The sequence below is a fragment of the Pinus tabuliformis genome, chromosome Q, assembly GCF_031772625.1.
Source record: "Pinus tabuliformis cultivar Carrire ecotype Pingquan chromosome Q, CPIR1, whole genome shotgun sequence".
Lineage (NCBI taxonomy): Eukaryota > Viridiplantae > Streptophyta > Pinopsida > Pinales > Pinaceae > Pinus > Pinus tabuliformis.
Window position 1 is genome coordinate 1,295,719,889 of NC_142296.1, and position 72,089 is coordinate 1,295,791,977.

A 72,089-nucleotide genomic window follows, 5' to 3' on the forward strand; every position below is an offset into this window, starting at 1 on the left:
CCAGTGTATGGAATGTAGAGAAATTCTCATGAAAAGCTTGGTCGCTCCCACAATACTGTCTCCATGGATCTGGAAGTCACATTTTCTCTCATGAGCTTGCCTCCATGCGACTGGAGCTTTTCAGATGTTATGATGCGCCTGTCTCCATGTGATTGACGCTAAAGATGAAGAAAACCAATGGATCTTCAATCCAGAACCTTTGCCAACTGTTGGAACACCTTGTTCAACTCCTTATGACACCTCCAAACCTTTGTGTCAAGTTTGAAACTGATGAAATAGGCTAAGAACAAGTTAATGCCAACTTGTAGCACCAATACCAACACTTCCAGCTCCTCAAGAAACAACCACAAAATCTCTAAACACCTCATATACCTGTAGCCACATCTCCAACTCCTGTAGTAGCAACCTCAACACCTTCAACAACAACATCATAGCATCCAACTTCCTCCAACACTAGTGGAAGCACCTCCAACGCATACATCCAAACTCAACACATGAAGCAGTAATCCAATGTCTCCAAGACATGTAGAGACATATGAAACACCTAAAGAAGCACTCCAACCACCTGTAGCAACAACATCTCCTACACTACATGTCTATCTCTACTCAACCTCCAAATCATCTCCACTAAGCCATGCCACAAGTATGTTGACATCAATTCCAACCACTAGGACCACTAAACCAAACACACATGCACATGACAAGCAGCATCCCCAACCTATTGACATCAATGACAACACTACAATTCCAACATGGAGAACACACACAAAAAAATTGATTTCCTTGGAGAGTTCGACTTTCTAGGTATTAATTGTTGCCAGAAGACTTTGAGCTTCAGAAGGGAAGTAGAGACAAAGAGGAGAAGTGACAGTGAAGTGAGAGGAAGCTTTTTCCAGATTTGGTGAGTACATTGTAGAGAGGTCAAAATTTCTCCAGGAGGTTGTGTAGAAGCTTCACAGGGAACTTTGATTTTTCTGGGTGAAGTTGGTTATCAATTCTAGAGTGTTGGAGAGACATTTTCCCAGTTAGCATCATGCAAGATGACTTGATTTGCAAAAGTTTCAGGCTAAATCATTTTAAGGACTCTGCAGAGGTGACATAGAGCTAGGTGGATGACTTTGTTTTAATAGGCAGTCAAGTGTCAGGATTGCTCGGAGAGAGGGTAATTTCCCTCTAATAATTTTTGCCAGTATTTTCTTTGTAGGATAGCTAGTATTTGGCATCTAGATTGTACTCAGATAATTTCACTATTTCATAATAATATTAAACTCTCAGTTGTTGCACCGGTTTTCCCAAGTTGGGTTTTTCCAAGGACTTTAGTCCAAAAATAAGTGTGTCATAATTTTGTGTGTGTGTGTTCTAGCATATTTCTAAGTTTTCGGCGCTATTATTTTTGTAGTTTTATTTGTGAAGGTTGTGTGATTTATTTGATATTTGTCGTAGCAAATAAATTTTTAAATTAATTAACAATTATAAGAATTAGTTCCAGTTGTTGCAATAGGATTTCAAAATTGAAATTGTCACATGGTATCACAACAATTGACAGATGGGACGCTCAGAGGTAGAAGAAGAAAATTGTGTTGTTCAAGGGGAGCAACAAACTGAAATTTTCTAGGGTTGCAAAGTGCCTAGCAAGGAAATACAAATTGTTGGGAAAGGGTTCATTTTTTATTTGTTGGGTGGAAGAAAATCCAAATTGTCCATAATAGTGATTCTAGTAGGCAGAGAGAGCAACAACAGCTCATATTTTTGTTAAGAAGATTCCTTGTTTGGGCACAGAGGGTTTTTCAATAGTTTGCAATAGCAGAATCATCGTCGGGTGGAAGAGAAATAACACAAAAGAAAAAATTATCTTATGGGATATCAAGTTTTAGAGATCTAATTTCTCCAATTGCAGATTGGTAGTAGTTGTGAACAGATGTTCTCACTCTAGTGGGAGTGTGAATAACAGATCCAATAGATGAGCAAAGGGAAATAGGGATATTTTCAAACAGATTTAGAGATGGACATAGCAAGACTTAGAGATCAGGATAGGCTAGAAGGAGCCTCCAACTATGTCATCTGTAAAGCTAGGATATCCTACATTCCAGATGAATATGGACTAAAATCTTATGTGGACAATGTGGTAGCAGTACCCCAAGGTGTCGATCAACTCAAGGAGTACAAGAAGGATATGGAAAAGGCGAAGCAGATGATATTGAATGGAGTCTAAGATCATATAATATCACACGTGGAAAACAAAGTTACGACTAAGGAAATGTTGGATTCTCTCTCTAAGTTATATCATAGTACTTCCAAGCATAGGAATATGTTCCTACAGGAAAATTTGAGGAGCATCAGGATGAAGAAGGGTGAAAGAATATATGCCTTCCTCACCAGGATTTAGGAAGTATGATATCAACTTATAACCATTGAGGAGGCACCCCAACCCACAGATATTGTACATTGGAATTGAATAGTGTCTCATAGGAATGACAGGTTTTTTTCCGAAGTATCTTAGGCAGAGACACATTTCCTAAATGGAACAAGATGTGATCCTACCTACAATAGTAGGAGTTAAGGTGGGCTCTAGTAAAGAGTTTCATCAGTAGTAGGAGTAGCAAGGGACTGAAGGGGGAAGAGGAGAATGTGGTCCTAGCATCAAAAGGTCCCAGTCAGGGACAGGTGGGAAAGAAGAAGAAGAAGGACCTACCAAAATTCAAGTGATTTAGATGTGGTGATTTTGGCCACTACAGTACATAGTGACCTCTTAGGAAGAAGGATAAGTAGGAGAAGCAAGACCAAGTGGAAATGCCCACTATGATAGATAGGTTGTCCTCCGGGCTAGAGGAATATTTTTCAATTTGTACAACTATTTCCCCCGGGAGTGAGGTGGGGCGATATGGAGTTATAGTCCCAAAGTTGTAGAGGTTGGGAAGGGTACATTGAGGTTTCCTCCTCATGGATCATTACCTTGTTTTTAGGGGCCACATTATTCAGTAATAGGATGGATCAATTTCAATGATGCAGTTAGATTCCTGAGTAACAGTTGCAGACTAGTAGCAGTCAAGTGCCAAGGAGCATAGTGCAATGTTAGCAACAATGTAGAATGGAATAGGGCACAGGTAGAAACATCATAGATTCTTCAGTAGATAGTGATGTAGCTAGTAGCGGTGAGGACTCAGGGGACAGAAGAAACAAACACAAATGACTCAGTATTTAGGATGCTTCTCATTTGAATTTGTTGCAATTGCAGCAACAATAGATGAGAGGGAGTTGTGGTGCAGATGCAGAGTTGACAACAACATAGCAGGGTTAGCAGTATCATAGATGAAGCATAAAAGTTGCATAGTGGTTGGTAGGTAGTGACAGGAAGTCACAGTGTCCAGACTTTCGCAGTGTGACAGAGGGTGATATAGAGATAGGGTGTTGCAGCAATGGTGCAGTGCAAAAACACCTTCCTCGCTAAGAGGGAGTATTAGTTTTTGTAGCGTTAGAGGTGTTCTAGTCTCAAAATTTTATGGAGAGGCTAAAATGCAAGAGTTCTCCATAACCTAGAAATCATTTCTCTAAATTCCACCTAGAAGTGTCTCAATTATATTATTAGCCTACTTTTAATTATTTCCTAACTCTAAACTTAGGAAAGGGGGTTAATTAATCAAAACTAATTGAGATAAGGTTTGAATAATCTAGAAAATTGCATGGATCGGCTCTAATATGATTTTAGCCCTTGATTAAGTTTTAGTCTTGGTCGTTGGAGTCCCAACATAAGATTATTAGAATAAGTTGGTGGGTATATGGAGAACACACACACACACATATCTATTTCCTTGGAGATTTTAATTTTTGTAGAGAGTAATTGTTTCCAAAAGAGTTAAATCTTCAAAAGGGAAGAAAATATAGAGAGGGGTAGGGACAGTGAAGTCAGAGGTATAGTTTTCCATATCCAATGAGTATATTGCAAAGAGGAAAAAATTTCTCCAGGAGGCTGTGCAGAGGCAGCACAAAAGCTTCGGAGGTCAGTTCGATTTTGCTAGGGTGAAGTTGGTTATTAGTTCCAGAGTGCTAGAGAGACAGTTTCCCAGTCATAAGCAGGTAGGATGGCTTGATTTTCATAAGTTCCAAGCTAAAATGTTTGAGGGACTACGCAGAGGTGACGCGGGGCCTGCATAGAGCTAGGTGGATGACTTGCTTTTGAGAGGCAGTCAAGTGTTGGGATTGCTCGGAGAGAGGGTAATTTCCCTTAGATAATTTTTGCCAGTATTTTCTCTATAGGATTACAGTATTCGAAATCTAGATTGTACTTAGATAATTTCACTGCTGCATAATAATATAAAACTCTCAGCTACTGCGCTAGTTTTCCCAATTTGATTTTTTCCGGGGACTTTAGTCCAAAAATAAGTGTGTCATAATTTTGTATGTGTGTGCTAGCAAATTTCTTAGTTTCCAATGCTAATATTTTCAGCAGCTTCATTTATGAAGCTTGTATTGTGATTTATTCAATATTAGTCGTAGCAGATAAATTGTTAAATTAATTAACAATTGGAATAATTAATTCTAGTTACTACAATAAGATTTCAAACTTGAAACTTTCACAACTTATGGTTGGGAGTACGGATTTGACAGGGACAAATGAGATGAGGACATGTGGAAGTATGTGGTTTACTAGGCAATTGACATCTGTAAGGTGACTAGGCATATGTTATTGAGGTGATCCAACCATAGGCCGCCATTTGGTCCAATCAGAGGGCACCATGTGGCCATATGAGAGGCCACCATGTGGCCTCAGGATTCATGATAAAAAATTATTTGGTTGAACTGGCCTCCACATGATTTGAACCACTGACCTCCCATCCATGAAACCAATACCTGACCAATCAGGCTATGATAAACTATTTATCTATTTATCTTGGCGAACGTTTCTTTTATTTTGACAACAATTGACGATTTTCATTAAAATGTTAAAGCAATGAGCTAGCCTGACCGGTACGACACTTGGTTATATGGAATACCGTGTGACTTGCGGTGGGGTATTATGAGTGGAGGTGTAAACATTAATGACAACAGTTATATGGCAGCTCTGTGACCAGAGGGGGGGATGACAGGTGGTGCCAACTGCCAACAATTTGACCGCCAATGTGACTAGTGCAGTGAGCTGAATGGTGGCAATTAAAAATTTTATTTAATATAACAATAATCAACACAACCACATGCCAACTGTAATTCAAAACTGTGACTAGTGCCATAGCAGCATGTATACCCGACCAATCGGGATAGGGCCCATTTTTTTTAATCTTTTATATAGCAGAGCTCTTTTGTAGAGTTGTTTGATAGTATTATTTTGTAAGGGGGCTATTTTGCTCATTTTATAGCCTTTTTTAGCACATTAAGAGCCTAGACATGGGGTTTTGGCTCTTCTGGACATCAGTTTTGCAATTGGAGGCTTGTAGATGGATGTTTTGATCAAGTCATCCTCATAGGGATAATGGTGTTCCATTTACCTGTTTTTCTTCTAGTGGAAAATATGGAAGATTTGTTGTAAAAGAGTTTGGAGGGTTTCTATTTTATGCAAGGTTTATGATCAATGGACTTTGTACTCATGCAAGAAGAACTGGATGTTTTGTCATTGTGCTTTTCTACACATGCATTTTGAGAAGTGAATTCTAGAGTGAGGCCTTGGAGGGCTTGATAGAAATATAGTCAAGTTTATACTCAAATGACTCGAAATTTTGCAAGGAATTCATTTGTGGATTTCACTTTTCTCATTTGAGCAACCAATTTTCATGTGAGATTAAGATTGGGGTTTTGAGAGAAGGTAGTGTTGACACTTCAATGGGAAGTGATCATATTTACAGTTTTTCTTCTTAGGATCATGAGACATTTTTTTATTATGTTGAATATATTTTGAATCTGAGTAGCGGATTCCAGTGGACTCGATGCCACATTATGTGAGAGTGTGCTTTTTATGTTCTTTGTCCTGTTGTAGAAATGAATCTGAGTGAGAGTTCTTTGTAGGAAAGACATCGCCACTGGATGAGAGAGTCCTTTCTTGTATTGACATAGATGTGCATGTACTCATTGTTCAATTGTTTCACTTAATAAAGTAGCCTCATCATCAATGGAGTAGGGCCTGGAGACATAGGACAAACTCCATTATCACTTTAGTGTTGTGATAGTTTTTTTCTTTGCTCTTATTTTTCCATAGTTTGGATTTGAGTATCGCATGTTTCATTTATATTGTGTAGTTCGTTGAATTAACTTGTTCATACCTAAACACATAAGAAATAAGACATTTTTAAGACCCATTATATTATGATCTTGCAAAGAATCAGTGACGATCAATTTTTAGATCAAGTGGTATTAGAGAAGGCCTAACCAAGTTGTAAGCATGGGAAAAAAACTAAAGCATGAATGACTCCAAGATTTGGAGGAGATTAATTTATCTCTTCGAATGGAGAATGTCGAGATAAGACTATTACTTGAAGCCACAGAGGAGGAGAAGTGGAAAATGTGCATGCAATTGTAGCATATTGTGGATGAACAGACCAGTGAGTGGTTTTCCCCAGAAGAATCAAAGAGTCCCTCAAAGATGAAACCAGTTTGTGGTATGGTTAATACACAAGAGATGGATCTTGTAATGAGAATGATGCTTGTGATTTTTTCCAAGATTTGAGAGATTCTCCCCATGTGCCATTTGGGAAAAGTTGTTTTCTTGAAATATCATCCACTCTTCATCAACGGTGGAAACGAAAGAGAAGGATTTTTGGTCAAAGGAGGTCATTAGTATTCCTAGTTCTACTCCTTCCATTAATGTTGATGACACATATTTTGTAGCTTTTGAAAATAATACCAAAGGTATTGGTATGAAACTTTTAACTTATATGGGTTATTATGGAAGGGGCCTTGGAGTCGATGGCCAAGGAATCTTCAATCTTATCAAGGTGAAGGAACGAACACGATATGAAGGATTGGGTTATGGCCATGAAGAAATTAGAGAGTGCTCCAAAATTGCTAAGGCAAAGAAATTGTCAAGTGTGGAGTTTGTGCCAAAAGGGCTCCTACAAAGAGATGGTAAATTACATCATGATGGTAGTGATATTTACAAGTTGTATTCATAGAGGAAATGAAAATTCCAAAGGAAATGAAAAGTCCAATTCTCCTCGTCAAATTCATAACCAAAAAGAAAATTATAAGTGTCATAGGTATTCTAAAAAATTATGCGTGTGATCATTTATGGAAAAAGTTTCCTTGTATGTTTTTCTTGCGACTGACCATTGTGTGTCTAAGTGTGAACAACATAATACTTTGGTCAAAAATATAGACCAAAAAATTGGGAAGAGACATGAGGAACCTCTCCCAGGTTTGAAAGTCTTCTTACCACAAAACCCGTGTAAGAATTTTTGCACCCACTGCAATATAAGTGGGCACTATATTAAGAAGTGTTGGCAACTCCATCCGAAACTTCATCCTAAAAAGGACAAAGATGTCATGTGATCCCCTAAGAGGGAAGAGAGAGGTGGCAAAGTGGACGCTGATGCAGTTCTTGAAAAAGCCTTTGAAGCAAAGCGGGTGCAGAAAGAGAACCCATAGGCATGGTTAGGGAAGGAATGGGTAGACAATCTGTACAACTAGTTTGCTTTGATATTTGTAATTACTTCTTGTATATTCTTGTTGGGAAATTTGTAAAAAGTGATGCCATGTATAAATCACTTATATGAAACATAGTGTTTCTTTTGGAATTCTAGGTCTTTTTTTGGCTTGTTTTTGAGTCACTATGTATGGAAATTTGGCATTTGAGTCTATTTCATGTTGTAAAATCTTTTGGAGACCAAAAGTTCTTTTTATGGGAAGGCATGATCTAGGTGGACCTTTAAACACTTAAAATTTGAATTTTATCAAAATTCCTTGTAAATGGCTCTATTGATTAGATCTCAAAATCCTAAATCCAACACAACTTGAACGGGCTCAAACAGAGTCCATATGTGAAAGTTATTACAGGTCAAAGTGTTGACACCTAATCCGAAACGGATGAGGTGAAGTCGGACAGTCATCTAGAAGATGAACTGATCCGTTTTATATGTGTATAAATAAAGTGTTGGCTAATGAATAAAGGAATCAATCAGTGTTTTCTCATTTAATTGTTTTCTTCCGCTCATTGCTGGAGTTACCCTGGCCTGACATGGTATCAGAGCCCAGGTCCCAGTCCCTTAAATTAGCTGTAACTCCTGCCTCTGCCTCTGCGCTCTCTGGCCTGAATACGCTGCCTCTGTCGATGCCCCTCTCTGCGCTGCCTTTGACATACCTGCTCTGACATGGTATGTCTGACCTGACATTCTGCTCCAGCTTCCGTTTCCACACATCACACTGAGACGCTGGCACTTGTGACCGCCAAAGCCTATCCATCTCGACGCTGTACGTTTGGAGTTGAGATAGATCATGCTTGAGATTCTGTGCGAGGTCGGGATTGCCGCTCTCGTGGGAGAGATTGAGATATGTTCAAACAAACCAAAGCATAATACTGCGGTGAAGAACGTTGGTATTGCTGCGTTGGTATTGCTGCGTTTTCTTTTAAAGACAAGATTGGTATCACTGCGTTTTCTCATTGATAAGATTGGTATTGCTGCGTTTTCTCATTGATAAGATTGGTATTGCTGCGTTTTCTCATTGATAAGATTGGTATCACTGCGTTTTTTAAAAGGACTATTCTCGGCAAAGAAATCGTGTTGGTATCGTTTTTTATCGTTTTTTAATCTGTGGTTAGAATTGGCATATAGCTGTGGTGACAGCTGTGGTAAGAACTGACATGGTATCGGAGCAGAAGAGTGTTAAGAACTTTCGGAGAGCAGCAGCGGTAGAAGAACGGAGCAGAAGAGTGTTAAGTGGAAATTGCAATTGAAAAATGAGCAACCCGAGCGCGGTGACATTTCTGTCAATATAGCTGTGGTGACTGCGTTATGGAAGTGTGGAACCCATGATGTGGGTGCGCCCAAGTGTGAAACTGTGTGAAACTCTGTTGGTATTGAGAATGGAATCCCGCATTCATTCCAGCAATTCATTGCCAGACATCTGTGGCAACGAAGAGCGCCCTCTCTTTTAAACTGTGATATATTGATATATGTTTTGTTGTGAGATATTGATGCGAGATATAAGATATAAGCAGTGAGCGCTCTCTTTTAAACTGTGATATATTGATATATGTTTTGTTGTGAGATATTGATGCGAGATATAAGATATAAGCAGTGAGCGCCCTCTTTTTTAAACTGTGATATATTGATATATGTTTTGTTGTGAGATATTGATGCGAGATATAAGATATAAGCAGTAAGCGCCCTTGATTTTTTCATTGAGACAATGATATATGTTGAATATTCAGCGCTTTCCTTTTTCTCTATTGAACAGTGATATATGTTGAAGATACAGCACTCTCCTTTTTCTCTATTGAACAGTGATATATGTTGAAGATACATATGAGCGCTTTCTTTTTCTCTGTTGAACACTAATGTATATATAAGATTTTTTTTCCAGCAGAAGTCTTGCTGTGACATAAGGATTTTTTTTTTTTCCCAGCAGAAGTTTTCTATCAACAGAAGCTTTTTTGGCAGAGATAATTTTTTTTACAGAATGCATTCAATCATTTCTATGGTCGGAATAGTTCTCACTGGCAAGGAGAACTATTCTGAATGGTCTCGGATGGTAAAACACACCCTCATCTACAATGAGCTGTGGAAAGGTGTGTGTGTCGGAGAAGAAGACAGAGACCCTGTGCAGCCCACATCAGACAAAGAACTCGCCATTTGGGAAAACAAGAACAGCAAAGCCTTTGCATTGATCGCAGCATCTGTCAATGAGGAAGTAAGTCGTCATATTTCCTGCTATTCCACTGCTTTTGAAGTTATACAAAAGCTTAAAGAACTCTATGATACACATTCTGCACTTGAAGTTGTGCAGCTCATGATTAAACTCTTCACTCTTGAACTGAAAAATAATGATCCTCTTGCTCTTGCATCTGAAATAAAGTCTATAATGCATGATATAAAATCCACTAAGGTTGAGCTGGATATCTCTCTTATTGCCTTTCTCAAAGCACTCTATCCTACCTACTCCAATTATCTTGAGTCTTTACAAGCAAATGGAAACCTTAAAGATATAACCTTTGACTCTCTTGTGAAAAAGTTTGCTGAAAGAGAGAAAGCCTTTGGAAAGAAAACAGTCCCTGAATCTTCTGAAGAGACTGTTTGCCTTGCTCACAAAGAAAAGCATCCTGCTCAAGATTCTGCAAGAGGAAGAGGTGGACGAAGAGGAAGAGGAAGATACTTCAGAGGCAGGGGGGGCAGACATTCTCAAGCAGAAAAGGCAGATCTGCATTGCATTCGCTGCAAACGAAATGGATCACATGATGCTTCTACATGCAAGCTACCATGGGACAAAGTTGAGCAGAGAAGAAATCAGCAGAAAGGTAAAACTGATGACTCAGACAAAGGTAAAGCACCCGAATCTGCACACTATATTGAGGCACAATGTAATATTGGAGTAAATGAAGATTTGTTTAATGCTTCACTTGCTTCTTCGAAAAATGACTGGTTGCTTGATTCAGGAGCAACCTGTCATATGACTCATAGGAGAGATTTCTTTGAAGATTTCACTAACAATGTTGATGGAGCAGTATACTTTGCAGATCAGTCAAAAATCAAGCCATCAGGGCTTGGCACAATCAGGCTTAAACTGCCTGGTCTTCCAGACTTTCTTCTGGATCATGTTCTATATCTCCCACAGCTGAAGAGAAACTTGATGTCCCTGGTTCACATCCGCCAGCAAGGTCACTCCATTCACATGTTTGATGGCAAGCTTGAGGTAAGAAAGGCATCTGACCACTCACTTGTCATGAGGGGTATAGAAGAAGAAAGACTCCTTAAACTGCAAGGAACCTCTGCTCATGCACAGCATTTCTCATATATTTCTCATCATGAAGAAGGTGCACTTCCATCAAGTTTATTATGGCATGCTAGATTTGGGCATTTAAACTATGATAGTCTCCGCTTGTTGAAGAAAAATGGTGTTGTTGGTTTGCCTACAATTCCTAGAAAACATAAACAATGTGATGCTTGCATTCTAGGAAAGCATAGCAAACAGTCTTTTCATGATTCACATTCAAGAGCACATAGGAAGCTTGAACTTATTCATTCAGATTTATGTGGTCCAATGCCTGTTCCTTCTGCAAATGGAAATAAATATATCATGACATTTACTGATGATTACACCAGAATGTGTTGGGTTTACTTATTGAAGAACAAATCTGATGCTTTTCAAACATTTAAGAATTTTCATAAGTGGATTGAAAATGATGCACAATCTCATATTGGGTCTATTCGCACTGATAATGGAAAAGAATATACATCAAATGAATTTGAACACTATCTTCGCCAACATGGGATTAAACATCAAACAACTGTGCCTTATAATCCTCAACAGAATGGTGTAGCTGAAAGAATGAACAGAACAATTTTGAATATGGTACGATCCATGCTTTTCTTCAAAAATGTAAAGACAATGTTTTGGGCTGATGCTGTTCTATGTGCTGCATATATAAAGAATAGATGTCCATCTAGTGCTATAAGAAACAAGACTCCTTATGAATTGTGGTATGGACATGTTCCTTCGGTCAAACATCTCAGGATATTTGGTTCCACCTGTTATGCTTTAATACCAAAGGTACATAGAAACAAACTTGGTGCAAGAAGTCGTAAGTGTATCTTCCTGGGGTATTCAAACACATCTAAAGCATACCGCCTTTATGATGAAGTAAATAAAAAGTTTGTTTTATCTAGAGATGTCATTTTTCTTGAATCATCCAAATCTGACAATGTTGTTGAGCGGCAACTTGATCGCTTGGATAGATTCACAAAACCGAAATCATTTCAAGAGTTTGATAATCAGATTCCACATCTTGAAGGGGGCATTCCTATACTAGATCAACATGTGGAATCTCCTTCTGAAGAACAATCTCCCCTGCATGACACTCCAACAACGGATGATGCTTTAAGTGATGTAATTGATAGAATTGGGAGACTCAATCTTGATTCAGACCCAACTCAATCAACAGAACAGCCTGGACCATCTCAGAAAGGTCCCCCAAAGTGGCTGACAAAGACACTTGAAAGTGTTCATCCTGATGAAATTGGAAAAACAGGAACCAGAAATTCAAACCGACAAGATGGAGGTGATGTAGATAACTCTAATTCACCTGTTGATATGGATGTTACTTATGATTGTGAATTGAACTTGTCTACAGATTTTGAACCAACTTCCTTCAAAGAAGCTGCTTCTCATGATGAATGGAAAGAAGCGATGCAGAAGGAGTATGATGCCCTCATAAAGAATGGCACTTGGAAGCTGGTTGATCCTCCATTTGGAACCAAACCAATTGGCTGCAAGTGGGTCTACAAGAACAAGTACAAAGCTGATGGCTCACTTGACAAGCACAAAGCTAGGCTTGTGGCAAAAGGTTTTGCACAGAAGGAAGGGGTCGATTATGAGGAAACTTTTGCCCCCACAGCAAAATGGGCCACCATCCGGACACTCTTTGCACTAGCTGCTCAGAACGGTTGGAAAGTCCATCAAATGGATGTAAAAACTGCATTCTTGAATGGAGATCTAAAAGAGAATGTTTTTATGTCCCAGCCTGAAGGATTTGCTGTGAAAGGACATGAACACAAAGTATGCAAACTTGTGAAGTCCTTGTATGGCCTCAAACAAGCACCACGAGCCTGGTATGAAAAACTAACTGAGCATCTTCTGAAACTCAACTTCAATCATTTTGATCTTGATGATGCAACTTTATTTGTCAAGAAAGTTGGAAAAACAGTTGTATATCTTGTGGTATATGTAGATGATCTTTTAATGACAGGGAACAATGAAAGCTATATTGCATCCATAAAGAAAGAATTAGGAAAAATCTTTGAAATGACTGATTTGGGCTATGTTCATTACTATCTTGGCATTGAAGTAACCCAACATCCAAAGTCCATATTTCTTTCTCAAAAGAAATACATTGGAGATTTGTTATACAGATTTGGCATGACAGAGTGCAATCCCCTCTCTACTCCAATGGAACAAAACTTGAAGCTCACATCTACTGAAGGAAAGGAATTTGAGGATGCAACAAAGTATAGACAGCTTGTAGGAAGTCTCATCTACCTCACTACTACTAGACCAGACATTTCATTTGCTGTTGGAATCCTCTCCAGATTTATGCAAAGGCCTTGTGAGGGACATTGGTCTGCTGCAAAAAGAGTTCTAAGGTACTTGAAGGGAACTCAAGACCTTGGAATCAAGTATACACAGGTGAACGACTTCAACTTGATTGGATACTCTGATTCAGACTTCGATGGAGACAAAGAAACCGGGGTATCTACTTCAGGATATGCTATGAGTCTTGGATCAGGAGTTGTCTCCTGGAGATCACGCAAACAATCAGTACCAGTAGATTCCACAACAGAAGCAGAATACGTGGCAGCAGCTGAAGCAACGAAAGAAATTGTGTGGCTCAGGAAAATTCTTGAAGATTTGCAGGTAAAACAAATACAATCAACTCCACTCATGATTGATAACACATCTGCAATAAAGTTGGCCAAGAACCCAAAGTTCCATGATCGTACTAAGCACATCAATACTAAATATCATCTGATCCGACATCATGTTGAGGCCAAAACAATCCATCTTCGTCATTGTTCCACAAACGAGCAAATTGCAGACATCTTCACCAAAGCGCTTGGAAGAGAAAAGCTTGAAAAATTCAGAATGATGCTTGGACTCACCAACATCCCTTCAGATTAAGGGGGGGAATGTTGACACCTAATCCGAAACGGATGAGGTGAAGTCGGACAGTCATCTAGAAGATGAACTGATCCGTTTTATATGTGTATAAATAAAGTGCTGGCTAATGAATAAAGGAATCAATCAGTGTTTTCTCATTTAATTGTTTTCTTCCGCTCATTGCTGGAGTTACCCTGGCCTGACACAAAGTTCAGGTCAACACATGCAAAAAGTCAAATGGCAAGTCTGAGAATCATGTGGTAGTCTGACTGCTATACTTCTAACGTCATCATGATGTTAGGCCAATGATACAGAAAAATAATAGGTTGACACATGTCACTCAAATTTTGAATTTTCAGTGTTCAATTGGACCAATCAAATTTTTCCACGTGTCATTTTTACAGTGAATTATCAACTGATGTGGCAACTTGTGGTTGGCAGTACATATTTGATAGCGACGAATCAGACGATGACACAGGGTAGTACATTGGTTGACTAGGGAGCTGACGTCATCAAGGTGACTGGGCATATGGCATTGAGGTGGCCCAACCATAGGCTGCCACGTGGGCTAATCAGATGATCCATGTCTAGGTGTGATGAAGGACCCTTCCAAGACCTTTTACTTTTGTGATGTGTTAAATTGGATTTTAAAAGAACATTAATGAATACATATACATGTGGAAAAGAAGAGGAACATAAAAATCATCATCACATGAAATAACAAGACGTTGATAATGGAGTTTGTTCAGGAGGGACTACGTCTCTGGGCCCCAATGTCAAGATGGTGTAGGCCACTGCATTAAGTGTTGTCAATAATGGTGATGTACACAAGAGATGATGTCGCGATCATAAAAGGAAAAATCTCCTCACGCAGGAGTGGCTCTAAGATATGTTCCACTACTGGAACTCTCGGTCAAAATACTCCTATTAGTATGACACAAAAACATGCATGATGAGTATCCTGCCAACATGGCATAAAAGGGATCTCAATGCAAAACATGCATGACGACAACAAGAGTATCCCAACAACATACAACAAGGGATCTTAAACCATAACATGATGAGTTATGACAGCAAGTACATCACATAGAAGATTCTGCATCAAATCAAGCAAGGAATCATGACAACATGTAATAAACAAGATCCTGCATCAACATCAATCAAGGATCTGTGCAGTATAATGCATAAAGAAGAAGTACATGAACACATCATATACCTCACAACCAAGGGCCATCTGAAGAAGTGGATGTCACACTGTTGAAGCTGCTCGGACCATTGATCTCAAGGCATCAATCGTATGAATATGATTGCTCGCACATGAATGTGAACATTTGCACTGGCACTTAGAAAAGTGACTAGAAGAATAAATAAGAGAATGAAAAATCTGAGTGTACCATCAAATTTTTGGTGTAGAGTAGTGTTGAATCGACTATCCAAAATCCAAATTCTGAGAATTTGAGAATTCTGGGCTCAAGGAATCTTTTAGATTTCCCTGGGATTCCTCAAAGATTCTGCTCCATGGATGGACTGGAAATCTGCAACTCAGATGGAAAATATGATCTCGCCATTGCGATCCCTACGGAAAACCATGAAAAACAAGTATAAACTTTACTATATTCTGACATGGAAAAATTTTACCTCCTTGGGAAAATTTCAAGGCTCATGGTTCCACTCCCTATTTTTGTTGAAATCATGGTTCCACGTGCATTCTGAAAATGACCGAAAAATGCAGACCTCTGATGGAGAAACAAACAACACCATTGCGTTCGTGGCAATGAGAGGTGTAGAATCCATATAAAATTTGTCAATTTCTGACAAAGTGAAAATTTTGCCCTCCTGCAAAATTCATGGTTCCTGCATTAAAATATTAATTAATTTTCCTCAAAATTCGTGCCTGCCTTCTACCTCCTCAAACTGTGTGCAAAGGTAAAATATAGGTTTTATATAAACAACCTTCAGCAGATTTACCAAGGTGAGCATTTATGGCTCAATGGTAAAAATATACATTGGTTGAGGAGAGGTCGGGGGAATCAAATCTTGCCCCTCCATATACAATTTTTAACAAAAAAAACCATACATAACTGGGGGGTCAGGTCTGCATTGGGTGGCTTACCCCCAAAATCCCCGCGCTATTGCATATCGATGATCGGTGTTTTTGGAAATTGGCGATCAGCGCTTGATATATATGGAGGTTGGTTGGAGCGTATCAGCGATCGGCGCTGTCTGTTGGCGTATGTATCAGTGCTTTATATGGTGGTTGCATCGATTTCACAGATCAGTGATATTATAATATGGTTATCGCATATGTATAATGGGTCGGGGCGATAGGGTGTGGGCCGAGTCCACCGCCGGTGGCCCATGCCTACCCCAAATAATACAACAGTTTTGTTATATATATATATATATATATATATATATATATATATATATATATATATATATATATATGCGATGGAGGAGGTTCAGTGGGGGTTATGGCCGCCGACACGAAAATACATATATTGATGCGATTTGTATTGTGATTGTGATTTTGGCCGGCGGGAGGTTGTGGCCCATCGGCCTTATAATAATTAAAATTTTGTTGTGATGGTTGTTTTAAAGGGTTGGGGTGATTAGGCCAACGGGGGTTATGGCCCGTCGGCCTTATAATAAAAACTTTTATGTTTGGTTATGAAATTTTGGGGTGGCAGGGGTGGTGGCCTGCCACCTCATAATAATTATTATTTTTTATTTTTAGAAAGAGGGAGGTTGTTTTTGAAACTTCTAGAAAATAAGGGTCATTGGGAAAATTAATGAGGCAACAATTTCGACTGATTTCAAGAGCTAGGTTTATGCCTGAGGGTCAGTCAGATTGTAGGACACTTAAACCTGGCCCACATCCCAACTTTGACCAAAACTTTGACTGGCATGTTCTCTCTCATACGAGCTCGGTTTGACGAACCATTCGCACCTCCGCGATTAGGACGACGAGATCTATGCTTTGGTCCTAGGTCGGCATCATTCTAAACACTTTGATTTTCAAACATTCATAAACCCTCTTTGTCCTGTGTGTCTTTCTAGAGCCACCTGGATCAATCCTCCCCACTGAGGAGCTTTTGGTCCTCCAAAAGCATGAAAAATAATCTGCAACTCTCTTTGTACCCTGCCTGCATCACAAGTGTCCTAAAAAGGTCTCACTTCCATCTCCTTCACCTTTGTTCTTCGGAGCCTTAAGCGACGAGCCAACACCTGCTACCTTTGCAACCTATAGTGCATTGCTTTGCAAATTACATGCTTGAATGACATGACCAACTAATGACCCAAACGCCACATACTTGCCACGAGTTTATAACACATACTCGGTGGTCAAGTTTACAACAAGATGGATGCAAACCCTAGCTATGACGACAAGGCCAACCTATCATGGTTGCTTCAACAAGTGATGGAAAACTCATCATCACTACAACACATGACTTACATACATAAGGCCAGACACTATTGTTTTGACAAGTGATGGAAACATAACATCACTTTAAGAGTGTAACATACGACTCAAAACATGACCAGACATCATTGTTACTGACCAAGTGATGGAAACACATCATCACTTTTACATTTTAAAATGCAACAAATGATTTACAAAAGAATGACCATGAAACGACAACATGTCTAGAAACCATTTTTCACTTATCAAGGTGAATGGGTCACCTCCTTGAGGTGGTTTTGCTGGTTGAACAACTACTTCACCTGGTTCACGCACCAACGCTTCGTCTTTAAGGTGCTGCTCTGGATGTAGCCTCCAACAAGTGGCTCTTTGATGGCCATTTATGTTGCAATGACAGCAGTAGGTTTTCTTCCTCCATATCTGCTTAACCTGCTGTTGCGACGGTTTTTCACGCCTCATATTTTTTAGTTGCCATCCTTTTCCAACACTTAGAAAAGGTATGGTTATGGAATCCACAAAAGGTACATGTTTTTTGATGCCATGTTTTACATTCATTATTAACATGATCATAATCGAAATGAACATTCAAAGATCGAAAGTGGTTATACCTTCCCTTGTTGTTTCTGATGTCAGTATGGCGATGAGAGCTTGCCTCGACTCTCTCCCTGCAATGGGCACTGCCATGGGATGATGGGGTTGTGTTCCCATCATTCTCTTTCCTTGACAATTTCAACGATGTCTCGGACAATTTTGACACCTTCGAGCACTCTCCTTTAGTGTATCTCGAGCCTGCAAATCGATGTTCATGCACAACCTCCAAAGGTTGAGTTATGCCTTGGTTATTAACACCAAGTTCTTCTTCCTCCTCGTGCCTCATCCTTGTAAGGAGTATCATGTTTGTCCCTGTAACTGGGATCTCCAAATCTCCAATAGACATCACACTATGAGAAGATGAAACCGAAAGGAAATCAACATATTTTACCTCCTCTTTCGATTTGGAAAGAACTGATGAGAGATTCTCATCATTCGTTGTTGGTGGTTTGCTAATTGTCGTGACGCATTCCCCAACTTCTTTTCTCACATACCCAAGTCCTGCTTGATGGGGTAATTCCTCTACTTTGATGGGATTGACAATGCCTTGGCCATTAACGCCCAAGCCTTTTCCTTCATACCCCATTCTCTTCAACAGTTTGGAGCCAATTCCTATGGTATGATTTTCAAAAATAGCAAAATCATCATCAAGGCACATACATGAAGATGGAGAACTACTTTTTACCTCACATAGGTCTTGCTGCAGCTTTTCCAAGGCCTCGTCCTTTGCTTGCAGCTGTCGTAGAAAACTTTATTTTTCCTCCTTCTCTTCATGTAGATGTGTCTTCAGTTCAGCGTTCTCTGTTTGAATATTATGTTTGTTTTGCTTCAGTTCTTCCATGGCCTCTTCTGTGGCTTGCAACTGAAGCTGCAATCCCTCCTTTTCCTTTGTCTCTTTCTGTAGAGTTTCATACATGATTTCCACTCTATTGGAAATGTTGAGCATGATCTCGTACATCTCTCTTTCATCTTCTGTTGCTGCACGATCCATTGTTCACACTGCAATTCACATCAATGCAAAGACCACTTTGATACCACTTGATCCAAGTCCGAGTGTGACAAAGGACCCTTCCAAGACCTTTTACTTTCGTGATGTGTTAAATTTCATTTTAAAAGAAAATTAATTAATACATTTTCATGCGGAAAAGAAGAAGAACATAACAATCATCAGCACATGAAATAACAAGACGTTGATAACAGAGTTCATCCAGGATGGACTACGTCTCTAGGCCCCGATGTCAATATGGTGTAGGCCGATGTATTAAATGTTGTTAATAATGGTGATGTACACAAGAGATTATGTCGCGATCATACAAGGAAAAATTCCCTCACGCAGGAGTGGCTCTAAGAGATGTTCCACTACTAGAACTCTCAGTCAAAAGACTCCTATCAGTATGACACAAAAACATGCATGATGAGTATCCCACCAACATGGCATAAAAGGGATCTCAATGCAAAACATGCATGACAACAATAAGAGTATCCTAACAACATACAACAAGGGATCTCAAAACATAACATGATGAGTTATGACAGCAAGTACATCACATAGAAGATTCTGCATCAAATCAAGCAAGGAATCATGACAACATGTAATAAACAAGATCCTGCATCAACATCAATCAAGGATCTATGCAGCATAATGCATAAATAAGAAGTACATGAACACATCATATACCTCACAACCAAGGGCCCTTTGAAGAAGTGGATGTCACACTGTTGAAGTTGCTTAGACCATCAATCTCAAGGCATCGATCGTATGAAGATGACTGCTCGCACATGAATGTGGACATCTGCACTGGCACTTAGAAAAGTGACTAGAAGAAGAAATGAGAGAATGAAAAATCTGAGTGTACCATCAGATTTGTGGCATCGAGTAGTGCTGAATCGACTATCCAAAATCCGAATTCTAAGAAGTTGAGAATTCTGGGCTCAAGGAATATTTTAGATTCCCTCGGGATTCCTCAAAGATTCCGCTCCATGGATGGACTGGAAATCTGCAACACAGATGGAAAATATGATCTGGCCATTGTGATCCCTGCAGAAATCCATGAAAAACAAGTATAAACTTGAATATGTTCTGACATGGCAAAATTTTACCTCCTTGGGAAAATTTCAAGGCTCATGGTTATGCTCCCTGTTTTCGCTGAAATCATGGTTCCACGTGCATTCTGAAAATGACCAAAAAATGCAGACCTCTAATGGAGAAACAAACAGCAACATTGCGTTCATGGGAACAAGAGGTGTAGAATCCATATAAAATTTGTCAGTTTCTGACAAAGTGAAAATTTTGCCCTCCTGCAAAATTCATGGTTCTTGCATTAAAATATTAATTAATCTGCCTCAAAATTTGTGCCCGCCTTCTGCTTCCTCGAACTTTGTGCAAAGGTAAAATACATGGTTTATATAAATAACCTTCGACAGATTTACCAAGGTGAGAAGTTATGGCTCAATGATAAAAATATACGTTGGTTGAGGAGGGGTCGAGGGATCAAATCCCGCCCCTCCATAAATAATTTTTAACAAAATAAACCATACATAACTAGGGGGTCAGGTCCAAATTGGGTGGCCCGCCCCCAAAATCCCCACACTGTTGCATATCAGTGATCGGCGTTTTTGGAAATCAGCGATAAGTGCTTGATATATATGGAGGTTGGTTGGAGCGTATCGACGATCGGCACTATCTGTTGGCATATATATCAACGCTTTATATGGTGGTTTCACCGATTTCAAAGATCAGCGCTATTATAATATGGTTATCACATATGTATAATGGGTCGGGGCGATAGGTTGTGAGCTGGGTCCACCATCGGTGGCCCGTGCCCACGCCGAATAATACAACAGTTTTGTTATATATATATATATATATATATATATATATATATATGCGATGGAGGAGGGTTCGGTGGGGGTTATGGCCGCTGGCCCAAAAATACATATATTGTTGTGATTTGTATTGTGATTGCGATTTTGGTCGGTGGGAGGTTGTGGCCTGTCGGCCTTATAATAATTAAAATTTTGTTGTGATGGTTGTTTTAAAGGGCTAGGGCGATTAGGCTGGCAGGGGTTATGGCCCGTCGACCTTATAATAAAAAACTTTTCTATTTGGTTATGAAATTTTGGGGTGGCGGGGGTGGTGGCCTGCCACCTCATAATAATTATTATTTTTTATTTTTAGAAAGAGGGAGGTTGTTTTTGAAACTTCTAGAAAATAAGGATCATTGGGAAAATTAACGAGGCAACAATTTCGACTGATTTCGAGACCTAGATTTATGCCTCGGGGTCAATGAAATTGTAGGACACTTAAACTTAGCCCACAACCCAACTTTGACCAAAACTTTGACTGGCCCATTCTCCCTCATACGAGCTCGGTTTGACGAACCGTTTGCACCTTCGCGGTGACGAGATCTACGCTTTGGTCCTAGGTCGACATCATTCTAAACACTTTGATTTTCGAGCGTTCATAAACCCTCTTTGTCTTGTGTATCTTTCTGGAGCCACTTGGATCATCAGAGGGTGCCACATGGGCCTATCAGAGGCTGCCATGTGGCCTCCATATTCGTGCTAAAAATTTATTCGGCCAAACAGGCCTTAGAAAGATTCAAACCACTGACCTCACATCCATGAAACCAACGCTTGACCAATCGGGTTAAATACAGCTTGTTAATAGGTGGATTGACATTTCTATTTATTTTGGCAATAGGGAATGGTTGGCATTAAAATGTTGGACCCTTGGGCTAGCCCGATTGGTCTAACACTTGGTTATATGGAATATCGTGTGACCGACGGTGGGGTGTTATGAGTGTAGGCATAAATATTAACAGTGACAGTTATATGGAAGGTTTGTAACTGGAGGTAACGCCGACGGGTGATGTCAACCACCAATGGTTTGAGATCCAATGTGACTAGTGCAGCCGGTCAACTGACAGTCATTAAACTTTTTATTTAATATAAAAATGACCAACACAACCACCAACTCTAATTATGATGCGAACCTATGACCAGTGCCATAATAGCACACACACCCATCCAGACGAGCTAGGGATCATTTTGTTGAACCGTTTGCATAGTGGAGCTCTTTTGTAGAGTTGTTTGACAATGTTATTTTGTAAGGGGGGTATTTTGCTCATTTTTTAGCATTTTTTAGCACAAGAAGAGCCCAACCAAGGGTTTTTGGCTCTTCTGGACATCATGGCAGTGTAATTTTTGTAGTTGGAGGCTTGTCGTTGGATGTTTTGATCAAGTCATCTTAAGAGGCATAATGGGGTTCCATTTACCTATTTTTCTTCCAATGGAAAATATGGAGGATTTGTGTGCAAGAGTGTAGAGGGTTTGCATTTTATGCAAAGTTTATGATTAGTGGACTTTGTACTTATGCATGCAGAAATGGAGGTTTTGTCATTGTAATTTTCTACACATTCATTTTGAGACGAGAAATCTAGAGTGAGTGTTTGGAGGGATTGAGAAAAATATAATCAAGTTTAAAATCAAATGAGTTGAAATTTCATAAGGAATTCATTTGTGGATGTTCATTCTCTCATTTGAGCAACTGATTTTCAAGTGAGCTTTAGATTGGTGTTTTAAGAGAAGGAAATGTTGACACTTCAATGGGCACTGGTCATATTTACCGTTTTTGGTCTTAGGATCATGAGACATTTGTGATGATGTTGAGTATATTTTGAATCCAAGCAACGGATTCCAGTGGACTTGATGCCAAATTATGTGAGAGTGTCTTTTTTATGTTCTCTATCTTTTTGTGGAAATGACTATGAGTGAGACTTTTTCGTAGGAGAATATCTCTTTGTAGGAGAGACATCATCACTCAATGAGAGAATCTTTTCTTATATTGACATAGATACGCATGTACTCATTATTCAGTTGTTGTGCTTAATGAATTTGCCTCATCATCATTGGATTGGGGCTCGGAGACATAGTCGACATTGGATGAAGTTCATTATCACTTTGGTGTTGTGATATTTTTTTGATTTGCTCTTATTTTTCCATACTTTGGGTTTGAGTATTGCATGCTTCATTTATATTTTGTAGTTCGTTGAATTAACATGTTCATACCTGAACACATAAGAACTAAGAAATTTTTATGACCCATTATTTTATGATCTTTCAAAGTGTTAGTGATGATCAGTTTTTAAATCATCTATACAATGTGGTATCAGATAGTATGGACTGCATATATATCATTATCAATGTAACTACTTTTGTTTATTTAAAGAAATTATGTTGTTTTTTCTTCATGAGAAAAATAAACACTCAAAGAATAAGTGCAAATGCAACCATCTAATAGGACAGAAACCATGGCAATTAGCTAACCATTTCACCATGGTTGAGATTGAGTGCAAATGGACGGTACAAATGGTATTCATTTTACTGAGAATTGAGTGGGAGAAATCGTGTTATGCTTAAAAAAAATAAAATAAAAGATAATAACTATGATAAAAATGAGGACTGGTAAATCAAATTCATATATCAAAAGGAGTTTGAACTTCTTACTTAAGACTGTAGGTATTTTGTTAGCAACCCTAAGAGTGAATGGATTGTATGGATGTTTTTGATGACCAATTAAGAGCTATTCTTAGCTCAATATTCTATAGATAATATATTCAAACAAACGATTGAAAGGTTACTTTGAGGAGTTACTGTGAGCATAAAGGTTTTGCGACAATGACCAATTACATTGAATTTTTAGTTGCAACATTTTATTACAAATCCTTGACAATGTTGATATAAGCCGGAGTTCATGTTTTTTGGAACAATGGAATCCAAAAATCACTTCTTATGTTGTTTTTCACATGGAATTACAGAGATTGGTTAGTACACAAGAAAACAAAAAGGTAATGTAATGAACTTAACATGAGATATTAACACTAAAATGAAAAAATAAAAATAAAAAAGAAAACAATAATTTGGAAAACAAAAAATCTCTTTATTTGATGTCAATGATGTTGAAAAAAGTGTAACTAGGTTTGGTCTTCATAAATGTAATTTTGATCTTTGTACTTGTAAAAGAAAAGAAATATTATTTTTGTAAAATTATAAAATAAGTTTCTTGCTCATTACATAGGTCCAACACATGTTGAAGTGCTATAGGAAAGTCAAAGAGTCAAAGAGCTCTTCTTGAGCATACACGTAATGTATATGAGTCAACCTAGAGTCTAGATCAGCCCTCCAAGGCAAGTACAATCCTCTTGAATAAGGAAGCAAGCTAAACGATGTAAAACATAGTCATGTTGGCCTACAAATGAATATAAATGACATGTCAGCTCAATAAAAAGACACAACGTTTCACATTGTCATGTCAGATTGAATACATGAATAGACAACTATATATACACAGCTAAAGTCACCACAGAAGCCCAGAATCTCGGACAAGTCTCTGCAATCTTGGATGGGTGTAGGGAGTTCAAAATCGCGAACAAGGTATAGTGGTGCAGGAAACTTGAATAAAGGAAATAGTTCAGTATTTCGTATGAAAGAGGATCATTGTGATTTTTAGATAGGCATTACAATGGTACACCTTCTCGGTATAGTTGTGATCTCAGTGCAAGGAGAATACAATTACAGTCTCGGTGGAGGTATCAATAAGAAAGACACAGTCACGTTCTTGTCATAACTATTATAAGGATCTCAGTGATACTCTCTCGGCATACTACTAGATGTTGTCATAAGTCTCGGTACAATAGTGTTGCAACAATAGTGATCTTAGTGATGACCTTGATAGTGCAACAGTAGAAAGAACTCGTTGACATGGTGATGAAGCAAGAAATGGTGCAACAGTAAGGACCTTTGTGGTACTATGATGATAATCTCGGTGAAGTAGTAATGATGATGATGATCTCAGCAATAAGAAGAGGATTGGTGTCTTGGTCTTGGAGTGGCCTAGTAGGTCAAGGGTCATGGTCTTGGTATTCGTTAATTGGAATCTCTATAAGAAGAATTTTGTACGGATTTTCCTTTCCATGAGGGAGAGGTTTTGGCCCTCGCAGAAAGCCAAACATCTTGTGTTCTTGTCTCTTTGTTTTGGTAGCTATTTTATGAACTAAAGGAGACACACTCTAATAATAAGAAAATATTGTACTGATAAGAAAACCTCTCAAATAGTTATCATGTTAAGAAGAATCACATTAACTCTAATTTCCCTAGATTCTTCAACAAATGAGATACAATCTCTCCTAGAGACATAAAGGGATATTTGGAAATGATGAATTTTTGGCTCTTCTAAAGGAAGGGGAAGGCTTGTGTAAGGCGGTTGTGTTCCTATTGATGCCTAATTTTGTGCGTGTTGGTTTTCATATTGCATATTGTGAGAGAGCCCACACCAACCTCCCTTAGTTAATGTAACTACCACTTGACCACGGATTGGCCTACAATGACGTGAAATGAAGTTGTGGAGTGGGTAGCCTAGCTGAAGAACAATGCCATACTATCCCTTTCCTTGTGGAACATGGAAAAGAGAGAGGAGGATGTGAGAAAAAAGGGCAGAGATGCTAAGGAAGAAAAAGATGCCTTTTGGAAGTTGGTTGGAAAGAACAATATTGTCAGAGAGTTGGTGATCTAGGTCTGGGTGTGATGAAGGACCCTTCCAAGACCTTTTACTTTCGCGATGTGTTAAATTTCATTTTTAAAAGAACATAAAGGAATACATGTGCATGTTGTAAAGAAGAGGAACATGACAATCATCAACACATGAAAACATAAGACGTTGATAACGGAATTTGTCCAAGAGGAACTTCGTTATCAACGTCTTGAGTTTTTATGTTGCTAATGATTGTCATGTTCTTTCTTCTTTACAACATGCATATTTGTTCCTTTGTGCTATTTTAAATTCAATTATAATCACATCACGGAATCAAAATATCTTGGTTATATCCGGGAGTTGAGTCAACTAGGATCAAGTTTGGTATCGAAGCGGTCTTTGCATGGATGTGAATTGTAAGCGTGAACAATGGAACGTGCAGCGATAGAGGATGAAAAAGCGATGTATGAGACCATGCTCAAAATTTCCCAAAGGGTGGAAATAATGTATGAAACTCTATTAGGGTCCAACCCTAACCCCTTATTTATGTAATAGGGTCGAGTCATATTTATAGTTAGTTAAAGAGTCAATAAATCCCATATTAATAATTGTAAGTGGTTGACCCGCATTTAAAGAAGGGACCACAGTTAGTTGTAAATGGGCCATGGTATTAGATAGATGGTATTAATAATAACCATGGTACTGACACATGGTATTGCATGTATGAATCCTATATAAAGGATAGATACTCCCCTTTAGGAGCGTCATGTCTTATTTTGTAATTGAGCCCAGCTCTATTGGAGGTTTCCCCCTCGAAGAGGCAAGTGAACATTGCTTTGATTTCTAAATAATAAAATACATGCTATTATTTCTTAGTGTTCTGTGTTCTGGGTATATTTCTTTGCATACTTGGTATCCTGGTATCTTCTCGTAGGTCAAGAGCATAACAAGTGGTATTAGAGCACTTTCCAGGGCCGGTGGGATATCCATTTTTAGTAGAATTTTTTTTTGGCTAGAGATTTGTTCCGGTGTCTTTAAACCACGGGATCTGTTGTTAAGCGCATAAACCTATGGATTTGGGGAGGCATGCACGCAAGGAATACAAGAGGTGGTCACGCTTGTTGGACTCCCTTGTAACCCCTGAGGGTACCCCTTCGACTAGTAGCGCATTAGACAGAATCACGCACGGACTGTCTTCCAAGTACCCTTTGGGTATATTGAAAGCCCCCTAGGCTCTCTTGAAACCTCGCCATAGATAAATCTTCGGCCATATTTCTGCTACAGTACACCGAGAACAGCGCTCGGGGAGATTACTCACGTGTATGATAGGGTAGTCGAGTTGTATGGCTAAGGGTACAGTTGATCCTCCTTGGTTAGTGCCCTGAAAGATTGGGCTAAGTACTACTGTCGGAACCTTATGTATATTGCAATCTGTAGCACCTGACACTCCTTGAGACCATAGTTCCCTTGTCTCTCTCTAGATCACGCATCATCTTTGTCATATCAGATCTAGCAGGTTAGGTTCTATCGCAGCCGCAACGATCAATCTGCCATTTAGATCTCTCAGATCTGCCATTCAGATCTATTAGATCCGCCAATCAGATCTATCAGATTTGCCATTCATATCTAGCAGTTTGGGTTCTGTAGCAGTCGCAACAATCTAATCCACCATTCAGATCTAGCAGCAGGGGTTCGATCACTGCCACATTCCTACTCATACTTTGCAGTTGAGGGTTTTTCCGATAGATCTGACTATTTGTGTGGCTCCTATACCTGGGCATGATACTCATAGGACATTGCACAGAATTAAATTTTATGGGAATCAACTACTGTAGTATTCCAAAGAGAGAAGTAAAACTCCTTTTGGAGTAAAAAAAGGGTCTGAGACCCTCTCGGGACGCTTATAGGAGACTTAGCCCATAAGAATTAGGTTGACAGGCTAAGTAAGGTGGTACTATTCACTTGTCAGCGTCAAAATTTCGGGTGGTCCCAATTTTTTTTTCACAGTAATGACAAGTGCACCAAATCAGTGCATGGTACAAACCAGAGCTCAAGCTATGGCCAATGAGAAGATCGACACCCTTGAACAAAAGTTGGAGGCATTAATGAAGCAGATCCTGACCTTAACTAACACAATCACAAAGGGAAAGTCGAGGGCACAATCAGAGGCATATGATTTTAATGAAAACCTTCAGGGCGAGTCTAGCCATTCTCTTCACTTCTATGGAAACCAGCAATAGTCCCAGCCTTGACCACCTGAGCTGGACATGTATAAATTTGATGGATTTCATCCAGCCATATGGCTAGCACAAATGGAGCAATATTTCACATTGAATCACATCAGAGATGATGTGACTAATCTAAGTGTGGGAAGCATGTACTTGGACCAAGAAAGATGGCAATGGTGGCAGTGGCATCAATGCTGCTATGCAATGCCACTGGCTTGGCAGATATTCTCAAAAGCCCTTTCTGATCGCTTTGACCATGAATCTAACTTTTTGGGTTGTCTTACTAAGCTTCGACAGACAGGCATAGTGCAAGAATATATTAAATCCTTTGAAGCATTAGCCTTCTGCACAGGAGGTCTAGCAAATGAATTCTACTTGGAATGTTTTATCAGTGGTCTCAAAGATGCCATACAAGCCCACGTTCAACTACAACACCCAGTCTCATGGTTGGCAACTTGCAGGATAGCTTGTGAAGTATAGTGCACGTTAGCAGCCCAGTCAACTCGTCCAAATTTCATAGCCAAGGGATGCCCCACCCAAGCTCCAAGCACTACCCAAACACTTAAGGTTCAAAAGGTGTCACTAGTGGAAATGGCAGAAAGAAGAAAGCAAGGATTATGTTACTACTGTGATGAGAAATACTCCCCGAGGCATAAATGCAAGGAACCCAAATTCTTTCAAATTGATGCTACCGATCATAGTTCATCTGAGGAAGCCCCACCATTTGAGGGACAAAGGAGGAAGATGAGGACAACCAGCCAAACAATGAGCTCCTAGCTACACCTGAAGAACCAGTTATCTCGTTTCATGCTTTGGCAAGAATTTCTTCTCCCCAAACTCTCAAAATCAGAGCTTTTATTAAGCATCACCTTGTAGTAGTCTTGATTGATAGTGGCATTACACATAACTTTATCCATCAAAGAGTCACTGAAGTAGTGCATTGTTTTGTCAGAGCGATCTCTAATTTCCAGGTCCAAATTGCTGATGGGGGGACAATGAAATGTGAAGGCTACTGTGAAAATGTCAAACTTCAAATGGGGGATTATCACCTAAATACCCACATGTTTGCCATCAACATGGGTGGGTGTCACATTGTCTTGGGTGTTGAATGGCTCCACACACTCGGCCCAATCACAATGGATTTCCAGGAGTTATATATGAGCTTCAAGCAGAATAACCACACACATACCCTCCACAGACTCCAGGAAAGTGCTCCTTCTCTCATCAGCTCGCATAGGATGGAAAAATTGTTAAAAAAAGGCCACCATGGAGTTATAGCATTACTTTGGTCCCAGGGGCACAACCACCAAATATGTGCCCATATAGATATCCTTTTTCCCAAAAGAATGAAATTGAAAAAATCATCAAGGAACTCCTGGAAGCTGGTGTCATTCGTCCTAGCATTAGTCCTTATTCATTGCCTATGGTCATGGTGCTCAAGAAAGATGGGGAATGGCGTATGTGTCCAAACTTTAGGGCCCTAAACAAGCTGATGGTCAAAGATAAATTTCCCATCCTGGTTGTTGATGATTTGCCGGATGAACTAAATGGGGCTCAATTCTTTACTAAGCTCGACCTTCACTCGGGCTATCACCAAATTCACATGAAAGAAGTAGACATTCCAAAGACTTCTTTCTGAACTCATGAAGGCCATTATGAATTCTTGGTCATGCCATTTGGTCTCTGTAATGCCCCATCCACTTTTCAGATCCTCATGAATCACCTGCTCAAACCATATCTCATAAAATTTGTCCTTTTTTCTTTGATGACATCCTCATCTACAGCCTCACATGGGAAAAACATCTTCAGCATGTAGATCTACTCTTGCAACTGCTACAGAAGCATAAATTATTTGTCAAATTGTCCAAGTGCTCTTTTGGCATGGAATAAGTTGAGTATTTGGGCCACATTGTGGGGCGTGAAGGTGTCAGGGTGGATCCCAAAAAGATCCAGGTAATGCAAGATTGGCCTCAACCAAAGACCTTGAAGAGCTTGAGAGGATTTTTGGGTTTCACTGGCTACTATCGCAAATTTTTCCATAATTATGGTCGCATTGCTAGACCCCTCACTCACCTTCTCAAGAAAAATTCATTGCTCTAGAATGATGAAGCGCAACGGGCATTTATAGCTCTCAAACATTCCATGTGTTCCACTCCCATATTGGCACTACCTGAATTCACCAAATCTTTTGTGATTGAATGTGATGCTTCAGGTATGGGTATTGGGGCTGTCTTAATGCAAGAAGGTCGACCCTTGGCCTTCACTAGCCAACAACTAAGCGGGACAAATCTGGGACAATCTACCTATGAGAAGGATATGATGGCCATCTTACATGCAATGGATACCTGGTGACCATACTTATTGGGTTGGCGTTTCCAAATCCGCACAGACCATCAAAGCCTTAAATATTTTTTGGAGCAACACCTATCCTCGCCACAGCAAAATAAATGGCTAGCCAAAATGTTGGCATGTGATTATGAGATAATTTACAAGAAAGGGCGAGAAAATTTTGTAGCGGATGCTTTATCATGCCAATTTGAGGAGGAAAGCACCCTACTAGCAATCTCTCTTCCCATTCCAGAGTGGATTGAAGAGGCTTACAAGGAATGGTTTTCACATCCTTTGCTCTCCCAACTCATTAATAAATTGTAGGCGGATCCAAATTCCACAGTGGGCTACTCTTGGCAGGATGAGATTCTTCGTTGCAAGGACAAAGTAGTGATATCACCAACATCCACCCTTAAAAGTTGCATTTTGGTAGAGTTGCACTCGTCTCCCACTGCAGGCCATTCAGGCTTTAAGAAGACTTATGCTCGCACTGAACGTTCATTCTTTTGGACAGGCATGAAAAAGGACATTCTTACTTTTTTAGCTAAGTGTGATGTGTGTCAGCACCACAAAGGAGAAACAGTCAAATCCCTAGGCACATTACAACCATTGCCCATTCCTGCCTCAATCTGGACGGAGGTTTCTATGGATTTCATTACGGGTCTTCCAAATTCAGGCAACAAGTCAGTCATCATGGTGGTTGTGGACAAACTTTCTAAGTATGCTCATTTTTGTGCCCTACCCCACCCTTTTACACCAGCTTTGGTGGCTCAATCTTTCATGGACTAGATCTTCAAATTGCATGGCATGCCCACTTCCATTGTGTCTGATCGTGACATGATCTTCACCAGTAACTTTTGGCAGGAACTCTTCAGGCTACAAGGTACCCAACTACAACTCAGTACTTCCTATCATCCCCAACCTGATGGTCAAACTGAAGCAATCAACAAATGTCTAGAGACCTACCTCAAGTGTTTCACTTCAGAAAAGAAAAATCTATGGGTATAGTGGTTACCTCTAGCCGAATGGTGGTATAATACTAACTATCATGCCACCACCAAAATGACTCCATATGAAGCAATTTATGGTCAACTCCCTCCTTCACCTACTTCTTATATCCAGGGATGCTTGAAGGTACAAGCAACGGATCAACTCCTACAGAACCGTGCAACCATGTTGGCCCACCACAAAGATAATCCCCATCAAGCTCAAAATCACATGAAGCAACAGGCAGACCAACATCGTTCAAAGCGCAAATTTCAAGAAGGGGATCAGGTATTCTTGAGGTTGCAACCATATAAGCAAACATAACTCAAAGACAAGGGTTGTCAGAAATTATCTCCAAAATTCTACAGACCATATCAAATACTTCAGTGCATTAGAGAAGTAGCCTACAAGCTAGCCTTGCCACCCACTGCAAAAATCCATCCCGTCTTCCATGTCTCATGCCTCAAGAAAGTGGTTGGGAACCATTGCAGAATTCAAACTAGTCTACCAGAATTAGATGAAGAAGGTTCAATCTGGCTCCAACCTGAACACGTTCTTGACACGCAAGAATGGCACCTGCGCAGCCGCACGATCAAGGAATTCCTCATCAAGTGGAAAGACGCCTCTCCAGAAGATGCGACGTAGGAACCAACCACTGTTCTTCATCAGTTTCTGCAGCTTCAGCCTTGAGGACAAGGCTATTTTTATGTGGGAGGGCATGTTAGGGTCCAACCCTAAACCCCTTATTTATGTAATAGGGTCGAGTCATAGTTATAGTTAGTTAAAGAGTCAATAAAGCCCATATTAATAATTGTAAGTGGTTGACCCGCATTTAAAGAAGGGACCACAGTTAGTTGCAAATGGGCCATGGTATTAGATAGATGGTATTAATAAGAACCATGGTACTGACACATGGTATTGCATGTATGAATCCTATATAAAGGATAGAGACTCCCCTTCAGGAGCTTCATGTCTTATTTTGTAATTGAGCCCAACTCTATTGGAGGTTGCCCCCTCGAAGAGGCAAGTGAACATTGCTTTCCTTTCTGAATAGTAAAATACATGTCGTTATTTCTTATTGTTCTGTGTTCTGGGTATAATTCTTTGCATACTTGCTATTCTCGTATCTTCTCGTAGGTCAAGAGCATAACAAGCTCTACAAAAAGAGATAGAGGAAAAGGAGTGATTGTAGCTTCAATTGCGAGCCATGGAAGAGGCCCTGGAAGAGCTGAAGTACAACAACCAGAATCTTCAAATAGAGAACGATAAATTGAAGATGCGTCTACAAGAAGAGAAAGAGGAAAAGCAGAGTTTGCTACAACAGTTGCAGGCTAAGGATGAGGCCTTGGAAAAGCTGCAACATCGCTATCCGGAGGTAAAAATCGATTCTTCTATTTCATATGATTTTCATGATGATGAATTTGTTGCTTTTGAAAAACATACTACAGGGATTGGATCCAAACTATTGAAGAAGATGGGGTATTAGGGAAAGGGTCTCAGCATCAAAGGCCAAGGCATCATAATCCCCATCAAAGTAGAGGAATTACCCTGTTGAACAGGACTTGGGTATGTCATACAGGAAGTTGGGGAATGCGCTGAGACGGTTAGCGAACCACCAACAATAGATGATGAGAAGCCCTCATCAGTTCCTTCCAAATCGACAGAGGAGGTAAAAGATGTTGATTTCCTTTCGGTTTCGTCTTCACATAGTATGATTTCTATTGGAGATGTGGAGATACCAATTGCAGGGACAAACATGAGTCTCCTTACCAGGACGAGGCATGAGGAGGAAAAAGAACTTGGTGTTAATAACCAAGGCATAACTCAACCATTAGAGGTTAAGCAGAGACCTCGATTTGGAGGTTTGGGATACACCGAAGGAGAATGCTCGAAGGTGTCAGATTCTTCCGAGACACCGTCGAAATCGTCGAGGAAAGAGAATGATGGGAACACATCCCCATCATCCCATGGCAATGCCCATTGCAGGGAGAGAGCCGAGGCAAGCTCTCATCGCCATGATGACACCAGAGGCAGCAAGGAAAGGTATAACCAATCTCGACATTCAAATGTTAATTTCAATTATAATATTGTTGTTAATGATGAATGTAAATCATGGAATCAAAAAATATGTACCTTTTGTGGATTGCATAACCATACATTTTCTAAGTGTTGGAAAAGAATAGCAGCACACAAAAGGAGGCATGAAAGACCCTCTCAACAACAGGTAAATAAAAATTTTAAGTAGATATGGAGGAAGAAGATGTATTGCAGTCATTGCAACAAAGGTGGCCATCAAAGAGCCACTTGTTGGAGGTTCCATCCAGAGCAGGGCGTTAAAGACAAAGTGTCGATGCATGAACCAGATGAAACAATTGTTTGACAAGCAAAACCACCACAGGGAGATGACCCATTCACATCAATAAGTGAAAAATGGTTTCTAGATATGTTAGCTTGTCATGGTTGTGCTTTTGTAAATCATTTGTTGCATTTTAAAATGTGAAAGTGATGACGTGTTTTCCATCACTTGTTCAGCAACAATGATGTCTGGTCTTATTTTGTGTTGCATTTTACACTTTGAAAGTGTTGTCGTGTTTCCATCACTTTTCAAAGAAACAATAGTGTTTGGCCTTATTTTTGTAAATCATGTGTTGCAGTGATGATGTGTTTTCCATCACTTGTTGAAGCAACAATGATATGTTGGCCTTGTTTTCATAGTTGGGGTATTGTTTCCATTTCGATGTAAACTTGACCACTGAGTATGTGTTGTAAACTCGTGGCAAGTATGGGATGCTTGGGTTATTAGTTGGTCACGGAAGTCAAGCATGTAATCTATAAAAACAATGTACTACAGGTTGCAGAGGTTGCAGGTGTCGGCTCATCGCTTAAGGCTCCGAAAAACAAAGGTGAAGGAGATGGAAGCAAGACCTTATCATGATGCTTGTGATGCAGACAGGGTACAAAGAAGTTGCAGATTATTTTTCATGCTTTGGAGGACCAAAAGCTCCTCAGTGGGGAGGATTGATCCAGGTGGCTCCAGACACAGGCAGAAGTCCTAGAGGACTCAGAAAGGGTCAAAAAATCAAAATGTTTGGATTGTGTTTGAACTAGGTTCATGTTGAAGATCTCGTCGTCGTGATTGCGGTGGTGCGAACAGTTCGTCAATCCAAGCTTGTGTGAGGGAGATAGAGCTCTTTAAATATTGACATGACAGGGGAAAGGGGGGCCAAAGTGTGCCACATGGCATCCTAGTGAGCAAGTGGGAACCACATAGCAGCCCATCAACCACTGACACATAGCATTCCATCATTGGCCTCTTTACTCCTGCAAAAAGACAAAAATATATCAAAACCCACACCAACAAATATATTAAAATGGGTATGGGGTTACTTTATTTTAACATGGTTGTTGTAACCAACATGAACGAATCCATTCAAAAAAATTAATGGTAAAAAAAAAGTTAATGGTGTGGTTATGTTATGGTGTATAACCATATAACACAATACTTAAAATGAAATTCAAACAAAACGTAACATTAATTCCGCCCGTATTCATTTAATATGTAACGGCTCCATTTAATACGCCAACTCCAAATTTTAATACACCACCCATAACAAACAGTGAATATACGTGGTGATAAAAATAAAAGGGGCAGGATTTGATCCCCTGACCTCTCCTTAAACAACCCTTATTTTTAACCAGCACGCTAATTGTTCTTCTTGGGACATTCGCCAAAAAACAAAATATATAAACCCTTTTATATAGCGCAATGGAGGGGGAGCGTGGCATGGATTTTGAGACAGAGGAGGCAGAACCTTGACACGCATTTCGAGGCAGAATATTCTTTGATGCCTGAAGATTCTCTGGGGAGGTAAAAATTCTTTTTATCAGAATGTAACCAAGTTTACAGTCAATTTTCTCATATTTTCGTAGGGAACTCCATGGCAAGGTCGGATTTGCCTTTTGAGCAACAGTTTTGTAGGTTCCCAGTGAAGGAAATTCTTCAAGAATATTTGAGGGAATATTCCAAATTCCTTGGATGCTGAAATTTGTCAAAGTTAGAATGCAACCAACTTCATACTCATTTTCTCATAATTCCGCAAGGAACCTAAAAGCGTAGATAGAATTTTGATCTGGGCAGCAGATCTTCAAATGACCCAGAGGAGGGAATCTTTGAGGAATCGAGGGGGAATCTAAAAGATTCCTTAAGCCCCAAATTTTCATTTTCTCATAATTCAAAAATTTGACAATCGATTTTGCACTATTCAATGCCACAAATCTGATGGTGCATTCAAATTTCCCATTTGATCATTTCATTTTTCGGCCACTTTTCTAAGTGGAGTGGAGGTGTGAGCATTCATGTGCGAGGAGTCATTTCCATGCGATTCGACGCCGCGAGATTGATGGTACAGCCAGCTTCAATAGTTTGACATCCTTTTCTTCAGATGGCCCCAAGATGTGAGGTATATGTAGTATGTTCATGTACTTCGTTTTGCTATGAGATGCATTGTGTTGCACAGATCCCTGTTTCATGTTTGATGTGGGACCTTGTTTTCTTCCTTGTTTCATGATTCCTGCTTGATGTGATGTGGAATCATTTGTGGGATGTACTTGTTGTCATGATTTGTCATATTTTGTCTGAGATCCCTTTATTGTTATGTTTATGGGATAATCATGTGTCGCCATGTATGTTTGCATTCAAATCCCTTTTATGCCATGTTGGCAGGATGCTCATTATCATCATACATGAGTTTAGGTCATACTGATAGGAGTCCTTTTTGAATGAGATTTCCTGCAACGGAACATCTCTTGTATCCACTCTTGTGTGAGGGAATTTTCCTTTTATGATAGTGATGTCACCACCTATGTACATCATCACTATTGACAGCACTTAATTCAGTGGCCTACACCATCTTGACACCAGTGCCCGGAGACGTAGTCCTTCTTGGACGAACTCCGTTATCAACATCTTGAGTTTTTATTTTGCTGATGATTGTCATGTTCTTTCTTCTTTACAGCATGCATATACGTTCCTTTGTGCTATTTTAAATGCAATTATAATCACATCACGAAAGCAAAAGATCTTGGTTAAATCCGAGAGTTGAGTCAACTCGGATCAGTTGGAGAATGTTGAAAGAACCAAAGATGAAAGTATTTTCAAACACCCTGAAGGAAATGAAGTCACCTTAAAAAGGAAGGCAAGGAAGCATCTATACCCAAAGAAATGACTGAATAAAATTGGACTACCTAAAAGCCATAGTTTAGAAGTCAGGGGTGATATTTCCTATATATCATGTATGAAGGCCACTAGACCATGTGTTTGAGCTTAGAGGATTAATGTGAACTCAGTGGAGGCACTGGATCATTCTGGTGCTTTTCATGAGGTTGATAAACCACCTAGATCTTGTTTCCTAGTTGATAAACCATTGATACAACTTGAGTCATTGTTGTGTTTGTGATGAGGTTGATAAACCACCAAAATAAGTTGACTTTACATCTTATAAATGAGTTATAACCATCTAATCTTGGGTCAAGCCCTAAGTTTTAACCCAGAGAGAAAGCAAGTCACTATGGTGCCTATTACTGGAGAGAAGGTGATAAACCACCTAGACAATGGATTCCTTCTCTCGGTTATGTGATTAAGCCTTGGGTATGAATTTTTCTAAATACGCGTCCCCTTAGGGGTGGTTAGCTGCAAGAAAGAGATCAATGTGGTTGGCCTATGGTTGGGTGGAGAGTTAAAGTCCCTCCTTTAGTTTCCAACCATCTTTAAACACACATATAATTGTCAATTGCTTATGAATATTGTCTTATTTACTATGATGAATCGTGTTACATTGTGAATGGTGTAAGATATTGTGTGTTTGTAAATTTAAATGAAATATTTTGATGTGAGTCTCACTGTTATGTTAACGATTTCATTTATGCTCATGCATTTTAAAGTATTCTTGGAATATCATATTCATTATTATGTACATGGTGAATGAGAAATTATGTGTTTGTATTCAATCATTTGATTTCCAAACTCATGGTTATACCTAGTTTGTGTATTATTCCCTTATGACTTCAATCCTATGTTGCACGGGTTCCCGCACCCAGGGGTGGGGTTCTCGAACCCGTCCCAAGTTCCCGCACCCAAGTACCGGATTCGCGTACGGGTTCTTCCCAGAAGAACCCAGAAGAACCGGGTTCTTCAAAAAAAAAAATTGGGTTCTTTTCCTTTAATGGGTTCTTGGATTCTTAGGTTCTTCAGGTTCTTTGTGTTGGGTTCTTTGGGTTGTTTTAAAGGCTTGCCGGAATGAAGGTCACAATTTCTTGCTGTTTCGGACTGTCTGCAACATGAGCCACAACTATCAGTCCACTTTTATACACTCAATTTGCCTCCTACAGCTGCGGCATAGTCCCCCCTCCTTGTTGTTGTCAAACGTTGAGCTGTAGGGCTTGATTCATGCCATTGTTTACACAAAACAGCTCACTGTTCACTAAGGAACAGACCTCGGCCTCCCTATGCAGACTCCTGTACCCAACCGAAGCCCTAAACAAAGATGACAATGCCACAAACTTACCTCTACGCAGCCCAGACTTGTTAAATTTTTAATTTTTTATACTATATACTATAATATGAGAAGTATACATTTCAGTTCTTTTAACCTGAAATAGTTGCAATTAGATTAATAAAGCGCAGAAAATCTTCATCATTTTTTGCATTAATGACTGGCATTACATAAATGCATTCATACACTGAATATAGCTCTGTGCTATTCTTTACAATATAAACTGTTCAGTGAGAATGTATTTCAACTCAATCATCTACACAACATTCAAGCCAGTTCATTGTCTACCCTCTAACAATGGTGTTGCTTGCCCTTGCAGTGTAATTTCACCATGGATCAACAAAATCTAATTAAATGGTTCAGAATTTGTTCAGGAAAAAGTAAAACAGTTCATAGTATATATATTTTAATTTTTGAAAAATTGAATCATTACATTAACATATAAATTCTGTGGTTTTTCTTAAGGCTTGTGGCTACATTAAAGTATAAATTATGGCTGTTGGCAGCATATATTTCACTACTGTCCCACCAAAATAAAGTTGAAAATGTTGAGTCTTTGAGAACTCATAATACTTTAGGATTTTTGAGTGTACTCCTAAGTTTGTAGGAAACTTGGCTAGTGTATCTCAGTCAGGTGTGTGTGACAGAATCTATCCCATATCATGATTCATGTTAATATGTAAACAATGAACAGTTTTTTGGTGATAAATTTTGAAATTTCAATGTCAATGTTGAATGTTCAATGATGTGCATGTTTAAATGATTATCATTAAAGTTTTCTTGTTTAAAGTTGAAAAAATATACAAATTCAAATTTCATATATATTATTAATTATAAATTTATAATTTATAAAATATAATTATTAAAATTTAATATTATTATATTATCCGACGAACCCACGCACCCTGTTTCCAAAAATGTCGTCCTCGTCCCCGTCCCCGTCCCCGAACCCACGTTTCCTGGCAACATAGCTTCAATCACCTTAGGGAGTTAGTTACATCCCCATTGGAGTGGTATTTATAGGCAAAGGTCCATGGCTTGTCTCAACTTGGATCGTTGATGAGATTTAATATTTGAGTGTGCCTTTCATCTTGGTGGGAGACCAAAGGAGTCCTTTGGATGCTCCATAACCCCCACTTGATGGTGTAGAGGCTCAATACAAAATATTTGACCTTGTACTTCCACCTATCATGATGAAATTAAGGTGAATTTCCTTGCAGATCTATCAAATTTCACTTCTTATACATAAATGCAATTATTGAAAAAACAACTGTGACAATCTGTGAAAATATGAAAGGGTTGATTTGTGCAGATTAATTAAAACATGTTTAGAGAATATTAATCATTTGCTTGTGATTGCCTAGTTTTTTTTACCTTTGAGAACCTTTTATTTTGGTGATATTTAACATATTTTGGTCCTTAATTGACACATTTGAGTGCGTAAATTTTAGGTGATCAAAATCCCCCCCTGAAGTGTGAAGTTATGAGTATACATATAGTAGAAGCACATCACATTTTTCCTAACTATGATTCCTCTCGCTTCTTGAGAGAGATATTTTGTTTCAAGAGGATTTTAAAGGATAACCATGGAATGCATTGATGAAATATATATATATATATATATATATATATATATATATATATATATATATATATATATATATATATTCCCCCCTGAAGTGTGAAGTTATGAGTATACATATAGTAGAAGCACATCACATTTTGCCTAACTTTGAGTCATGTCGCTTCTTGAGAGAGAGATTTTGTTTCAAGAGGATTTTAAAGGATAACCATGGAATCCATTGATGAAATATATATATATAGATAGTACATACAAGGTAGGCATGTCCCATACTCGTGATCATGACTATTACAATGATGGTTACATTTCTATACAAGAAGGGTCTTGCTAAAAACGTTAAGAACACAATTCTTGACGTTGAAGTATATGACTAATTTTTCCCAAAGAACACCTAGATAGAAGAAAGTATTGGTGATGCACATGCCCCAATGTACCAAGCATATCCAATGATGATGAGACTATAGATGGTGAGACATAGGTTTGGTGCATGGGTTTTCAACAAAAATAGGGAACTATAATTGGTGCAAAGTATAACAAATCTTGTTGAGAAATGGTAACAAGAAATTCCAGTTTAAATTGTCCTTGAATTAAACTGAGAATTAAAATCGAATTATATTCTCATATAAACTTGTAAATAGTTAATTAAGTTTAATTAACATAATTAGCTTAGGAATTTTGAGTTGGAAGTCTTTCTGAAGTCATGTATATGTTCTCCCTAAGTTTTATGGGTCTAGTATGAGTTTAAAATGAGTTTGAAATTAGATCACTCAGTTTACTGAGTTAAGTTCAGTTAAATTAGTTCTAAACTAGTTTTGGAAATAATAGACTAATAGTCAATTGGTCACTAATGCATCCACTAGTGCTACTCCAGTTAACTAAATATTCCCTCATGAGAAACTCATGCATGTCGGTTCAGGGAAAGACCCAATTGAGACTAGAGTGCAGGGATAGTGTACTATCAGTGGTGTTATTTACTAGAGTGTAAATATCATGCATGCATCATAGATTGATCCTATGTTTGGATTGTGCAACTTTGGAAGCATGAATTCCCTTTAAATATGGGTTATTCATCCTAGGAATTACGTAAGATATTAGGGCTTGGAGAGCTGTTGAATAAGCTAAGGATTTGGCTTGAGCTAGCTTGTGAGCTGACAGAATTGATCATACTTGTGCAGAATTGTTCTAGTGATAAAAAGTTTTGTATCTTCACTGGTATTTCTAATATATGCAATACATATAGTAGGGTTTTAAGCAATGACCTTCCCCATATACACCTTGTGTTATGTACCATTGATTTATCTTCTTCTTATTCTTATTATTTTCATCGATCTATTGGCTTCCGTTGGTTGAAAGTAGAAGTAGATTCTTGTCCTGTGCTTTAGTACATTGCATGAGCTTGTGAATCTATAGGATTTTCTACATGGTATCGAAGCTGAGAATAGTATACGAGAGGATATTTTGAAGTTTTGAGTTTTGAATTATAGGTGAAATTTGAATTTGCAATACATACTTCAAGATTGGCAGATGGTATTCTACGGTTTGCGGATTGAGTATGCCTTGGAAGACATCTCGAATTTTATAGCTTGGAGGGACAGAATGGAGGTTGTGCTAGAGGATAATTGCTTGAAGGAATTTGTTGATCAAGAAATTTCTAAGCCAATAGCATCGGATGCATAGAATTTGGCCAAATGGAAGAAGTGTGTGGCAAAGGCGAGGCAGATAATCCTCGAGGGAGTTCAAGACCACATTATCTCGAGTCTCCATGGCAAGGAAACTGTCTATGCTATGTGGAAGACATTGATGGACCTGTATCAGAACAACAGTGACCAAAGGAAATTAGCACTGACGGACAAACTTCAAAAAATAAAAATAAGAGAAAGGTGAGACTATTCCAGAATACTTGACCAAGTTCACTCAATGTCATGATGAACTTGGAAGTGTTGGAATCATGGTTACCTAGGATGATATGGTGAGTCTTTCTATTCTATGACTCCCAAAGAGTTGGCATAGTTATCAAGACTCTATCAATGGTCGAGAGAACCTCCCATATTGGGAACAACTATGGTCAGATTTGATGCAGGAGGAGATTAGGAGGAACACCAAGGATGGCTCTTCATCAAAGACTGATGATGAAGAGAATTGTGCCTTAGTGATTAAGATGAAGAAGGGGAAGTGGAAATCTTATCATTCCAAATCAGATTCTTATCATGGAAGTAAGAAGAAAGACATGAAGAAATTCAAGTGCTTTCATTGTCATGAGTTGGGCCATTTTGCTACAAATTTTTCACTCAAGAAGTTGTCAGGCCGAGCAGTGGGTGAGGCTTTGGCCTCTCAATTTGAATTGGACTTTTCCCTCATTGCATGCATGGTGTCACCAATGATGGGAAGTGTATGGTACTTAGACATTGGAGCTTCGTTCCACATGACTAGCGACAAAGAGTTATTCAATGACCTAGAGGAGAAATATCTCTAGATGCATATCGAGATGGGTGACGACGGGAAGCATATTGTTACTGGATTGGGCACGATTACTTTTCAGAGGGAGAATGGGGATCCACTCACCTTTAAGAATTTTATGTATGTGCCCGGGCTGAAGAAGAACTTTGTATTCATTGACATGCTTAAGGATAGAGGCTATGATGTGATCTTCTTAAAAGGAAAGGCGTTCCTTTGACACATAGCCTCGGGTCAAGTAAAGAAGATAGGGATTTGGGTAAAGAATATATATAAGCTAGAGGTAGAGGAGTGTGTTGCTTTGAGAACAAAATCAGAAAGGGTGCAGAGCCAAGACGTTGGTGAGTTGTCGCACAGGCGATTAGGCCACTTGCATCATTAGGCTTTGAAGATATTGCAGCAGATCTATACCGGTCTTCCCAAAGGTATGCTTGAGAAAGTTGAGACATGCAAGCGGTGTACTTTGGGAAAATACACCAAGTCTTCCTTTCATAATAAAGACAATCGATCACAGGCTATTCTAGAGCAAGTCCATTCATATGTGTGTGAACCATTTGTGACAGCATCCACGACCAAACACAGGTATTATGTTATATTTTTTTATGACTATTCTCATAAGTGTTGGATAATTTTCATGCAAAAAAAGGATCAAACTTTCACAAAGCTTTGTGATTTTAAATCATTGGTGTAGAAAGCGTTGGGCAAGAAGGTTAAATATATATGGAGTGATAATGGTGGTGAGTATGTCTCAAATGAGGTTAAGAACTTCTATAAAGTGGAAGGGATTAAATGGGAGTTGACAACACCCCATAGCCCTCAGTAGAATGGGGTGGCCGAGAAGAAGAACAAAAGCATAGTAGGGGAAGTGAGGGAGATGTTGCATGATCATGGCTTACCACTTCACTTATGGGCTGAGGCATGCAACACAGCAGTTTGTGTTCAAAACCGTAGCCCACATTGGATACTTGAGATGAAGACACCAGAGAAGGCTTATTCTGGTAAGAGGCTAGATGTTGGTCACTTTAGGATTTTTGGGTCGTCAGTATATTTCCACGTGACCAAAGATGCACAGAAGAAGTTTGGTCCTACAACAAAGTTGGGGATATTTGTGGGATACACTGATACACCTCACAACTATTGGGTGTACTTTCCGACCAACAGGATGACAGTGGTTCGCAGGGATGTCAGATTCACTGAGGAGAAGGCCATGCGATTTTACCTTGAGAGAGAGATTGAGCTACCTGTAGATGAAGGGATTTTAGCTCCTAAGGTTGAGGAGCCTCATATTCATGTGGAGCAGCCACATGTAGAGGATTCGGGAGTGGAGACATCCACTCAAGCAGAGTCTTCTAGAGAGGGAAGAAAGCACACCAGAGAGGTTGACAGCTTGTTGGATGATGCACGGGAGAATGTGAGAGCACCCACTTCTCAGAGTAGGTAGAGGAGGTCACCTGAGAGGTACACTGGATAGATGGCTCTTATGGGTGAATTTTTTGTGACAAAGCCATCTTCCTTTAAGGAATAAGTGCAGTAGCCAGTTTGGGTTTGTGCCATGGTGGAGGAGTATGACTCCATACTTCGTAACAGTGTTTGGGATGTGGTCCGAGACCAAAGGACAAGTCAGTGGTGAGATCCCGTTGAATTTACAAGGTAAAGAAAGCTGCAGTTCGTAGTGTGGAGACGCATAAGGCTAGATTTGTGGCTCATGGATTTTCACGGGTAGAGGGGATTGACTATGATGAGACCTTTGCTCCTGTTGCAAGGTACTCATCAATCAAATCTATATTGGCACTATCATCATAGATGGGTTGGAAGATACATCATATGGATGTGAAGACAACCTTCCTTAATGGCATGATTGAGGAAGAGGTGTACATAGAGTAGCCTGAAGTTTTTGAAACCTTGGACCGTGAGTCACATGTGTGTCGGCTCAAGAGAGCATTGTATGGGTTGAAACAAGCACTATGTTCTTGGTACACCAGGATAGATAGCTACTTCACCGGGTATGGCTTCACAAAGAGTGAAGTGGATGAAAACATGTACCACATAGTGGTGGAAGGTAAATTGTCGATCATTTTACTTTATGTTGATGATCTCATACTGACAAGTCATGATTAGTTGATCAAGTCTTGCAAGGAAGACCTTGCAAGAGAGTTTGAGATGATGGACATGGAGCTCATGTATTGCTTTCTTGGCATGGAGGTATGGCAGGGAGATGGGGATTTGTTTGTGTCTTAGGGAAAGTATGCCAACAAGATACTTAGGAGATTCCGCATGGAGAGAAGAAAACCCACGGAGACTCCTCTAGCAAGTAACTGGAGGAAGGAGCATGCTACTTCAACGGAAGTAGTGGAAGCTATAGTGTATAGACAACTTGTGGGTTCACTCATGTACTTGGAGAACACATGACTGGATATGTGCTATGCAGTTAACCAACTTGGTCAAGCGATGGTTAGGCCTACCAAGCTATATTCGAAGGCAGAAAACAGTGTGTTCAAATACCTCAGGGGAACTTCTCAGTATGGATTATGGTACAGACAAACAAAGGGAGTGAATCTTCAAGACTTCACTAATGTAGATTGGGCAGGAAGTCCATTCGATAGGAAGATCACATCAGGAGGGATCTTCAGTATTGGGTTAGAAGTAGTTTCTTGGTACAGCAGGATACAGAGATCGGTTGGACTCGGTTCAGCATAGGAAGAGTACATGGTTGTGATTCAAGCAGCATGTGAGGCCATCTGGATGAGGAAGATCATGGTTGGTTTGTTTGGTTAGCATATGGATCCAACTGTGATTTAGTGTGATAATCAAAGTTGTATCAAACTCTCTGAAAATCCATTTTTTCATGATCGGTCCAATCATATTGATATTCGATATCATCATCTCAGAGATTGTGTATTGAGGAAGATTATGTTGTTAGAGTACATTCCCATGGAGGAGAAAGATGTTGACATTTTTACAAAGGCATTGTCAAGATGTAAATTTGAGTTTCAAAGAGAGAGGATTGGTGTAGCTAATAATCCCTTTCTTTTTGAGAGGGAGCGTTGAGAAATGGAAATAAGAAATTCCAGTTTGTCCTTGAATTAAACTGAGAATTAAAATCGAGTTCGATTCTCATAACGGCTTGTAAATAGTTAATTAATTTTAATTAACTTAATTAGCTTAGGAATTTTGAGTTGGAAGTATCTCTGAAGTCATGTATATGCTCTCCCTAAGTTTTATGGGTCCAGTATGAGTTTAAATTGAGTTGGAAATTAGATCACTCAGTTTACTGAGTTAAGTTCAGTTAAATTAGTTCTAAATTGTTTTTGGAACTAATAGAGGACTAACAATCAGTGTACTAATGCATCCACTAGTGCTACTCAACCTAACTAAAGATTCCCTCATGAGAAACTCATGCATGTCTATTCAGAAAAAGACCCAGTTGAGACTAGAGTGCAGAGACAGTGTACTCTTAGTGGTATTATTTATTGGAGTGTAAATATCATGCATGCATCAGAGATTGATCCTATGTTTGGATTGAGCAGTTTTGGAAGCATCAATTCCTTTTAAATACGGGCTATTCATCCTAGGAATTACACAAGATATTAGGGCTTGGAGAGTTATTGAATAAGCTAAGGATTTGGCTTGAGCTAGCTTGTGAGATGAAAGAGTTGAGCATACTTGTGCGGAATTGTTCTAGGGAGAACAATCTTTGTATCTTCGCGTGTATTTTTTATATATGCAATACAGATAGCGGGGTTTTGATCAGTGACTTTCCCTAGGTACATCTTGTGTTATGTGCCATTTATTTATCTTCTTCTTATTCTTATTGTTTTCATCGATCTATTGGCTTCTGATGGATCAAAGTAGAAGTAGATTCTTGTCTTGTGCTTTAGTACATTGCATGAGCTTGTGAATATATAGGATTTTCTACAAATTTCACTGTGAAATAGTGTTGAAGTCAAATGTTAGGGAACGCGATGAACTTTGTAGGAAATCATGACACCCTCCATTTTATTTGAGGTTTTCATTTGAATGATCATAATGAAAACTAAGATATTGCTTCCTTCCTAGAAAATGAGAGTTGAGAAGGGAATGTGTGATTATTCATAGAAAGATGTTATCTGATAAATCCACTTGAAACAAATTCAAAAATTAAACCATGATGAGGTGTAGAGGTCATGGTGGATGAGGTCAACAAAAAATGGAGATTGTAAACTTCCCATAGTTGAAGTAACATGGTAGGGCTAGCAGTCAAAACAATTTGAGTTAAACATTCTGTTGTAGCAGTTGCAACACCCTCCACAATTTTGGCCTATGCTTAATTTCATAACCTTCCTTGGTCCTATACATTATTGTCGCAAATGCTAAGCCTCATTTCATGTATCTTTTGGAGTGTTTTGGTCATGTTTGTTACTTAGGCAAAATGTGATATTTTTGCATGTGGGTTGTCGTATCAAGTGTAAAAGCTCATTCTGGGGGTTCCATATTTGTATTTATCAGATTTCCTAACCATATAACACCTATCACACTCATTCACAAAGTTTTGAGCATTGTTTCACAAGTGTCGCCACGGTTGTTGTAAAGTGTATTTGTGGTGTCGCACTTATCTTAATTGGTCATAGAGCAGTCACACATAGGCAAATGTATTATTTATGTGTCAAGGGTGATCTATGTTATTGAATCATCAACTATTCTATGTGTTAGATTGCAATCGAATATTTATCACTTCACACATCAGTCTCACTGGTCTAACACCTAGCCATTTACAAAGAGGCCTCCCGAACCAGCAACTTGACCTCACCTGGCCTACCTAGACTACACATTGTACAGTTCTAATCCTCTATCTATGACCTTGACCTTTTGTTTTGTGTAATGTGTGGTTCCCGCCTCCAAGGACTACTTCATTGTATAATTCCTAAGCCCAAGACCCAATCTTCACCTCCAGAATTGCACAATCCTCTCAGACAACCTGGCCTTAATTGTGAATCGCAAAAAAACAACCCCCAAGCTCTCTCCCTGAACCTCTGAATTATGAAATCTTGCAGCGGACTAGTCTCCCTTTCCCCTCGGAACTGCGCAGAATTCTCCCACAGTGACAATCCCTCAGCTTGTCCCACCGGCTGCCAAAACTGCCTAGAATTATCTTTGAGCCCAACCTGAACTATGCATTGCATAGTTTCAGGCCTGAAGCCTCAACCTTGACTACTAGAACCATGAAATACACAAAATCCATCCTCCCTTGACATCCAAAACTGCGTTGTTGGCTTTCCTAGTGTCCATTCCCTCAACCAAACCCCACTGCCTCCAGACACTGCGCAGTCTTGTCCTTCAGGCCTCTCTGAGTTGCGCATTGCGTAGTATCAGAGCTTGATATCTCCCCCTGACTATTGGAACTGCACAATGCGTAGTCATTGAGCCCCTCTCCCTAGCCTATCACTTGTCTCAGGCTCAGTTGATGGATCAAAATGCATCATCTTAGACTAGGGGGTTTTTCGGGCTGATGTTGTCTCATCATGAGTGAATCGTAGATACATGTATCTTATCATACGATGGTGGGATGATGAAGAAGGGGATGAAGGAGGAGGACATGCAAAATACATTCCTGTAGCTAAGCATGTAAGTTGATCTACCAAGGCAAGGCAAAGGGACACCAACTCACAACCACAACCCAAGACTTGAGATCATTGAATATTCCTATCACCGAGCCATGAGGAGGTGGAAGACAAGAAAATTCTCAAGCATACAACATTCACAACAGCAATAGTGGATTAACATTGCCACATCATTCAAGTAGTTCATATCAGTAGCGACATGTCATGTCTTGTCATGATTTGTCATAAGCATCATCATCATTGTGGACCATGTATATTGTATTCATTGTAAAGTGGAGGTCCAAAGGACACACATGTAATATGGAGAGTCATGTAAGCTGAAAATACATAGGAAGTCAAATAGTCATGAGGGTAGTCAAAGAGTGACAAGGAGGGGAAGCATCACCCCTTGGTTGTATATACGCCCTCATTGTATGAGCAAAGGACTATTCACCTTGGCTCCTCCCACAAGGCATTAGAGATATCAACATGTGCTTTGAGAAGCAGGGAGAGGCTCCAGTGTCCCACTATTGGGGTTAGTGACGTACATTGTAAACAGGTGTCTGGGAACTTTTTCTTAATATCAGAAGCCTTTAAGGCCAACACATTCTTCATGCATGAACTATGAATTTTTGTCAGACTAATTTGCAGATGTTTGTATTTCATGTTTTCTTTCACATGTGCTAAGATAGTTGAACTATTTTTATTATTTTAGTACTTATCTTATTGAGAATGTGCTATAATGGTTGCTATCAGTGTCCCATCCTTGTGGACTATTCCATGGGATACTAGAAAAATCTTTCTTCATTTATTAGTCGTAACAATTGTCGCGTCCATTGTGGACTATTCTATTGGATGTTAAACAGATTCTTTTGGTTCATGTGTGTCTCTTCTTGGGTGTTAATATTACCTCTCACTTAGAGGCTAACTTTTCTCCCCCCTTTACAGTAGAATAACCTCCACACAGTTGCAACCAAACACTCACTAGGAAAACCCCCTTGCTTTTCAAAGATACCATTGCATCCCTCTCACGTGATGATAGCTAGAGCCAAGGAAAGTCTTTAAGGATTTGGCAATTGAGCCTTTATATCGGATGGGAATCCTACACCAAATGGTGTGAGGTCTGATTGGGACTTCATACCAGGGGGATCCCCTGAGTGTTCGTGGGTCTAGCACCATCAACATTTCTGGCACTAGGAGGGCCAGATGAAAAGTTGAGCCCGTTGAACTTGGTTTGAACCTCTTATCTAAAATGGCTCATACACAAATCTTACTCCCTAGGTGTTTCTCAAATTTTTCCTTATCAATTTTCAATCCCCGATGATCCTCTCAATCACTTGTCCTAGTTAAAGTTTGATGGTGAGGATGGAACACCCATAACCAAGCACATTTATGATTTTCTTAAATTTTGTGAATCATATGAAATCGATGATGAAAAATTTGCTTGTGTGATTTTCTTCATCACCCTTGAGGGTCATGTTAATCAATGGTGCCATACCTTACCACCAACTTCCATCCATTCCCTTCATCAATTTGTCAAGGAGATCCATCAAGCCTTCAACATGTATAATTATCGAGATGTTTTAAAAAGAATCAATCTCTTAAGAATGAAGCCTAATGAATCATTTGAGGATTTTTTGATCAATTCCTTCACCTTTGTTGTGAAATTTATGAAGAAAACATAAATCGGGATTTCTTGAAACAAGAGTTTGAGTGATTGGTTCTTATCTCTTTATACGGCGAACCTAAACCCTTTGATTTTTCTACTCCCCTAACTATTGTGATTCATGAGACACCTCTTATTTTGGAGGAGGAATCTACTACTTCTTTTGTGCCTTGTCCTCCTCCTTTTCCAGTCCTGATGTGGGTTCCTCTGTGTGATAGAAATAAAGTTAAAAAATCCACAAATCAAATTCCTAATCCACCTTCTAATTATTCTTCTATTCATGATTTATATTCAATGGAGGAAGTTACAGGAGCAGTTTGAAGATATTTCGATGCATACAAGAGCAGTTTGAATAAATTTAAACATTGGACCCATTCACTTCTCACCGTGTGACATCGATGGATGGCATTGTTGATGGGAATGTTGGAAGATGTTCCATGAAATTTCAAGAGAGTTTTGACAAAGATTCCATAGATGGGAATGACGAATGATGAAAATGATACTACATTATGAGCGTTGATGCAAATGTGGATGATCTCAAAGATTATGCGGGGACATCAATTATCCTTGAGTCTTCAAACCCTCACATATTGTCAAGGCGTGTGTCTATTCTAACCATGTCAAATTTCGACACATACAAGAACAGTTTGAAGAAATTTCAACATTGGCCCCATTCACTGCTCACCATGTGGCATCGATGGATGACATTGGTGATGGGAGTGTTAGAAGATGTTCCATTAAATTTCAAGAGTTTCAATAAAGGCCTAAATATCTAACCCCTAATCATGCATTGACCTTTCAAATACTTAAGACTTAATTCCTAAAGTACCCTTAATCCCTCAACCCTAGTTAATCATTAATCCCTTAACACAAAATCCCTAAATCCCCTAATCTTAAGCCATCGACCCTTAAATACTTAAGCCCTAATCCCTAATCCCTTAATCCATAAACCCCTATGCCTTAAGCATGACTTAAACATTAATCCATTAAATCATAATCCCTAAGCCATTAATCATTAACTACCTCACTCATAAACACCAAATCCCTTAGCTCTTGACCATTAATCCTTTAAACCCTAACCCCTATTCCCTTAACCCTTTATCCCTTAAACCCTAACCCCTATTCCCTTAACCCTTAATCCCTTAACCCCTAACCCCTATTCCCTTAACCCTTAATCCATGTACCCCAAATCCCTAAATCTCATAATCCTCAAATCCCTTATGTACTTAACCCCCAACACTTTAATTAATTAACTATTTAGGCACTTGGTGCTAAGTTTAGCACTAAAAAGGGACCTAACCAAGGCGATAATATAGGTGCCAAAAAAGGATATAAATCTGGCGTTATTTCTAGTGCTATTTACAACGCTTTTTTTGGTGCTATTTATGGAACTATTTATGGCACTATTTCTGGCTATTTCTGGCACTATTATCACCTAATTTAGTACCTAAATGTTTTGTCCAATGCAAACAACAACAAAAATAGCTCCATCCCGATAAATACCATCGACTTTTTCAAAAAAATGGAGAAAAATACACTAAAACAGTCATTGGAAGAAAAAAAGGAGTTAATCACATGGATTTGTTTTAATGTATGGTAATTATCTTCTTGTTATTTCCCCCTTTCCACATCTTATTCCACTCCATGGAAGATTCCTACCATTCTTTCAACTTTGAAACACTCTATTTCCCTTTCTTAAAGCCTATGTTTTCCAATTATTTTTCCTATACACAAGCCCCATTTATCAATCTAAGTTTGAATAGCATCACTTTATATCATAAATGGTTTTGTTACCCCCCAAATATCTTAGGAGTACAATTAGGTTCTTATGAGATATACCAGACCGTATTTCCATCTTCTTGAATGATGTGGTGTATTCATGTACATTCTCCCCTATATCTTCCTAAAGCTATGCCATCGGATCCACTGGTCCTATACATACTTGATAAGGTATAACTAGGACTTTGTGAGTTTTTAAATCCTCCTACTTACTTACTGGGGGATCTCCCTCTAACGTAAGCATTTTCATGTGGCTTTCCCACCAAGTCAAGACATGGCCCTCTAATTTCAAGCAAGAAAATGAAATTTTCTATTCCCTTTCTATATAGTGAACACTAAATAAACCTCTAACTAATAAAACCGATGATTTAATTTCAAATCATCTATATCACATTGATAGAGTTGATTTCCACCTTCAATTCCATCTTGAAGATACATTGTGAATGGTTCACAATGCTCAAACTTGGTTAATCTTTTGTAATATTTTGGGACTCCTTGTTTGGTTCTTCCTAATCCCGATCTCACCCCTAAGTTTTGTTGAGAATTCAGTAGGGCAATGATTATGATTAATTCTCTTTAATTGATAATTGATTGTGGTTCCTTTTTACTTATTAACTTTGTTCTTTATTATATTATGTGTGAAGCATCAAATAGATACCAAAACAAAAAACACAATGATACAGTATATAGGCTGCAAGCCAAGGAAAAACCTCTCCCCTTGAGAGGAAAACCCTTAAATCTCTTATCTTCCTTATAGATTCTTCAATTGACAAATTCTAAGACCTTAAGATCTTAATACTGAGACCAATGCCATGACCAACCTCTTTGAGTGATGTGCCAACTTTGATTTAGTTAAACACAATCAAATATTTCCAGTGGTACCTTCTCAACCTTCTGCTACAAGGTTTATGGCCTCCTACTATAAATCTAGAATTTCGGCACCCAACACTGTTGCTGCCACACATGGGAACTTTGATCTTCTTCTAGTTCCCTCCTCTGACCTTCGCTTGCCTTTCCCTGACTTCTGGAGCTTGAGAGAGATCCTTGGTAGTCTTCACTTGACCTCGTTGCCTCCTTTCCACCAAGATCGAACTTATAGAAGGATGCCCTAGGTCAGCACAAAAACCCTAGTCTTCTCCAGCATGTGAGATAGATAAATATAGCCCAAATAGAAAACCTCTTCGTCCTTCTTCTCCTTCGTTGCCTAATCCTTCTTCTTACTTCGCCAGAAAAATGAGTGATGAGTGAGTGTCTTTAAGGAGGAGGAGTCGTCTTGTATATGTAGGCTTTGTCAAGGGTGGACGTGGCTCTTCCTTTAGGCTAACTTGCCAGCTGCTAGGCCAACTTGGCCTTGGAGGGTATTCCAACACTTTTAAAGACAAAAATATTTTCCTTTATAAGTTACAATGTGCCCAGTGGGGTCTTCAACTTATGAAAATGACTCTTTTGACTTCTTGACCTAGGGAAAACCCTAGAATCACTCAATGGGTGATTGACCTATAAAATAAAATACCTAGAGCATGAAACCCATGCTCCAAAAACAATAATAATAACTTTTTTTATTTCATAATTTACAAGAATCAGAAATACATTTCATAGTTATGAAGACCAAACCTAGTTACACATTTTTCAACAAGTTGGAACCTCCATATTCTCTAAACATCCCAAGATTATTGGTTATAGACGCCATGAGAAGGCTCACATTACAGTTTATATTCGTGACTTACACTTCGAGCTATGAAAACCTCTCCTCTATCAAATCTTGACAGTTGTCATTAACTAATTCATCAACCATGGTTGGGGTTTTATGAATTCCTACTTAAATCAATTCGATCTCGTGCAAATTCCCAGAAAATACTTAAAGAAACCTTCTTTCATACCAATATGATATCCAAACTACTATGGATATTGCACTGGAAAGTTCATCACAACAAATATCGGAAAATAAATTGAATATATACTATGAAGAGTTAATTCCTTTTAGAATTCATATTTTTTTATAATTGTTTTATTGCTTACACATGCAATAAATAATATGCGGAAAATAGATAAAAGTAAATTAAATCACTCACAAACCAATTGAACACCAATATATTCTCCAAGAAACCCTTCCAAGATAAAACCTAGCTAGAAGGTGAGGCTACTCTGCTCTCTTTTATCTAGAATGGAAATGGTGTGAGTAAGATGGAGAAGGAACTCTCTATGGAGTTTCCTAAAACTTGGATTGCTATAGAACACAAATCCCCTCTATTATGCTCTCTCTCTATCCCCACTCAACTACTTTTCTCTACTATGGAAAAAAATTTAAGAAATAGTGTGGAACACCTTTTCCTCCTAGTGGGGTAGTTATAACATAGTCCAATAACTAAATAGGGGTTAAATTTGACCCATTCAACCCTTGAGTTACAACTTGACCCTTCTAGAGTCTTCTTCATATTCCACATGATTCTAGCCTCTTATCCATGGGTAATGAAGGCTAACATGGCACCCTCTCGAATTGTGGTAGTCAAACACAATAAGTCAACTTCTAGGCGACATAAATTTTTCATCTGAAATCTCATTGACGTGATTCTTGCACAATTTGAAATATCTTCAAGTATAGAACAATTTCACATTCTCCCATGCTTAAATAAGAAATCCCCCACCCCCACCCCCCCCCCCCCCCCAACTAAGAACATTATTTAAGGCTGCAAATTGGCCCCAAAAGGTTTCAAACCCCAATTCTCCAAATTGGGTCCCATTGAAAAAACTACTCTTGTAAGTTGCTTCCTTCAAATTTTCCACTCTGAAATTATGAAAATGGATAACAAATTATATAATGGTCCAATCCAAATAACTTTGATTATCCATCACTCTTTTATAAAGTGTACAAAGGAATCATCACTCCTTGCATACTAGCAAAGAGTTATGCATCATTTATTATTAGTGACAATGGAGCAATGATGCTTGCAATTTCTCACTCCTAGGGTAAATAAATAATGCTTCAGCAAGATGGGTGAATGGGTCTCTGCAACTGATTAATGAGGTGGAAAAAAGGATATAACAAAGGCTTGAATTAATCTATTATGTATGATTCACATCACATGTTCATTAGGATCATGAGTGCATTGGATGTGTTTGAGTAAATAGTGAGTTGAACTTGTTGTTTGTGGAAGTCTTATAAAACAAGGGACAACAAAGGACAACCATACAAATAAGTATTTAATTAAATTTGTATAGTAATTTTACAACACACATCACATTTTGGAGTTAAAAACTATTACAGATAAGATAATGGTTGTATAAAATGGTTATAACATACATATTTATTTGAGGTTCAATGCAGTCATATGCTAGAATACCAAAGGTCTTGAGGTATCCAAATAGTGAAAAATAAATGGCATTTCTAAAGCAACAACTGGGAACATGAAAATTGTTTTTGATATGAAAATTGAAATGATAATATTGCAACTAAAGATGCCTTGTGTGGATTGTTGCAGTGAACAAGAGCACATGGGATGGTTACTATTGTAAGAAACAAGACACCAAAGGTGGTGTGAAAATTGAGGATAGTGTTACTTTGAGGAGGAGGGGAATGTAGCACCCCCATTTTTATCCCCTATGATGATGCAACTCATTAATTTAATGATGCATGTATTGACATGTACATGTTATCATTATTGCTTCAATTTGAACTACCTAAACCAAAAAATGATATGTCTATATTATAATTGTCATTAAAAATGTTGAACAATTGAATGAAGAGATGACCACCAGTGGGAACTAGAGAGGGGGAAAATCATGATGCTATCAGTGGGAACTAGTGAGGGGGAATTGTGGGAATTGTTTCTAGCTGAAATATCCATTTCCCACAAATCATTTTTCTGAGTTGAAATGAAAAACCCACTATTTCCTAGTTTCCAAGAAGTCGGTTAATGAATGGGTTGGAAATTGAATAAAAAACTTCCCATAATTAAGAGAAGTAGTGGGGAAATGCACAAAAATTACCCTCAAAGGTATGGGAAAGTAACCATATTTACCCATGAAACACAATGATAAGAAGGGTAGAACACAATCCATTCGTGATTATCAAGTAGGGGATGAACACAAATGGCTTTCACATAAAATATGGGGAAAATTTGTGCCCAAGAAAGGCTTTGTTTACATAGAATAGTGAGGATTTATAAAATATACTTTCAAACTAAGAAAATCAAGTAAAAAATTCCTTAACCCAACTATAAAAGACAGTTGTGTATTTGGGTGTTTGGTGGGCATGCATACAGGAACTTATAAGGGAGGTCGTTGAGGGACTATGGGGTCAATGAGGGGACTCCTTTGTTATATGCAAACTAGCTTAAAAAACATGTATATTTTTGTGTGAAATCATAGCTGAGAGGGTAGAAGGAAAATACTTTACAATTTTTTTATTATGAAGGAGAGTGGCCTTCATGTTTCCATCCTCTATTTCTTAGTGAAAAATTTCCCTTGATGACAACATGGTCTAGCTAGCATGTGGCCAGTTAGAAAAGAGCTAACCAAATAGTTGAGCCTATGGTTGGGTGAAAAATGGTTCACCCTCCATCAAATGTAAGCATATTTTAAATTAAATCAAATAAGTGCTTATGTGATTTAATTTTAAATGTACTTTTGTGGAATCTCCTAGAAATTATGTTCATGAATATGTAAACAATTTATTGCATGTTGAACTGAAAACTGGATTCTTATGTATTGAATTCGTTGTAAAAAGAGATTGCCTCCTAGAAGTGGATTGTATTCTTTGACATATTATAATTTTTAAGGGACATGTTTCATGACATTAAACTAAGTATGCGAGAATATAGTTTGGAAATACCCATGTATGTCATTCACGTTGGAGGTGTAAATGTTTCAGGGATTCAATGGTTAATAGCATTAGGTATAATTTCTACAAATTATAATAAGTTATTCATGAGATTTTAATTGTAATGAATTCAATATGAATGCAAAGGGTAAAAATATAGACCTTGTCAAGTCACTAGTGCTCATAGAATGGAAAATCTCCTAAAGAAGGGTAGCAAGTGAGTTGTGGTTAAATTGTATTCTATGGAAATTAAGTAGGAAGATGATATTTTTCATAGGAATTAAAATGAACCTTGTAAAATCACAATATGGCCTTCCACAAAAAGTCTACCTCCATCTAGAGATTATGAACATCAAATCAAAATCATACCTAAAAGTACTCCTATTAAAAAATCTTATAGATATCATCATCGACAAAAGGGTGAGATTGAGGAAATAGTACATGACATGGTATATTTAGGTGTTATTTGACCTAGTAGGAGTTCATTTTCAATGCCAATAGTGATGGTGAGAAAAAAAGATAATTCTTGGAGGATGTGTCCTAAATATAGAGATCTAAACAAAATCATCATTAAGGATAATTATCTATACCATATATTAATTATCTATTAGACAAGCTTCACGGAGTGGCTTATTTTACAAAGCTTTATCTTAAATCAAGGTACCACCTCATCGAATTAAAAAAAGAATACATTCAAAAAACAAATCCCTGAAGGGAATTATGAGTTCTTGGTCATGCCTTTTGAGATGATTAATGATCCTCCTACTTTTCAAAGTTTTGTGGATAAATTTTTTTGACCCCCCATCTTAGAAAAATTGTGTTGGTTTTCTAATGATATACTTAACTATAACAAATCATGGGATTACTACATTTAACATGTGGATAGATTTCTACAAATTCTTGAGAACAGTCAATTCTATGAAAAAATCCAAATGTGCTTTTGAGAAACAAAAAGTAGAATATTTGTGTCATATTGTTTCAATGGGAGTTAAGGTGGACCCTCAAAAGATCCAAACTAATACAAAACGGTTTATTCCTAAGAACTTCAAGAGTCTTAGTGGATTTTTGGTACTTGCAAGATATTTTCAAAATTTTGTTAAAAATTATGCACACATTGCAGGCCAACTCACCTCTATCTTGAAGGAAAAATCATTTGTATGGGAATGGTGAGGCTACTTTGGAATTATATCCTTTAAAGGATGTCATGACTTCTACATCAGTATTGGAAACATCTAATTTTGCTAAAACATCCATAGCAGATGGTGATGCATCAGGACAAGGAATGGAGTAGAAAAGATAAAAAGAGGTAGACCATTATCTTTTGAAAGCAAAAAAAATAAAGAGAAAGGATTTGGTGAAATCAACATATGAGAAAGATTCAATGGAAGCCATTTTACATGAAATTTAGAAAATGGTGACACTATCTCATTGGGAGCACTTTAAAGTAAATACAAACCATGAGAGCCTAAAGTGTTTTTTGGAACATATATTGTCATCAGAAGAGAAAAAAATGGGTAGCAATAATGTGAGGGTTTCATTTTGAAATAATATACATAAAGGGAAAGGAGAATGTAACCATAGATGATCTTTCTAGAATAGAATAAGCCTCAAATTTATATTTTATTACATCTTCTATTATGGTATGGCTAGAAAGACTTCATCGTGAATGGAAAAATAACAACAATTTTAAACAAAAAAATGCAATGTATAAAGGAAATATGAACTCTATGGAACATTCGGAGTGGAAGGGAGATATACCTTGGTACAAGGGTGGAATATTTTTATGCTCTCAATAAAATTTGAAGCAATAAATATTAAATAATTCCCATGATTCTCTATGGAAAGGCATGTAGGGTTCCTTCAAACAAATCAAAGGATTTTAAAAAAGGAAGGAATGAAGAAATAAAATATATTCAAAAAATATTGGAGATGTCAAGTTTGCCAAAAAAATAAAGTAGAGATAGAAAAATATTTAGGGTTACTTTACCCATTACACAAACTTAATCAAATATGGTAAGAGATATCAATGGACTTCATTACAAGGTTACCAAAATCTGAAGGTAAGGATTCCATTTTGTGGTTGTGGGTAAACTCACAAATATGCACATTTTTGTAGAATTCAAAGTACATACACAACAATATAGGTGGAAGAAGTGTTCAAGAAGGAAATTCATAGACTTCATGGGTATCCTAAAGTAATAGTAACTGATAAATAACCAAAATTCACAGGAAATTTTCGAAAATAATTATGAAATGTGATTGGAGCGACACTAGCGATGAGTTCAGCATATCATCCACAAATGGATAGTCAAATAGAAATAGTTAACAAATGTTTAGAGAGTTATGCATGATGTTATTCTTTAGACAAGTAATCTCAATGTATGAAGTGGCTTCCTCTAGTTGAATGGTGATATAATACTATGTATCGTACATTACTAAATCAACCCCATTTGAGGCCCTTTATGGTTATCCAACTCATAGTATCTCATACGTTTTGGAAGATAAATCCAAAGCACAATAAATCTAGTTACATATGGAGGAGACTGAAGAAATGTTGACTATTTCTAAGAAAAACCTCCAAATGACAGAAAACGGAATGAAGCAGCAAACAGATCAACATCAAAGTGAAAGACAATTTGAGTAAGGTGATTGGATATTTCTAGGACTACAACTATATAAGCAATTTACACTCAAGCAAAAAATAATAAAAAAATTAGATCCAAAATTTTATAGACCCTACAAGATTATCTGTAAGATTGGAAAAGTGGCGTATGAGTTAGTTTTTCCTCCTTATCTCACTCATAAGGTTTTTCATGTATCTTTCCTAAAAAATTATTTGGGATAAACTTTGCAATGCAAACAAACTTCTAGAATTATATGAAGAAAGGAAGTTGCTTATTGAACTAGAAAAAGTTATATATTAATATTATCTGTCTTTTTTATTTAGAACCATTATGAGTACCTAATCAAGTGGAAGAATATGCCTCTAGAATAAGCTAGATGGGAAAATTATTAGTTTGTGAAGAAACACACTCAACTAAAGGCTTTGAGGGAAATTCTTTTTTAAAATAAAGGGGGCTATGTTATGACCCTTAGGCCCCTATATTAAGACCTATAGTTGCCCAAAATAGCAGGCCTTGTAAAGAGGGAAAATCTAGAGGGCACAACACCACCTAGGACAAAGGCCCATTGTCACAACAGCCTAAGTCCCCTACTCTTCTTAGATTTTCACCAACGAGAGGAGTCCGAGTAAAACTCACTCGTGATAAATGTTTCTAAGATAGATTTGGAGTGAGGAAAGGTAGCTCATTCAATGGAAAGGTTCAACAAAATGGAAAGCTTTGGGAGGAGCTATTAAGACTTTCCATGAAAAACCCCTTAAAAGAGAAATTACACGAGACCTAGGGTTTAAAGTTGATACGTGATATATGCGCATCCAAGGTCAAGGTAGGTGAGAGAAAAGGAAATGTATGATTTAATTCATCAAGTACTAAAAATATTAACTTGAAATAATCCCCAAGTTGAAGTATTAGCATCTAGGGTTCCCTCTTGATATGATGACTTGGGCATCCAATATATGGTGAACCCACCATGGGAATTCCACCAGAACTTGAACACCACTAGAGGAGACACAGGAAAAATTATATCCAAATGAAATTCAAAATGACCTCCGCTAAAATACTTCACACCAAGCCCTAGGATAGCATCCTTATCCTTAAGGGGACGAAAAATAAGGGTTAAAAGAGATAATTTTTTAGTTTTTGATGACCAAAAAGGATTTCAGATCAATTCCTAGCCATTGGGAGATTAAGAGTCATGCAATATTAGATATCACTTTTTGGGATTCAATTGCATTAATTAAGTCATTCATCTATGACCATTTCCATGAGAGGTAATCGTAACTGACTAATTCCTCATGATTTTTTAATAGTCCACTTAGCACTCATTGCATTGGGTGATGCTCACAAGGGTGAAGAAGTGGGATTGAAACTAGTGAAATGAATCACATAGCATCAATTATCACTTTCAGGTCCTGCACCCGATAACCAGGACTTCTTGGGAGGTCACCCATCCCAGATCGCCTCTGGCTCAAGCGCGCTTAACCGTGGACTTTTGCCCACAATTAATCCTACTTAACTTACTACCCAATTTGCAAAATCTTAGCAAGTATTGTACCTCATGAACCATTCAAGTAGATCTCCCTTCACTCTTTTGTATGTATTGCGGGGTTTTCGCAGTGCATTATATTAGATATCATTTTTTGGGATTCAACTGCATTAAGTAAGTCATTCATCTATGACCATTTCGATGAGAGGTAGTCGTAACTCACTAATTTCTCATGATTTTTGTGTAGTCCACTTAGCACTCATTACACTGTGTGATGCTCACAAGGGTGAAGAAGTGGGATTGAAACTAGTGAAATGAATCATATAGTGTCAATCATCACTTTCATGGCTTACACTCGGTAACCAGGACTTCTTGGGAGGTCACCCATCCCAGATCGTCTCTGGCTTAAGCGTGCTTAACTGTGGAGTTTTCCCCACAATCAAGCCCACTTAGCAAGTATTGTGCCTCATGAACCATTCAAGTAGATCTCCCTACTTGCCAAGGTTTTGCAAATGGGGTAGCAAGTTAAGTGGGCTTGATTGTGGGGAAAACTCCACAGTTAAGCGCACTTGTGCGAGAGGCAATCTGGGGTGGGTGACCTCTCGGGAAGTCCTAGTTACCATGTGCAAGCCCTGAAAGTGATGATTGATGCTATGTGATTCATTTCACTATTTTCAATCCCGCTTCTTCACCCTTGTGAGCATCACCCAAAGCAATGAGTGCTAAGTGGACTATTCAAAAATCATGATAAATTAGTTAGTTATGACTACCTCTCATGGAAATGGTCATAGATGATTTACTTACTTAACGCAGTTGAATCCCAAAAAATGATATCAAAGCCCCTCAATACAATCATGAAATATTTCGATATAGAAAACTCTCTCTTCAAGGAGACCTAAAGGTATAGGATTTTTCTACCCCTTAAGATATTTATATTTATTAGACACTTGTTAATGGAGTTTTAAGGATAAAATAATGCATTAATCCCCTAGGAAAATTTATTCATTCACTATCTATTAGTAACACATGCAAAATTTCCCAATAGTTATAATTCTTAGACAATATTTCAACAATTAGGGAACATCAATAACTCTGAGACAATATTCCATGCATTAGACATTAAAAAAATCAAAAATTCACCATAAAAGATAACTTATAAGGTAATGAAGAGTATATCCATCCATAACAATGCCAATTAGAAGCTCCAAAAATGAGACAAGATTACCCAAACATATAAATTCAACAATAATCCTCTAAAACCATCCACAAATTCAAGGTTTGATTTCTAAATAGGCCAAAAATCTTAGAGATGATCATTCAAAATGAAAGAAACCCCCTTTACATGCCTAATGTGTTAAGTAACCCACCCATGGTTACAAGCCAACCATGGTAGCTTTAAAATTATTATATTTCTCTCCAAAAATCACATAAGGTTGACATATGTTGGAAACCTTTGAGCACTATTGCAGACTCGACCTCATATACAATAGGCCAACACTAATCATCCAAGAGACTTGGTTCTACTAATCAGCTCGGACGACTTTGTTCTCTCATGAATCTATGAACTACCATCCGCTGAAAGCCACTACAATCAACGATCCTTGCCCAACTCTGATTAGACTATCCAACTCTTTTGGATGGAGAAATTGTTACTTTCGTTGAAGCTTGGAAATCACTTCTCCACAACCATGAAGTCACTACTCCTCTACACTATGCATACCTCATTTCATAAATTTTCATAGATCCCAATACACTCTTTTGAACAAGAATTCAGCTCTGCAATACAATCTCCAATAGCAATACACCATCAATAAAACAAACAAAATACCACCACAAGAATGCTCTCAACACCAGAAAAATAGTGGCTCACATCCATGCATCAAAAATTGAATAATATTATGGTCATCCAACAACATAATCTTTGCTCCAATCCTCCAAACAAAACTTTTCTACCGTTGACTCAACTCTGATCTGAATATTGATTCACTGCTTCAACAATCTGCTACATTCACTGCCATTTTCACTCATATATTGAATGGTCTACACTCTCAACTATTTTTAAAGCAATCCTTATCGAAGAAGCCTTCACTCATTCACTCTCACACTCAACCAACCATCACACCAAATTAAAGTGAATAATATAAAACATTAAGGGCGAATTTCACTTTTGGCCTAGGATCAAAGGTATATAAAGTTTACGAAATCAATCCTCAACCATCACTACTTGTGCACTAAATGTGTTCACACCAATTTTAGGACTTACTTGACCAGTTCTGAACTTTACAAATTAATTTAGAAGCTTCCACGAACATAAAAGTTGAAATACATCAGATGTGTGCAACGAATCTGGAGGATTTTTTGTGAAATGGTTGAACCACACAGATAAATCATGTTTCTTTATGTTGCAACTGCTCCCACAAGCTTGTCTGCTAGCTTTTGGATCCTTTCAACCACTTCCACGGCTTGCATGCTAGGAGTTGGGGAAAAAACTAAGGAAAAGCATAAACTTCACCCCAAAAACTCTGTCAGTTGTTTGGTCACCTTCATCCCCTCTTGTACATGCTCCCAAAACACTACTAAGATTAGTAACACCTTTATAAGTGGATCAAACATGTCTCCCAAGTGTTACTAGCGAGTTGACCTAGAAGGCCAACAAACAAAGGTTGACAAGACTACCAACAAGTCCTCTACTCTCCTTGTCACCTGCACAAGATGCAACACATCTAAACACACTTTGTAGCACCTCTACAAGATCTCCATAAAATCATCAAATTGCTACAACAAGTCATAAGAATCCTACCAAGCTCAACAAAATGAAGTACATCTCCATCACATGTAGCAATAGCTCTAATGCCTCCAACTCTTGTAGAATCATCTCCAATACATGTAGCAGAAACTCCATCTATAGAAGGAGTAACAATGCAACTAATCATGTCAATGCAAGCCAACACTCATTAAAGGTTGACATCAAGGATTAACATCAATGCCAACATAGCCATCTCAACTAGATGCAACTGATCAAACATATGCATGACAAAACACCTGCAAGACATGCTACAAGGTTGATATCAATGCCAACACACACAAGTTGCAACTACACAAGCCATAATGCCAACAATCTCCCCCTTTGGCATTGATGGCAACCTCCAAATCAAACTCCTCTTCTATCACTCCCCCCTTGACATCAATGGCAAAGGGTCAACTCCATACGATAAGGCAACAAGAAAATAGGTGCAAGTACTGAAGCATGTGGCCTCTCAATGCTAAAAAACAAAGTATATCAACAATCATCCGTGCCTCCATATCAGCAGCAAGCAGCATATGAACCAAGCCACATTCAGAGCAACATGTAATCAAACATTCATGCTTTGGCATAAGTTGTATAAATTCCTTGTAGATTCAAAGTGTAGATTGTAATATGCTAAAACAATTGACCTGAATCTACTTTACTCATCAGCGGAAATAATAAATGATCGATGAAATCACGAAGCATGGAAGAGAAAGAATTTAATCACACATAACACAATAATTTTCTGGGGAAAGCCACAGTTAAAAACCCCTACGATTTTTATGTTTCATTAATCATAAAATATGATAGGATTACAATGCTTTGCTCAAGCTTGAGCAACCTTTTCACTATCTCTATCTATATCACTACCAACCTGTGCATAAGCTTCTTTTGACACCTTTCTCTCCAAGCTCCACGCACAAACTTGTGCTTCATATTGCTTGGTATCACCAACTTGTGCTCACCAAAAAAATGATTAAACTTGTGCCTTCATTCCTCCTTTTAAAGGCAATTCAAATGGCTAAAATTAGTGATTTTTATCATTAAGGAATTATTTATTTTAGGCTTTTTTCTGATTGCATGCACCATCTGTTTAATTTAGATGATTTTACAACTAATAGTAGACTATCCCTGAACTCCAATATCAACTGGTCTTTCTCTAATCTGACATGCATGAGTTAATTATGAGTTAATCTTCGGTTTACTGGTTGATCACTGCAGGAAGCACCACATTGCACTTTAGAAGCACCCCACTTTTCGACATGGTACACCCCATTACTAGATCTCCCACTAATTCTTCCATCAATTGGAACTAGTTTAACTGAATTAAATAATTACAACTCAAAAGAACTCAACCTAGGACCCTAAAATTTAGGAACCACTCTACATGACTCTAGATAGACTCCCAATTTGAATTAACTAAGTCAACTAAGTCAAATTAACTTAGTTAACTATTACAAGTTTCTATGAGAATTAGAATTACAATTTAATTCCTAATTTAATTCAAGGAAAAATTAAATTAGGATATTTCTTGATTCTATTTTTAATATTTCTTGTTGTTATTTTCAACAAACCCTCTCAACAAGAAAGGAATTCAGCTTTATCTTGATCTAGTACCTTTGGAATGTTCTGCATGCAACTCTTTTCACTGTTGTTGTCTCTATTGCAACATCTGCAACCAAAACGCATCTAAACAAAATAAATTGAATCAACTGTGTCTGCAACTGTCTACTAGGAAAATTGTGTTTCTGTTTACTTTGCTACTGAGCCTCCTACTTTGCTATCAACACTTATCTACACTCCTCATTTTCTAACTGGCACTTGTCCTCCTGCTACTGAATATTGTGTGCACCTATAGCAAGGTAATGATCCATGAGATAACAACACCTCAATAGACCCTGCCCAAATTTCTGCAACCCTTGGAAGTATTGCTTCACATCGCCCCACCTCTCACCTAGAGGTATGGTTGCATGTTCTCCCTCTACCCACTTGCCTCGAAATTTCTCCCTATTGGAGGTCTCTGCTTGAGTGGTTGGTTCCACCTTGTCTCCTCTCTACTTATCCAATTGTGGCTTCTCCACAACTTGCTAAGGTTGCTTCTAAGGCTACATGCTGCGAGGTAATTCATACTCCCTCTCAACCACCAAGTCTCTAACCTTTTCCTTTCTCCTCTAGTCTTTGCATGCATGATCTGAATTTGATCTACTCATATTGTTTTTTCCACTGCTCTGCTTCTGCTTCCGCATTGTTGCTATAACTAACAAAAATGAGTTTGATCTCCCCATATCCTAAAGTACTAGCTTTCATAGGGTTTCTCCCTCTGAGTCTCGATCTCCTTATGGAAAATCTCTCTGCTCCTCAATCTACCAATATCAATGATCAAAACTCTTTTTTGTGTCACTAAACATTGGCTCATTGATCTACCCACTAGCAACCTTCTTTCTCCATTAAGAAGTTTACACATAGTGTCTTCTGGATCTGCCCTGAACTAGAAATCCATCAATCTGCAAGGACAAGTTTGAATTCTTCTCTTCTATAGTGATTTCAGATTTGATACCATGTAGAATTTCTACAAATCTAGCTTTGATACCATGTAGAAATTTCTACAAATCTACCTCTGATACCATGTAGAAATTTCTACAAATCTACCTCTGATACCATGTAGAAATTTCTACAAAATTATATACTGTGTGGAAATTCCTTGTAGATTCAAACTGTAGATTGTGATATGCTAAAACAATTGACTTGAATGTACTCTACTCATTATCGGAAACAATAAATGATCAATGAAATCACAAAGCATAAAAGAGAAATAATTTAGTCACACATAACACACTAATTTTCTAGGGAAAGCCACAACTAAAAACCCCTGCTATCTGTTTATTGCATTAATCAGAAAATATGAGAATATTACAATGATTTGTTCAAACCCAAGTAACCTATGCACTATCTCTATCTATCTCACTACTAAATTGTGCACAAGATTCTCTTGGCACACCTTTCTCTCACAAGCTCCACGCACAAACTTGTGCTTCCTTTTGCTTGGTCTCACCAACTTGTGCTCACCAAAAACAATGATTAAACTTGTGCCTTAATTCCTCCTTTTTAAGGCAATTCATTTGGCTAAAATTAGTGAGTTTTCTAATTAAGGAATGGTTTATTATAGGCATTCTTATGATTTCATGCACCATTTGTTTAATTTATATGATTTTACAAGTGATAGTACATTGTCCGTAAACTCCAATCTCAAATGGGTCTTTCTCTTATCTGACATGCATGCGTTAATAATGAGTGAATCTTCACTTTATTGGTTGATCATTATTGGCAGCACCACAATGCACTTCAGGAAGCACCCCACTATTCGACAGGTTACACCCCACTATTGGATCTCCCACTAATTTCTCCATCAGTTGAAACTAGTTTAACTAAATTTAACTCAGTTAAACTGAATTAAATAATTACAACTCAAAAGAACTCAACCTGGGCCCCTAAAATTTAGGAACCACTCTACATGACTCTAGATAGACTCCCAACTTGAATTAACTAAGTCAATTAAGTCAAATTAATTTATTTAACTATTATAAGTTACTATGAGAATTAAAATTACAATTTAGTTCCTAATTTAATTCAAGGACAAATAAAATTAGGATCTTTCTTGATGTTATTTTTAACATTTCTTATTTCTATTTTCAACATAAGTAGCAACAAGCAACATATAATCCAATCAACCTCTTGTAGCAGCATCAATATGCCAACATGAGGCAATCATACAAGCATCATATGTAGCATCATACAACAACATGCACATAATATACACATCAAGAAATCAACCAACATCTCCATAGCAACCACATAGCAGCAACATCAATGGTCATCATCAAGCTCTCTACTCACAACATGAGGTTAAGAACCCCAACTGTCATAAAATAGTATGAGGCACGTCATGAACACCTCCAAGCAAAAAATAATGCCAACAATGTATGGCTGAAGTAAATAAAAGAAAATGATTCTCCCCCTAAACAGGTTCCATCTCTAACATCATCTCAATGTTGTAGTGAATTGTTTCGGCTACAAACAATGCTTCCTTCCAACAAATAGAAACACCATATGGACCATAGAATCCACATAACCATGACTGAATGATATATACATGATAAATACATGGTTTTAGTAGTAACATAAGACCTCATACATGACCATTACATAATGTCATGACCCATGACTAGATGACCCAAACATAACACAATACAAGTACATAGTGTCATGAGCTTTTTACATTGATCATCATCTCCTATGGATCAATGACTCAAAAACATGATACATCATGACTATTACATCGTCATTAGTCCATAAATGTGGCTGCAAAATGACTCCATAAGGATCCTCCATAACATGCCTAACACCATGATGACTCAATGTAATATTGACTAGACTCTCAACCAATACATATGATGAAACAATAAAAGGTACATGGTTGTAAAAAACTACATATGATAGCCTACATATGGCTGGTCCAAGTGTTAATTCAGGTATTCATGTCATTACCACATTGTCTCCATGCTAGGATAACTTAAATATGACCAATAGAAGTTGCAACAAGTTTGATATACATATCTTTTCCACTCATATACAGTAAATATATTAGTTGTTAAATGTTAGGTCCCTATACTACCAGTGTAGCCCCTTATTGTTGTTAGTACAACCCCCTTATAGTATTTTTGTGCCCATGTAGTCCTTGTATTGTTATTATTGTGCCCCATAGAAGCCCACTATTGTTATTTTTGTGCCCCTACAATATTATTATTATGCAGGCTATGATTATATTGTGACCCCTTAGACTCCTATATATAGAAATAAATTCTTGTCATTTGTATCATCCAAGAATTATTCATTTGTGTAATTTAAAGGAGGCTCCCCCCTCTAAGAGGTTAATTTTGAAGTCGTTTATTTATTTCTTCTTCTATTTTGTGAGTTGGTTGCATAACATTTGGTATTAGAGCTTTGGATTCTAGGGTTTCGCTGCTTCAAATAGGTCATTGTGGAATTTTCACTATAATGTTTTTCTACGAAGCTTCAAAAGCTGAAATTAAAACCCATTTGAGCTAAAATATTGGTTAATCTCATGTGTGAATTTAAGATCTTGGTTCGCTATATTTTCCAAGATATGATCTAAGGAAGTTAGGGTTTTTGTAGGCTCCATAATTCCATCTCAAACAGGTTACCTTGGGAAAATTGTCATAACTTTTTCTCTAAGCATTGGATTTGAATTTCATAAAAAGTGATGGAAATAAGGCAGACTGTAGCTGTTTAGGTATTGATTTTAGGGTCGAAGGTTGAAATAGTGACAAGTGGAACGTCGTACAAGTTCCTCTACTAAACCAATATATAATCAAGTCATCGTGGGATTTTTTGCATAACTCTTTCTTGAAATCAATCTTGATTAGACCTGTGGGTTGGAAAGAGGACTCAAAGGGATACTGTAAGACAAAATATAAGAACTTTGAGATCTAAAATTACGGAGTTACAACCATTTCAATATAGAGCTCCTAAAAGCAAGAAAAAAATAACTCGAATCAAGAAAATAGAAACACATAGTAAGAAAAATTGGATGGATGAGTTGAAGAATGTGATCAAAGCTAAGATAAATGGCTTTATCTATGGCATGGAAGCTAATATAGATGGTATAGAAACAAAATTGAAAGGAAACATGGAAGATTTGAATAAAGACAAGGAAGGTTTGAAGGAAGGTTGGACAAAGTTGCTACAAGAAAGGCTTCCTAATGACGAAAAGGTAGTAGAGGAAACTCATGATGAGAACAAAATAAATGTTAGTCATGATTTCATAGAATCTAATGTTGGATTGAAGACCCACCATATTCCAAATATTGATATGAGGAAGTTTGATGGCAAGGATCTTATAACACAGATTCTACAAATGGAGCAATATTTTGATACCTATAATGTGCAAAACACACAAAAGTTATGTATTGCAATTTTATATTTAGAACCCAATCAATTTGTATGGTATCGATGGCTTTGCTCTCATAAACAAATTGTCACTTGGTCAATTTTTACGGAGGAAATGATAGTACATTATGAGGATACAAAGAGCAACATCTTCTTTAGCCAATTGATAAATCTCAAACAAAAGGGTTCAATGGTGGAAGAGGAGGAAGAGAAGGATCAAGAAACATCAAAAGAAGAGGATATACACCAAGAACCAACCCTAGAGAAAGAAGAAATGAATCCGACCATATCTTGTAATGCATTGGCAGGAATTACCACTCCTCAAACTCTCAAGATATATGGACAAACGCAAATAGTGAACAAATGTTTGGAAGGATATCTTTGTTGCTTTGTATCTAATAAAAAAACACAATGGGTCAAGTGGTTACCTATGGTTGAATGGTGGTATAGAACTTCAACAAAAATGACCCCATTTATGGAAATTTATGGATATCATCCACCACCCATCACATCATTTTTAAGAGAAAATTATAAGGTTCAAGCAGTGGAAGATCACATCAAGCATCAACAACAATCTCTCCAACTCTTAAAGGATAACCTCACTTTGGCGCAGAATAAAATGAAACAACAGGTAGATCAACATCGCAGCAAAAGAAATTTTGATGTAGGCGACTGAGTATTTTTACGGCTACAACCATACAAACAAATGTCCCTCAAGCAAGATAAAAGGATAATAAATTATCACCAAAGTACTATGGTCCTTACAAGGTGTTGCAAAGGATTGGTACTATGGCATACAAATATGAGCTTTATGCGCCTTCTCGAGTCTACAAAGTTTTCCATGTTTCATGGTTAAAGAAGGTTATAAGTGACAAAATCACAGTTCAAACAATATTGTTGGAACTTGACGAGGAAGGAAAAATCATATTGGAACTTGAAGCAGTCACGGAATCAAGAACCTGCCAACTACAAAATCGATTAATCTCAGAGTATCTCATCAAGTGGAAGAACTTACCTGCTGAAGGTTCCACATGGGAGGATGAGAATTTTATAAAAAAGCATCCATAACTACTCAATCATTGAGGAAAACACTTTTTTGGAGGAGAGGGGCATGTTAGATCCCTATACTACTACTGTAGCCCCCTACTTTTATTAGTGAAACCCCCTTATTATTTTGTTGTGCCCATGTAGTCCCCATATTGTTATTATTGTGCCCCATAGAAGCCCACTATTGTTATTGTTGTGCCCTTACAATATTATTATTATGTAGGCTTTGATTATATTGTGACCACTTAAACTCCTATATATAAAAAGGAGGTCTTGTCATTTATATCATCCAAGAATTTTTCATTTGTGTAATTTAAAGGAGATTCCCCCTCGAAGATGATAATTTTGAAGTCGCTGATCTATTTCTTTTTCTATTTTGTGAGTTGGTTTCATAACACTAAAAGAATGAGTGAAAAGAAATATAAACATAAAAAACAAGCCTTGGAGACATAGATCCCCTTAAGCATAATATACCTCGTGAGCATGTTGATCCTGTGGACCTAAATATGCATGGTTGAACTGGATCAGAAAATTATTGTTGCTGGTATTCCTCAAGCTGTCAATGCTCCCCCTGAGACCATGCAAGTCTCATATGTACCTCTACAATCAAGTAGATCTAACATGTACTAATGGATTGCAGTAGGGATTGATCTCTCCTACTCTGAATATGATGAGGAAGAGCACTCCCTTGGTCTCTTCTTAGTCTTCACTCTTCCTTTCAACACATACATATTATTTGGTGTCTTGACTCCTTTTGCAATCACTCTCTTTGATGCAACCTTTGGAGTTGAAGATCACTTCTTTTCCTCCATCAACCATTTGGCTTACACTCAAAATATTATGCTTTAGGCCTTCAATGAGCCAAAAATCATCTTTATTTGTCCTTTTCTCACGAATATTAGCTTTACCACTACCTAATACTCTTGTTGATTTATCACCTTCAAACACAACATATCCACTCTTGTTTCTATTGAGAAAATGAAATTTTATCCTATCTCTAGAAATATGGTGTGAACATTCACTATCAATTTACCACAAGTCATATTCATCATGCGAGCAAAGTGTAATGCCACATCTTCCAAGTTGTTTCTCCTTCTTCTTCCACATGTTCTTTGGTGGGTTCCTTGGTTGCACATTCTCCTTTGGCTACTGCTTTTGAACAAACGGTATTAATGATCTAGGCATCTTACAATACTTGGCCATGTGCCCAAAATCATGACACACATAACACTTTATATGACCAATATATGTAGCCAAAGGATTTGATATTTTGTTTCTCATATTGGACCTCCATCTTCTCACGCTAGATCTGTAATCAATGGCTTTATGCCCAAACAAGTTACATGCAAAACAATATCCTTTAAATGAACTTGTATACCTAAAAATGGATCCTCCTCTTTGTTGATCATACTACTGCATAAATGAGTGCATTATCCTCCTACAAGCAGTTTCTACATGTCCAAAATTGTGGCAATTGAAGCACTCAATATTGTCCATCAAAGGGGCAAAGACTTTTTGACTCCTCCCCTAAAAAACTAGTACTCTCAACCTTAGGAGCAAATGGTCTTCTAGATCTAAAAGCTCCTCTTAGTTCTCTTCTTTTCTACTGCAGGTGGTTGGTCACATTCTTTGTTGCAAGTTTCTTTGGTTTTTCTTTGTTATTATTTCTTACATGCAAACTTATCTGTCCCTTTTGAAGATTGCTACAATATATGTTCACTACTATGGTCCTCTTTACTTGCTCCAGTTATTTGTCATTTTCTTCAAGTTGCTTCCTTAATTTGTCAATTACACCTTCAAGCGCTTCAACATGGTCCTTTCTATATTTTTTCTTTCTTCAATTGATTTCTACAATTATTTTTTATTCTTGCAGTTGTATCCTCAAAGTGGTGATCTCCTCCTTGAGATCCTTTTCCTTACTATCACAGATCTGCAATTTCTTCTCTTGCTCCTTGCATGCATCAATTAGTCTAACAATTTCACTAGAAATCTCTTCAACAACAACTAATGTGGATTCATATTCAGCCTTAAGTAGCATATAACTATGTTCATCATTTTCTTCACTAGCCAGATCTGAATTATTATCACCATTGTTATTAAAAATTAAACTTGAAAGTAAATCAATGTGTCTTATACCTTCAAACTTATTGTCCTCTTGTACAGTTGGTTCAACTGGAGATTATTTCTTCTTGGATATATTCTTCTTCTTCTTCTTTTTGTTGCTCTTCTCAATTTCTTCATCATTGTTGCTGCAACTTTCTCCAAATAACATATGCAATCTATCCCAAACCTCCTTGGTAGATTTTAAATCTCCAACTTTCTTTAAATCTGCATTATGGAGATTTTTGAAAATAATTCGCCTTGGTCGAGCATTTTTCTTTATTACTTTAGATGAAGATGAATTGTCTTCATATCCTTCACATATCAATCTCCACAAGTTAGATGCGCAAGAAAATAATTTATACTTCAAACTTTCTTTCCATACCTTGAAATTTGTAGCAGTAAGAACAAGTATTTCTTGAGAGTTCATTCTAGAAAGAAAATGCAAATTTCAGCCAATAAACCCCATACCTACTCTCCAGCGATCAAGCTACAATCAAGAGCCCTAATATGATACCAATTGTTGGAAACATTTGCACACTACTAAGAGGGGTGGTGAATCAGTAGTGTGACTTATTCACAATTTTTACCTTTTATTTACTTTTACTGAATCACACACTTGTTAGCAGCTTCACATAGATCATAAACAAGTAATTATGAACATGTAAAGATATAAGCAGCATGAACTAAAGGCAAACCATCAAAGCACAACTATAAAAATCATCACCACGCATGAGATACAAGATTTATGGTGGAAACCCTTCCAGGTGAAA